At 38.9% G+C, this 72,089-nt stretch overlaps 3 protein-coding genes and 2 pseudogenes across 5 annotated transcripts in view; 3 read left to right on the top strand and 2 right to left on the bottom strand.

The window, feature by feature from the left end:
- Positions 1–7,466: 7,466 nt before the first annotated feature.
- On the bottom strand, positions 7,467–13,283 carry LOC110288403 (vomeronasal type-1 receptor 4-like). 2 transcript variants are annotated; one of them, XM_085841049.1, is made up of 3 exons: positions 13,189–13,283; positions 9,594–9,751; positions 7,467–8,813 (listed from the first exon to the last, which is right to left on the bottom strand). In XM_085841049.1, exon 3 carries the CDS (start codon positions 8,809–8,811, stop codon positions 7,891–7,893), a length of 921 nt encoding a protein of 306 aa, XP_085697175.1. In that variant the 5' UTR covers positions 8,812–8,813; positions 9,594–9,751; positions 13,189–13,283; the 3' UTR covers positions 7,467–7,890. The 2 variants fall into 2 exon arrangements, with proteins under 2 accessions (XP_085697175.1, XP_085697176.1); XM_085841050.1 differs by lacking the exon at positions 9,594–9,751 and having other exon boundaries at positions 7,467–8,760; positions 13,189–13,276.
- Positions 13,284–27,443: 14,160 nt separating this feature from the next.
- On the bottom strand, positions 27,444–33,899 carry LOC147003623 (vomeronasal type-1 receptor 4-like; annotated as a pseudogene).
- Positions 33,900–49,310: 15,411 nt separating this feature from the next.
- LOC147003624 (zinc finger and SCAN domain containing protein 4C-like) lies at positions 49,311–53,845 on the top strand. The gene is made up of 3 exons (XM_085841051.1): positions 49,311–49,706; positions 52,635–52,794; positions 52,878–53,845. Exons 1-3 carry the CDS (start codon positions 49,311–49,313, stop codon positions 53,843–53,845), a joined length of 1,524 nt encoding a protein of 507 aa, XP_085697177.1.
- Positions 53,846–55,676: 1,831 nt separating this feature from the next.
- Positions 55,677–56,697, top strand: LOC147003625 (vomeronasal type-1 receptor 4-like; annotated as a pseudogene).
- Positions 56,698–68,929: 12,232 nt separating this feature from the next.
- Positions 68,930–72,089, top strand: part of LOC147003626 (vomeronasal type-1 receptor 2-like) — a 4,334-nt gene continuing 1,174 nt past the window's right edge. Inside the window, exons 1-2 of one of the 2 annotated variants that reach the window (XM_085841053.1) lie at positions 68,930–69,389; positions 70,189–70,351. Coding sequence is in view for 1 of the 2 variants with exons in the window: in XM_085841052.1 (XP_085697178.1) it covers positions 70,285–70,303 (19 nt within the window). In the remaining variant the exon portion in view is untranslated. The remainder of the gene's footprint in view (positions 69,390–70,188; positions 70,352–72,089) is intronic. The other variant, XM_085841052.1, reaches the window with a different exon arrangement.

Consider the following 72,089-nt stretch of genomic DNA (forward strand, 5'->3'; position numbering starts at 1 on the left):
CTGAATATCAGGAGTTAGCTATACCACTACTGGGCATATAGCCAAAAGATGCTCCAACATCCCACAAAGACACTTGCTCAACTATGTTAATAGCAGCTTTATTCATAATAGCCAGAACCTTGAAACAAACTAGATGTCTCCCAACTGAAAGTGGATAAAGAAAAAGTGGTATATCTCCACAATGCAATACTGTTCGGCTACGAAAAAAAAAATGGATATAACCTGAGAATTATATCCTGAGTGGGGAAACCTGTTCCCAAAATGACATGCATGGTATGCACTCACTTGTAAGTGAATATTAGCCATAAAATGAAGGTACCATGTTACACTCAATAAACCCAAACACCTAAACAAGGAATAAGAACCATCATGGAAACTTGACTCTCATTTAGGAGAGGGAATAATATAGTCAAAAGAGGTAGATGGAGGAAGGATGGCAAGAGAAATGGGGGTTCAGGATCAAGTGTGGGGAAGGACAGGAGAGATGGCTAGAAATCCATGAAAATGAATAGAAATCTAAAACTAACAGGAGCAAGGAGGTGGAGGGGCATCTCCAGGAGGAGGCAGAGATCTAGGATAAGGAAGGCAATTGAGAATCAACGGGAGTGATATTAGCTGTGACTTACTACATTAGGGATATGAATCTTGAAGAGGTTACCTCCTGTTGCTAGGCAGGAACCCTAATGGAGTGACAGAGACACCAACCCACACACAAAACTTTTATTCCAAAGTGTATCCTGTCTACAAGTAATGAAGGCACAGGAGATGGAGCAGAGACTGAAGGAATAGCCATCCAATAACTGGCTCAACTTGAGACTCAACTCATGAGCAGTTACCAGTCCCTACTACTGCTAATGATACGCTGCTATGCTTGCATTCAGGAGAAAGTTTTCCTCTTGGAAGCTCTACCTAGCATCTGAATCAGACAGATACAGACACCCACAGCCAAACAGTAGATGCAGCTTGTGTACTCTTATGATAGAATAGGATGAAGAATTGTAGGCCCCAAAGAAGATAGGAACTCAGTAGGAAGACCAATAGAGAAACTAACCTGGACCCGTGGGGATCTCAGAGTCTAAACCATCAACCAAAGAACATACATGGACTGGATCTAGGCTTCCCTGCACATATGTAGCAGATGTGCAGCTTGGTTTTCAAGTGAGTCCCAAACTCACTTGGGACTTTTGTGAGAGACAGAAGCTCTCACAAAAGCTGTGACCTGTCTGTGGGATGGGTTCTGTTAGCTGGGCTGCCTTGTCTGGCCTCAATGGGAGAGGAAGCACATAGCCTCCAAGAGACATGAAGTGCTAAGGTAGGGGCATACCCAGGGTGAGGCCCACTCACTTAAAGAAGGAGAGGGAGGATGGGAGAAGGGTTGTTCGAGGATGTGACTGGGCGGGGGGCAGTGAGCAGAATGTAACATGAATAAGTAAAAAAAAAATTAGAAATAAAAGTTTAAGTTTTCTTTGAATGGTATATCATTTGCTTCTATCTTATCTTCTAAACTTGAGACTCTCCATTCCACCTCTTTTATTCTCTCAGTAATCATTGTATCTGTCATTCCTGTTCTCATTCCTAGATATTCCATCACCAAGATTCTCTTCGTTTTTGTTTTACTTATTGCTTCCATTTTCATTTTAGGGACTGGGACTATTTAATCCATCTCCTTCACATGATTGTCTATGTATTCCTGGATTTCTTTAAGGGATTTATTAATTTCCTCTTTATGGGCCACTGTCATCTTCTTATGATTGGATTTACAGGATTTTTCCAGTGTTCCAACTGTATTAGAACATCAAGGGCTTGGTGTAATAGGGCAGCTGGGCTCTGGTGGTGCCATATTGCCCTGGCGGTTGTTGATTGTATGCTTAAGCTGGCCTCTAGTCACCTGAGTTTGGACTATTATGAGTGTAGGTGTTGATTTATGAGTATTTCTTTGATGGGTGGATGCTCTTTGGATATTTTCGCCTTTGATTTCTTTTTTCTCTCTGATGTTCTGGCCTGAACAGTTTGTAGTTTTGTTGACTAATGAGCCTTCAGGTCCAGTAGAATGTCTTTGTTGGAGGATTTGCAGCCTGAATGATCTCTGAAATTTAGGTGACAATTTTGCCTCTGAGATTCCAAGTACCTGTGTGGCCCATGTGGGTCCTACTATTGCTTGTATTCCAGTAAAGTAGAAGACTACTGCCAAACTTGTGGGTGGGCATATGGATCTTACATGAGGGGGTAAAGTTTAGGGCTCTAGAGAGGGTTTTGTGCCCTTGCAAGGCTCTGGACACTGGTAAAACTGGCGGAGCACATGCTGGAAGAGCTATTAGATTATTTTTAAAGCATAATCTTTTTCCTTAATTCTTTGAGAGTATCATATATGGACACAATGCACTTTAGTCATATTTACCCTTTGTCCTCCTAAGTCCTCTAGAACTTTTGAAATATTCCAAACTCACCCAAATTTATATATCTATTTTTTATAACCTATCAAGTCAGTTTCTAATGTCCATGCACCCACAGAGATGCTTGGCTTACCAATTAGGGGCCATATTCTTATGGAAAAGTGCTTTTCCATGCCCAGAAACCATGATCTGTCACTAGCTCCTCAGGTCTGGAGTGTCCTGAACTCCTACCTCATGCTAGACTGTTTACTGTCTTAATATTGTGGATATCATATGCAAGTGAGTACATTTGTTGTGAGTTGATGAGTACAGTGCTTCAGTCAAATCTAATAGATACATTTTTCTCTAATTCTATCTCAGATATAGATCATTGAAGTTTTACATCCTATTTACCATATTACCTGAAACTTTGGTGAGGGGAATGCTATAAATACCTCATTTGTGACTGGGTATTACAGAGTCACTCATTCTCTGCACTTTGGTCAGTGTGGAAACCCCATTCACAGCACAGAGAAATTTCTCTGATGAGACTAATGTTGCAGAAATCTATGGCTAGATATATAAAACTTTAGAGGGTAATTTTACAAGAGGTCTGTTTAGCAAATTTATAGCATTCATTGTATCCGTGGGATCTGTGAGGTCTTCTACATTGGATTTCTGGCCTGATTTAAAGCACCAGCATACTACTTGTAAAGCAATATTCTCAATCGGTGGGTAATGACCCTTGGAGAGCACATATTTCCTCTGTTCCTAGAAATCTACAAGCATAGTTCATCTTTGTTGATACAGTGGTGGTTTTGTTGCTGAGTGGTATGTCTATATGTGAGATCATCAGAAATGTGTGTATTCTAGTGGTCACGAACCACAACTTCATAATCATTACTAGAGAACAATACCCAAATTAAACTAGAAAGTGGCTGGTTAGCCTTATAACAGTACTACCAATGTAGTAATGGGCATATATTACTAGGATGCTCACTGTTGTATTTCACATTGGTCACAGATGGTTAAGGTTATTAATGACTTCTTCCTTATCACCCTGAATGCATCTCAACTACTGTAGAGTGTACCCAGAAATGATGAGTCATTTTGGTCAATATGATCTTGAATACTCATGTACTATCTCCAAATACATGGTGTCTTCAGCAAGAGGATTTTACTATAAAGTTCTGCTTTGTGACAAGGAGCAATGCCAGTAGTCTGCATTATTTGGGTGACTTCAGATACTCAGACCAAATACTCAAGTGAATGCATCTCATATAAGACTTTCTAGTCAATAATCTATCATTTCTGAGATCTGTTAAGGATAAGCCAAAAGGAACACTCACACAAACAACCATATAGAGGGCTTTCTTGTGGATTTTCAACCATCCTTAGTGTTTGTTATTTCCTCCTTTCCACCCTCTTATATTTCCTATGATTATATAATGTCAAGCAGTTTTCTGAAAAGATTAAAATATACCATGGTCATAAATGTTTGTGGGTTGACAAATACATATATGTATGTAAGTATGTATGTATGTATGTATGTGTATATATATGTATCCTTGTTGATTCTATTTGGGGAATTTTATATCAATATTGATAGATATTAATTTATCTCTTCATAGTCAATTGTGCATTTTAAAATGGGAAACCTGTAACCTTTTCATCCTGAAATATAGGCTTTTATTCAAAGATCAATTTTTATGTAAAAGCTTTTGGGGGATTTCTTTGCCCCCTTTTTGCACAAATAACAACAGAGCATTTCTATACCCATTCTAGCACATTTTAGTTCCCAAATAAAGACACAGAAACTTGTATTTTTATTAATAAGTTGTTGGCACTGAGTTTGGCAGGTTTGGATACATTCTAATTTGACTAGGCTTCTAAGTCCCAACAAAGTGCCCCACTATTTGCCACCTGGTCTTGTCCTGATTGATTTTAGTCCATGTGTATCCTCATGTCTGCTTTCTCATCATGACCTCATAGCAAATCCTCCTAGTACATCCACATGATCTCTCCATATCTTTTCTTCTGCCTCTGTTTCTTTTTTTCTTGGGTTCTCTAGATTAGGATCAGATGTCTTGCCTTACTCTCCTCTCCTGCTCATTTGGTGATTGGTCAGTAATTTATTAGCGGATAAATCTGGATAAATTTATTATTTATCCAGAGGTGATGGAAAGCCATCTTTACACATCATTGATACAGGAGATTTTCCAATAATCATGACAATGTCAATGTCTGTGAGAGACCAAACTGTGGGAAACTAGGCCCTCAGTAACTCTCACCCTGAAGATCCGCTGACCCTACTTCATTGCCTCCACCTGGCACCTGAGACTGCCAGCTTCACTCCCTCCTTCACTTGGCGCCTAGTACTGCTTAGATTAAGGCAGCTTCACCTCCTCCTCCATGTCTCCATTTGGTGCCTGGGACTTTTTATGGCACTCCAAGATAAACTGCAGAATATTTGAAGGCCACACGGGACTGTTTTAGGGCCGAGATTCCAAGATAAGCTGCAAGAAGCCTGCAATCAGCATCCACCCAGATGTCCATCTCTTTCTCTGTATTTTATTATGCCCCCTCCCCAATTTTTTCTAATTGTGTGCTTATAACCTGGCGCTTAGCCTTCATTAAACAGACCTTGACAACTCTTTGCTTGGTCTCGCTCCCCTTTCTCCTCCCGCTTCTCTTGCAGGCCTCGGTCCTCCTCTACCCATAGAATAACTAGGTCCTGCTGGACAGGACAAATGTCTGGATTGTAACCTGATTTCTGGGCATAGGAATTAGCAACTGAATACAAAATTAACAAAACCCTCCCCCATCATTTTCCACTTTTAGTCCAATAAAATGTTCTCTCATATTAATAAATTATATACCAAAAATCAACTATGAAGACTTACCAAGTAAAAATTACCTTCATGAGTTTGAAACTGTCAGATCCCATGGAACTAGAATTACAGACAGTTGTGAGCTGCTATATGGGTGCAGGGAATTGAACCTAGGTATTTGGAGGATTATACAGTCCCCTTAACTGAGTGATCTATCCAGCCATATATTCGTCATATTTTTTAAAAATACTTTCTTTCTATTTTTTCTTCTAAGACCTGTCTTCATTTTTTTCACATTTCTCCTTTTCTTGTATCTCTAAAGCCCTTTTATTTGTGAATGTGTATATTTATGAAAAACCAGTATAATCATCAGGGTGAGAAGTATCAAATAATGAAAATCATAATTAGTAATGTGTCATTTACACTTTAGTCCTTTCTCTCTTTTTCTTTACTTTATCTTTAAAGCATGTAATACTGCATTATGCAGAGTCCAAAAGTCATATGTTATTGAGTTTTTAATCTTATTTGACTTATTCCTTATAATTTTATTAATTTATTACCTGACTAAAAGTTTGGTTATGTTCAGATTTCTTCTGTGTGTTCTGTGTCTCAGACATCCTGCTGTGTTTCAGCCATCCCTGTCTTCTTATGCACAGAAATCATGTGTTTCTGCTTTCCATGTGTTTGTAGCTGGCCTCTCCCAAGGTTCACTTTTGTGGAGTGTAACCAGGAGTTGTGCTTAACTGGATTCCTGACCCCACCTGATTATGAGATTCTCCTCAGCTGCTGGCATTTTTCCCCCATGTGTGCTGTGCATAGGCTTCTCAGTGAAATTCGAGTATCTTGGTGTATCTCAGATATGGGTTCTGTATGTTACAGCTATGGGCAGGAGCTCAGCATCCCACTTCATGTGCTCAGCATTGGGAGTGTAGCTGAACTTTATAAGGGCCATTGGCCAACAAAACATATGCATAGACAACCCACAAAGACCTGATTGTGTGCATACTCCATCTACTTAACCCTCTCCAATTCACTCTAAACCAATAAAAAAGAGACCATGAGACTGTTGCACCTAGGCCTTCTATAAATTTGGAACAGATGTGCACCTTGATCTTCATGTGGGTCCACTAACATTTGGAGCAGGAGTTGTCTCTGACTCTGTTGCCTGCCGTTGGTTCCTTTTCCCATAACTGGACTGCTTGATTGGGCCTATGTGGGAAAAGACATACTAAGTCTTTCCAGGACTAGAAATCCCAGGATGTGGTATTATGAAATGGATAATTCTTCTTCTTTGAAAAGAAGGGGAGGGAATAATTGAAGGTGAGATTTGTTAGGGTGGGTGGGGTTGGAGGAGAGGACGGTGCGGGGCTTCAATTAGTATATAAAGTAAATAAATACATGTGAAAGAAAGAAGGAAACCGTCAACATTACTTGATCTAACATTCCTCCTTGCCTGTCACTAGGAAATTGCCTTCAATCTGGGAATTTGCTAATGCTCTAATCTTGGATTCTGTGTCCCACATTTATTGCATTGAATACAAATAAAATTACTTAGGGAGTTTTCGTATGCCCCATTTTGCTCCCAAATAACTGTATTCCATTTCTATACTTTTTCTAGCCCACTTAGCTACCAAATTCAGGTATAGACATGCTATTTTTATTAACAAGCCACTGGCTCTAAGCTGGGCATATTCTAACTTGACTAGGCTGCTGATAGTCAGCCAAGTGCCTGCTTATTTGCCATGTGGTTTTGTCCTGGATCACTCTAGTCATTGTGTGTCCTCATTGATGCTCTTCCATTACAACTTTATTGCAAATCCTCCTTGTCCACCCACATGATCTTTCTACTTCTTTTCTTCTACCCCTGTCTCTTTGATCTTAGGATTCTAAAACTGAGATTGTAAGTCCTGCCCTTATCTTTTCTAATGCTCAACTATTGATTTGCCATTACCTTATTAACTAATTAGAGGTGATGGAAAACACAGTCATTGCACAACATTGATATAGAATATAGTCCAATAAACATGACAATGCCAACACCTGCAAACATATTTGGGGCATGTCAAACCACATCTGAATATCCGGGACAAAAAAACTATCCACCAATATTTTTATGGTTATCATATTATGTACGTGTGTCAAGTTGATATTATGGACTTACGATCCTGGCATATCATTGTCCACATGACTATATGCCTGTTTCAGAGAGGATCAATCCAATGCAGAGAACCCACTTTGAATCTGGGTGATATAATTAGGCTGAGATATATAGAGATATATGTAGAGATATAAAAAGAGTCTAAAGAAAACAGAAATGAGCACAGAAATTCACATCTCAACTTTCTGCCTATAAACACAATGTTACCACATACTTTATACTCCTCTCTCCACAAATCCATCTCCCCTACTGCTTCTACCTTACATGATGCACACATACTTCAGACTGTGAGGGGAAGGAAACATTTCTTTCTTATCTTTGTCAGGTATTTTGTCAGAGGAACAAGAAGTATAGACAACGCGTCTGTAAAATGTTTTCCACAAAACAATTACTGATCACTCCACATAATGGAGTCTCGTACAAGAAACTTAATGGTTTCAAATTGCACTTTTAGCACTGAACAACAGATAAAAGCATATGACAATATATAAGAAAAGATAACCAGGGCTCATATGATTCTTGGTGGTAGTTATCTCTTACCAAAGCACGGTAAAAACAGGCTAAAATTTAACTTCATATTGGTGATGAGAACAAAGGGAGAAACTACTGGAAAGCATATTTCTATCAACGTAAATATATTCAGTGCCCATGGCACTGGATATTTGGAACAGGTCCTAATGACAGCAACAAGGGAAGACAATGAATAAGAGATTACAAATATACACAGAAGGATGAGGATATTTTTTGATGCTCTGTCTTCAGGTGAGACTTTCTGAAAGTGTTGAGCACTGTGAATATTCCTAACTTGTCTCTTATGTTTGTAAAGGGTACTCACCATGGAGACACTTGAACAGGCCATGAGACTTAGACATAAAACATCCGAGAAGCACAATAAGAACATATAGAGTGCAGCTCCCACATGGTCAGAAGTAAATAATGAGCAGTATTCATAGCTCAACCTATTAGTCACATTTTCCTTGTAACTGGGGCCTGACACTCTTGCTGGAATCAAAATGTTTAGAAGCAGGTGGAAAAGCCAAGAGACTAAGCAGAAGGGACCAATGTACTTGGTGGCTTTGTATTTAAGCTTCATCCACTTGAAGTTGCTGGATCTGATTGTGATGGCTTGAAAACAACTCAATATGCATGTGGCATGCATGGACATACCTCTTGTTATTCGGGAAATATACATGATCAATTTACATCCAATGTCATCCAGGAAGACATTAAATCCAAAATATGACATTGTCCTTGGAATGCCCCTTAAGATGATAGTCAAGCAGTTGGAAAAAGTCAAGTGCTCTATAATCAAGTCTTTGGGCAGTAAATGCTTTCCAATGAATATCAAAATGACATAATAAAATAGTATTGAGAAATTGCCAAGCACTCCCACTATAATCTGGCAGAAGAGAAAAATTCCCATTGTAACGTTTTCAGAAATCATTTTCATTCCTATTTAAAAAGTAAATAATTTTATTATGATCTACAGACCCTGGACATGCATTTTGAGTGTGCATTATTACATAAAGTTAGCTTAAATAAAACATTCATTCCAATATTTTATTTATATAACAGAAAATAAAATGGCTTAATATATGGAGGAAAAGAACCCTAGTGTAGACTCTATAGGAAAGTAAAATGTTGTAGAAGCTTAAAAAATTAGTGTTACTTTTCTTCAAAAATATTAAAAAGTATATTATCCAGTTCCAATTATAGAGTTACTGGATCCTCACTTGTTAAGTCATCAACTCTTGTTCATCATAATAACAAAAGCTGAACAAGGATCTTAGCAAGATAGAGGATACAAAGCCACAGAAGGAATGACCAATCTTGAATAAGGATAAAGTTTCAGACATTCCATTCCAACGCCCTGCTGAGTCACAGCAGGTCTAAGGATGAATATCAGGAAGACACAATCTCTTTATTGAATGGTTGGTATAACTCAATGATCAGACCTTCTGATCCTTAATAACTTTGTATACAATGGATATTCACCTGCATAATATGATTGTATCTATATTCCCTCACCTTGCGCACGCAAAAATATTAATTAATCTACAGCCAACATGCTAGAACTATCAGAAGAAAATATTAGAAATATAAGATATAGGTAGAGACATCAATACTAATAGCATAGGGGAGGCACCAAGAACTAATGAGAGAAACAACACAACATTAAAAGCTTTCTGCACATTAAAACAAACAAACAAACAAACAAAAAACCCTACTTACCAAGTATAGATTTAATCTACCAAATAGGAAGAAATCATCAATTTCTGTATTTCAATCAATAGATTACGATCTTGAATATATAAAGGAGTATAAAGATCAAACAATGCTTTCACAATCTTTCCAGTCAACAATCATGCTAATGAAATGGGCATGGATTTCTTTAAAGGCAATGAACAAATGGACAGTAAATAGTTTAAGTACTCAATATTTGTATCTATCAATTAAACACAAATTACAAATGTTTTGAGACTTCATTGAACCCCTTAGAATAATTAACATCAAGAGAATAAACCACAACAAATGCTGACAATGGTGTGGACAAAAAAGAATCTTCATATTATAATGTAAAAGAGTTAAGTAATTATAGAAATAAATACAAAGATATCTCAAAAAACTAAAAATAGGATTACAATATAACACAGCTATTAAATTTCTTGGCATATTCCCAAAGGACTGTATGTCCTACAACAGAGATACTACACATCCATATTAACTGCTGCATTTTTCCGAACAGCAAAAATTATGTTATCAACAGATAATAGAAGTATACTATCTGTGCACAGCACAATTTTGTTACTACGTAGAGGAAAGTAATATGAAAATTTTAGAACCTATATGCAATTGCAATTATTTTAGCAAGATACCATAAACGGTAAAAATCAAATCTTCTTTCTCAAACATGGACATAAATCACAATATCCATGTGTAGGTAAGTATAGAGAGAAAGTGCTTATAGGCCATCAAACTAAAAAGGAGATCAAACAGGGAAAAATAGAGCTCTTGTACAAGTTTGTACAAGTTTGCACTCCTATCAACAATGTACATGTGTTTCTTTTGTTCCACATCCTGGCCAGAATGTACTATTCCTTGAGGGTTGTTGTTGTTGTTGTTGTTGTTGTTGTTTTGTGTTGTTTTGTTTTGTTTTGTTTTGTTTTTAATCTTAGCCATTCTGATGGGTTTAAGGTAGAATCATATGGTCATTTTGATTTGTATTTCCCCAATGACTAAGGACATTGAGCATTTCTTGTACAACCATTCTGGAAACCAGTTTGTCCACTTCTCAAAAAAATTGAGAATAGTTCTACCTCAAGGCCAGCTATACCATTCATGGGCATATACCTAAACATGCTCCATCATCCCACAAGTGTAATTGCTGAACTGTGTTCAGAGCAGCTTTATTAGTAATAGCCAGAAACTGGAAATTACCTTGATGTCCCTCAACTGAAGAATCAATACAAAAACTGTGCTTCATTTATACAATAGAATACTACTCAGCTATTAAAAGAAAGGACATCCGGATATTTACAGGCAAATGGATGGAATTGGAGAATATCCTAAGTGAGGTAACCCAGACTCCAAATGGCATGCATGATATGTATTCACTTATAAGTGGATGTTAGCCATACAATATAGGATAACCATATTACAACGCACAGACACAGAGAAGCCAAATAACAAGGACCCAAGGGAGGATGGTTAAATCTTTCTCGGGAGGGGAAATAAAATATCTATCAGAGATGAATGGAATGGGGGAACTTGGTAGGAGAGGAGAAGAGTAGGGAGAGCAGGGTTATGGGTGATAAGGTGTAGGTAGAGCAGGAGAGAGAGAATGCAAAACGGCAGGGGGCAGGGTAGAGAATCTCTAGTATGTACCAAAGACCTGGGACAGTAGGAGTACCCAGGGTGTCTATGAAGATGTCTCAACCTGAGACTCCTGGCAGTGAAGGATATGGATCATGAAATGGTAACTTCCTGTAGCCAGAAAGGAATCCCAGTGTAGGGATAGGGTCAGCAACCCACCCACAAACCTTCAATGCAAAATGTGTCCTTATAAGATGTGCAGAGACATAAATAGAGCAGAGATTGAGGGACTGTCCAACCAATGACTTGCCCAAACTGAGATCCATCCAATGGGCCAGAACCAATCCCTAACACTATTAATGATGACAAGAACCTAGCATTACAGTCCTTTGGAGGTTCTACCCAGCACCCAATGAAAACAGATGCAGAGACTCACATTCAAACATTAGTTGGAGCTTAGGGAGTCTTGTGGAAGTCTGGACATGGACTGAGGGACCTGAAGAGGTCATGGAATCCACAAGAAGACCAATAGAGTCAATTAACCTATACCCTTGTGGGATCCCAGAGAATGAATTACCAACCAAAGATCAAGCATGGGTTGAACCTAGGCTTCCTGCACATATGTAGCAGAAGTACAGCTTGATCTTCATGTTGTGAATCTCCTAAACTGGAGTACGGTCTGTCCCTGAATCTGTTGCATGTCTGTGGATCTTGTTTCCCTAACTGGGGTGCCTTGCCTTGCCTGTGAGTGAAAGGGTGAGCCTAGACTTGCAATGACTTGATGTGCTAGAGGTGGAGGAGGTGGGAGGGTGATACTGGGGTTGGGAGCAGGGAATCCTGTTTTTAAAAGGAGAAAGGGAAGGACAGAATGAAAGGAGGACCTGTGTCTATGTGAGAGGGTACTGGGTGGAGAGGGGGCTTATATTAGGATGGAAAGTGAATAAATACATTAATAACTAAAAAATAGGACTCGAATCAAAGGAAGGGGAACAGCACAAATGTGTCATCAAAGTGAAAAGTATTATAAGATATATACAGGGGTCTGAAATAGTGTCAGGAAAATGGAGGTGAAAAATGCAAGGGGAGAATAACTATAAGGGGATTATGATTAATATATGAGATATTCTTGTTATATTGTTCAGAGCTATACTGGTGGCAGTAAAAAAAAAAATAAGGTTACAGTCAACTAAAGCAAACTTGTCAGGGGCTTATAGTTAGGTGATATTGAGTTTAGGGTCATAATAATGAATTTGTTTTTTTTATAAGGAAAAATGGAGGCATATTTAATAAGTGTTTAATATAGTAGAATTTTGTTTTTGTTGTTTTGGTTTTGGAGTCACCTATTAACAGCAATTACTTACATCAGGCAAATACATCATATCTTCTGAATGTCTAGACATGGGCCATGACAATAGGAATAGAGAAAGCCAAACACACCTATGTCTGTATTCCAGAAGTGGACAGAACTAAATGGACAGGATACTTATGAAAAGAGCACTTTATATGTATATTCTTACAGAAAATAGGTGAACTAAAACCATATGAAAACAATTTTAGGGTATATGTAGTGAAACAATAATAATCAGGAAATATTGTTCATATTATAGAATAGCTGGAGTACCAAGAAAAAATCTTACCCCTTACATGCATTTACTCTTTTCTTTTAATTCATTACATTTAAGTAATAATCTTGACCCTTCCATAAAATTCAATTTTTCTAATAGGAAAATCATAAGATAAAATTATAATTATGAAATTAAAAGAGAAAATTTTAAATTTCTCCTTTTCTTGCTCCCTCTGTCCTTCTCTCCCTCTCCCCTTCCCTTCTTCCCTCCATCCTCCCTTTGAGCAGAGCCATTGAACAAAATTCTTAATACAGATTTTTAGTTCAACTACAACTAAGACCGGCACTTGAGAAGAAAGTAAGATGCTTTCAGGAGGATAAGCATGACTTCTTCAAAACCTGAGTTCTAATATTCTTAGTTCTCACTACTCCTGTGCACTGGTCACTCACCTCAGGTCTGGATGGCACTATTGTGGTGGCTGTCATCTTGAGAAGTGAGTCTCTGTTGAAACTGTGGTGGGACTCACTTCCTCATTTAAAGGTTCATGATCTCCTGGTATTCTTTCCCAGAAGATTGGCCATTTTATTCCCAGCACTTGAATGTGATGATAGCATTTCCACAAGGGTCTGCAGTTACTTTTAAACTCATTAGTACTGAGTTCCTGTCACAAAACAAAACAAAATATAGATGTGAAAATTACAAGAGCAACTCAAAGAAGTAATTAGGAATCAGGATTGGAACTCTCCTGTAAGTCCTTGGAATACAAAGTGCACTGCAGAATGACATGCAGAAGAAATAGTTTTTCATTATTCATAAACATAAGCAGGGCCTTTCCCTTTTACCCAACCTCTTACACAATTTTAACATCACAAGAGTGTTTGGTGCCCAAAGTGTAGATACTTCGATCCTTCTTAGAAGAGGGAACAAAATACCCATGGAAGGAGTTACAGAGACAAAGTTTGGAGCAGAGACTGAAGGAAGGACCATCCAGAGACAGCCCCACATGGGGATCCATCCCATAAACAACTACCAAACCTAGACACTATTGCAGATTCCAACAAGAGCTTGCTGACAGGAGCCTGATATAGCTGTCTCCTGAGAGACTCAGCTAGTGCCTGACTAATACAGAAGTGGATGCTCAAAGTCATCCTTTAGATGGAGCAGAGGGTCCCCAATGAAGGAGCTCGAGAAAGTACACAAGGAGCTGAAGGGGTTTGCAGCCCCTTAGGAGGAAAGTAACTCCAGAGCTCCCTGGGACTAAACCACTAATCAAAGAAAACACTCAGAGGGACTCATGGCTCTAGCTGCATATGGAGCTGAGGATGGCCTAGTCGGTCATCAATGGGAGGAGACGCCCTGGTCTTGTCTTGTCTTGTCTTTTCTTTTCTTTTCTTTTCTTTTCTTTTCTTTTCTTTTCTTTTCTTTTCTTTTCTTTTCTTTTCTTTTCTTTTCTTTTCTCTTCTCTTCTCTTCTCTTCTTTTCTTTTTTTCTTTTCTTTTCTGAGACAAGGTTTCTCTGTATAGCTCTGGCTGTCCTGGAACTCACTTTGTAGACCAGGCTTGCCTCAAACTCAGAAATTTGCCTGCCTCTGCCTCCAAAGTGCTGGGATTAAAGGCATGTGCCACCACCGCCTGGCAACGCCCTGGTCTTGTGAAGGTACTATGCCCCAGTATAGGGGAATGCCATGGCCAGGAAGCAGGAGTGGGTGGGTTGGGGAGCAGGGGGAGGGGGGAATGGATAGGGGATTTTCAGAGGGGAAACTAGCGAAAGGGATAACATTTGAAATGTAAATAAGAAAATATCTAATTAAAAGAAAAAAAAAAGAGTGGTCCCAAAGACACTCAGGTTAAATGACTGAGGTGCATATTAACATATTAGAGCAGATGCTGGCTAATAGTTCTCACATTTCAAGTATCTCTTATAGAGTCTTAGCTCCTTTCATCACTTCTCATACCAGGCACCTAAACCTCTCTAGACCCCGAGTTTCACTTTCCTTCCCCCAGGTTTTCTCTGCTATAAAATCCATCAATTTGTCCATGTGCTATTGTGCTCTTGTTTCTTCTCAGGGTCCTCCTCTTGTTTTTTTCACATGCCACTTTGCTTTGTTTTTGGTTTGTTTTTTGTTTGTTTGTTTGTTGATTTCTTGTCCCCCTTTTCTATGTCTTTTCTTCTTCTTTCACCCTGCTTCTTCTCACCTTTGGTGTCCCAGTTCAGTATACTGGCCATGTCAAAGTACCACTTTTTCTTGGTGCCATAGACTGCTCCAGATACCTCTGGATGTGCTCACCTTCAATATCTACAATAAAAACCTTCTTGTCAATGATGCTTGGTGTGGTCATATTTATATTTTCCTTCAAAAATGCCCAGGTATTAAGGGGTATGGGAGAAGGAAAACATCATAGATCAGTGTGCATAACCTTCTTCAGATTAAGATTTTGAAATGTTTCATCCATGTTGTATAGTTCCTCTTTGTTGACTTTTATGTTGTAGAGAATTCCATTGTCTGTGCATAAAACAATTTATACACATTGGGTAAAGAATCGTGTACATCCTTTACTGTGAACTATCATGAAGGAGTCTGCTGGCATTTTTGCTTTAAATGAATCCTAGTGCACACAGGAATGAATTCCAATATAAGTAGGTTCATAAGGCATCATTCTATATTAGGGATTGCCTTCCTCAATATAATATAATTACAAAAGATTTGAAACTAATTATAGCTGTCACAATACTTCCATGTTGTGTCCGGCCAGCAGATCACAGGTCTGGGTTCTAGCCTGGAAAGGCATTTTGGAAACCTGGAAAAGAAGAGGGGCTAGGCAGCGAGATAAAGATGGAACCAAGACAAGGCTCTGCTCAAGGTTCAATTTTAATGTCAGCAAACACACTTTATAAAGAAAAGGGAGGCCTGTCCCTGGCCAAGCAAAGTTCCTTTGAAGTAGATAGGTCAGCCTTTTAGTGGGAACTAGCATTCTGGTGCTGACTCCTGAAAGTCTTGGAAGAGAGGCCTGAGGCAGGTTGGGCCTTGGGCAGGTAGTGGCACATCAAAGGAGCAGCACAGCAGGTGGCTCTGCTTGGTCACAGCCAGCCTTGCTAGGCTGGAAGGAGGTAACACTTCCAGTATCAGCAGATTGCTCTCTTTGATCTGTTTTTTTGTTAACTCTTTTTTTTTTTTTTTTTTTGGCTTTTCAAGACAGGATTTGCTCTGTATAGCCCTGGCTGTCCTGGAACTCACTTTGTGGACCAGGATGACCTCGAACTCAGAAATCTGCCTGTCTCTGCCTCCCAAGTGCTGGGATTTTTGTTAACTTTTAATGTCTGAATTTTAAGTTGATTTTTAAACACCTTCTTTGAAAAATGCTAAACTAATTTTTCTCATGAATCCTCTTTAAATATGAAAAAAAAATGTAGATGCCACAAAGCTTTAAGGCTAAGCCATGCCCAAACCAGTATTGAAGATGATATGGACATTCAAGAATTTATTGTCAAGGATGGTTTAATGAGTAAATCCAAAAAACCAACACAGTAACAACAACATACACACACACACACACACATACATAGAATATATAAGAATACTAAACTGTCACTATTTAAGCCTACAGGGGCATCTTCTTTGTTGTTCAGTAGTAGTGAAGTGACAGTAAATCATTTAAATAATCCAAATGCATTACCTTCCTCTGCAGTGAATTATTTTCCTCTAACCTATTTACCCAATTCTACAAGTTAACTGCTTTATTGTGGAATCAATTACTGGAAAGTATTTTCCCTTTCATTCTCTCTCTGTGGATAACATTGCCTTGCACAAATGAAAAATCCCCTTTCATCACCAGCCATTATCACCTCATATTTACTTGCTAGTACTCCAGTTCGATTAAAAAATCTAAAGGAAGTCAGGGAAATGGATCTAATTATAACATTGCTTGCCCCTCAATGTAAGGATCTGAGTTCCAATCCAGGGATACAAAAGGTGAAAGGAGAAAACCAATTCTTACCCAGTAGCATAGGTAAGGAAAACCCTTTGGGAGACTATGGGATTCTAGTCTTTATTTCTTCCAAGGTCGAGCTCACTGTCTTCTCACATGAGCTACATTCTTGAATTTGAAGAACCAGATATGGGATGGAAAGATATTTCAGAGCATAAAGGTGCTTGAAGTAGAAATATGATCATCTGGTTTGGGATCTAAAGAACACAGGAAAACTCGGATTCAAGTGCTGGACAGATGGCTCAGTGCTTAATAGCATCTGTTACTTTTTCAGGTGTTCAAGGTTCTGTTTCTAGAACATTATGTGGCATCTCACAACTGTTGTGAATTCAAATCCAGGGGATCTGTTATCCCCTTTTGATAGACAATGTCTCCTTCACACCTGTGGTACACTCTGTTACAAACACATGAAATAAAATTTTGTAAAGTCAGATCAAGCTGCATATTTCTGTCATATCTCCTTCCTTTTTTTCCTTTTTCTTTTCTTTATTATTAGATATTTTCTTTATTTACATTTCAAATGTTAGCCCTTTCCCTAGTTTCCCCTCTGAAAATCCCTTATCCTCCTCCCCCTATTCTTCAACCCACTCACTCCTGCTTCCTGGCTCTTGCAATCCCCTATACTGGGGCATAGAACCTCCACAGGACAAAAGGCCTCTCCTCCCATTAATGACTGATTAGGCCATTCTCTGCTATATATGCAGCTAAAGTCCCACTATATGCTTTCTCTGATTGGTGGTTTAATCCCAGGGAGCTGTAGAGTTACTGGTTAGTTCATATTGTTGTTCCTCCTATGGGGCTGCGAACCCCTTCAGCTTCTTGGATACTTTCTCTAGCTCCTTCATTGGGGACCTTGTGCTCCATCCAATGGATGGCTGTGAGCATCCATTTCTGTATTTGTCTTTTTTATACTGTGCCTAAGACTCCTCCTTGGTGCCTCCTGCCCTCTGTCAAGTTCCACTACCAATTGTTAGAAGTTGTTCCCTGAAGCATTTGGGATCTAAAACTCTGGAGAAAGCAGGAAAATTTTACAACTATGGAAGGAGCCTTATGTGAGAACATGATCACAATTCCTGTGAGATAAATGCCAATTCCAAGACCACTCTGCTGTAATACTCCATCTGCAGAGCTCCACACTCACTCCAGGGCCTGTCTGGTTCTAAGCCTGCATGTCCCTGCCCCATGTTGTTTGCTGACAGGAATGCTTTTAAACTCAATTCTAGATCCACAAAACTGTTGACATAGGGACTGAGAACTTTTAAATGACTTTCCACGAATTATATATCAGTACAAAGTTGTGCAAATCACTAGAGCAAATGCAATGAAGCAATTAGGAATAATTAGGAAGAAACCATCTCTGTGAGCCTACAATGTCACAAGGAGGGATGCAGAAGTCACAAAGAGCCAATGCTAAGAACATAAAGCTGCCTCATGGCCTTAATGTATGGAGGACATCTGAGTCTTTCCCAGTGTTCATATGTCTTTACAGATTTCTTTAAACTCCGAAGAACAGCAAAATTGAGTCATGAAGGAAGCAAATGCAGTAAATTATTTTTTTTCTCCCTTTCTTGAAGTCTCATTTTCTTTTTTTTTTTTTAAAGATTTATTTATTTTTATTATATATAAGTACACTGTAGCTATCTTCAGACACTCCAGAAGAGGGAGTCAGATCTCATTACGGATGGTTGTGAGCCACCATGTGGTTGCTGGGATTTGAACTTTGGACCTTCGGAAGAGCAGTCGGGTGCTCTTACCCACTGAGCCATCTCACCAGCCCTTGAAGTCTCATTTTCTAAAATTATGGATTAATTTTTACTATGAAGTTGTCATTCATTCTTCATAAACTCCATTGCTCTCCACACCATGAATAAATGTAATTTATATAAATACTTAATGTTTGATGTTATTTTGCTCAGAACTTCATTGTAAATGGATTATAGGGATAAATATGTGTTTCCCTTCATACACTTAAGAGCATAGTATGATTTTGGAGTAATATATTTAAACTATATTATTTTAATTATACTTTGAGAATATCAAATATGTATAAATACACTTAGGATCATAGTCACCTGTTAAGTCCTGTAAATTCACCCCCACATTCCCAAGTCTGCCACCTTCATATCCTCTATTATTTATAATCCACCAAGCCAATTTCTGTTGTGACGCCACCTATGGGAACTTGGTTGGCTTACTTGGGGCCACATCTTTATGGAAAAGTCATTCTCCTTGCCCCAAAGCCCGGAACTGTCAAAATCTCTTCAGTTAGCCCTGGTGTCTAATGAACACCTCTCTCATGCTAGAGAGTTGCCTGTCCTGGTATTGTGCCTGTCTTATGTAGGCAACCACAGCTGTGGAGAATTCATGAGTGCAGTCGTAGTGCCATAGCCAGTAGACACTGCTTTCTTGTGATTCTTCATGACAACTGGCTATTACAATGTTTCCATTCTCCTTTTTCATAATTTTACTTGAGCCTTCTGGTGAGGGGAATGCTATAGATATCCCATTTGTGACTGGGCATGACAGAATCACTCATTCTCTGCACTTTAGTCAGTTTGAGAACCACCTTCACAGCACACAGAAACTTCTCGGATGAGTTCTGAGTGTTGCACTGATATGGCTATAGATATATGAGTTCCCCTATCATGGTTTTCTGGCCTAATTTGAAGTACTGGGCTTCTTGAAGAAAAGTGGTTCTCATCCTGTGTGTCACAAGTATCAGAAATATGTATTTGTGCACTACATGCATAATATATCCTCAGAGGAAAAAAGATGGCATTACATTCAGAAGAAGACACTTGAATGCCAACACTGAGTGCCGGAAATAAAAAATAAATAAAAATAAAACACATATTTCTGATTGTCTTAGCAATCCTGAGCCCTAAATATATTTTCATTGTTACTTTGAATTAGTAATTTTGCTATTGTGTGGTGTCTTAATTCTTTTTTATGTAATATTTCATTTATTTTATTTTTTAAGATATTTTCTTCATTTACATTTCAAATGCTATCCCAAAGCCTCCTATACTCTCGCCCCCACCCTGCTCTCCAACCCACCCACTCCTGCTTCCTGTCCCTGGCATTCCCCTGTACTGGGGCATATAATCTTTGCAAGACCAAGGGCCTCTCCTCCCAATGATGGCCAACTAGGCCATCTTCTGCTACATATGCAGCTAGAGACATGAGCTCTGGGGATACTGGTTAGTTCATATTGTTCCTCCTATAAGACCACTGGAACCATCAGATTGCTACATTTCATTGTTCATATGACTGTGAGGATGAGGTGGGGAAAAAAAAACCCTTTCTTTCTCTGAATTGCATTTGTCCAGTATTTTGTCAATGAAAGAGGAAAACAAAGGACACATCAATCAGATAATACTCCACATTTCTGAAGTTTGCGCACGCAAACACACACACACACACACACACACACACACACACACACACACACACATGATTTCCAGGTAGATTTTTTCCAATTTAACTTGTTAAACACACTTTCTATAATTTTATAGTAGAATTTCTATTTCCATAACCAAAAAGGGAGAAGTCTTATTATTTTGGCTAGCTGCTGATCTTTTTAAATGTTATGATGGGAAATAATTTCAAGCTAATAAAAAACTTGGGGACACTCCCCAGCTACCCACAACACCCGCCACAGGATCTTAAGACTTCTGGTGAGTGGAACACAGCTTCTGCTCCAATCCAATTGTGCGGGTCCTGAGACTGCATTAGTTAGGGAAGCAGAAACCGGCCTGAGTAGGGCCACAGGCCTCATCCGGCCTGATCAGCACCTGCATAGCTAGAGCACAGGGTCGCCTGACACCCGCCAGCTACCCAGGACCCCCGCCACAGGATTTTGAGACTGCTGGTGAGTGGAACACAGCTTCTGCTCCAGTCCAATCACGCAGGAACTGAGACTGCTTTGGTTGGGGAGGGAGAAATCCGGCCTACATAGGGCCACAAGCCTCTTCTGGTCAGAAAAGCACCGGGGCAGCTAAGGCTCAGGGTCGGCTGACACTCCCCAGCTACCCACAACACCCGCCACAGGATCTTAAGACTTCTGGTGAGTGGAACACAGCTTCTGCTCCAATCCAATTGCGCGGGACCAGAGACTGCATTAGTTAGGGAAGCAGAAAACCGGCCTGAGTAGGACCACAGGCCTCTTCCGGCTGGACCAGCACCAGGGTACCCCAGCTACCCATGACCCCCGCCACAGGATTTTGAGACTGCTGGTGAGTGGAACACAGCTTCTGCTCCAATCTTTAAACAGTGACAAAGACAACAACTAACCCCAGAGATTTCCAGATGGCGAAAGGTAAACGTAATGATCTTACTAACAGAAACCAAGACCACTCACCATCATCAGAACCCAGCACTCCCACTTCGCCCAGTCCAGGGCACCCCAACACACCGGAAAAGCTAGACACGGATCTAAAAGCATATCTCCTGATGATGGTAGAGGACTTCAAGAAGGACTTTAATAACACACTTAAAGAAATACAAAGGAACGCTGGTAAACAGGTAGAAGACATTAAAGAGGAAGCACAAAAATCCCTTAAAGAATTGCAGGAAAACACTGCTAAAGAGTTACAAATCCTTAAAGAAAAACAGGATAACATAATCAAACAGGTAGAAGTCCTTACAGAAAAACAGGAAAACACATCCAAACAGATGATGGAAATGAACAAAACCATACTAGACCTAAAAAGGGAAGTAGACACAATAAAGAAAACCCAAAATGAGGCAACACTGGAGATAGAAACCCTAGGAAAGAAATCTGGAGCCATAGATACCAGCATCAGCAACAGAATACAAGAGATGGAAGAGAGAATCTCAGGTGCAGAAGATTCCATAGAGAACATCGGCACAACAATCAAGGAAAATGTAAAATGCAAAAAGATCCTAACTCAAAACATCCAAGAAATCGAGGACACAATGAGAAGACCAAACCTACGGATAATAGGAGTGGATGAGAATGAAGATTTTCAACTCAAAGGACCAGCAAACATCTTCAACAAAATTATAGAAGAAAACTTCCAAAATCTAAAGAAAGAGATGCCCATGAACATACAAGAAGCCTACAGAACTCCAAATAGACTGGACCAGAAAAGAAATACCTCCCGACACATAATAATCAGAACAACAAATGCTCTAAATAAAGATAGAATACTAAAAGCAGTAAGAGAAAAAGGCCAAGTAACATATAAAGGCAAGCCTATCAGAATTACACCAGATTTCTCACCAGAGATTATGAAAGCCAGAAGATCCTAGACGGAAGTTATACAGACAATAAAAGAACACAAATTCCAGCCCAGGCTACTATACCCAGCCAAACTCTCAATTAACATAGATGGAGAAACCAAAGTATTCCACGACAAAACCAAATTCACACATTATCTCTCCACGAATCCAGCCCTTCGAAGGATAATAACAGAAAAAAACCAATACAAGGACAGGAACCACGCCCTAGAAACAACAAGAAGGTAATCCCTCAACAAACCTAAAAGAAGACAGCCACAAGAACAGAATGCCAACTTTAACAACAAAAATAACAGGAAACAACAATTACTTTTCCTTAATATCAATGGACTCAACTCCCCGATAAAAAGACATAGACTAACAAACTGGCTACACAAACAAGACCCAACATTTTGCTGCTTACAGGAAACTCATCTCAGAGAAAAAGATAGACACTACCTCAGAATGAAAGGCTGGAAAACAATTTTCCAAGCAAATGGTATGAAGAAACAAGCTGGAGTAGCCATTTTAATATCTGATAAGATTGACTTCCAACCCAAAGTCATTAAAAAAGACAGGGAGGGACACTTCATACTCATCAAAGGTAAAATCCTCCAAGAGGAACTATCAATCCTGAATATCTATGCTCCAAATACAAAGGCAGCCACATTCATTAAAGAAACTTTAGTAAATCTCAAAGCACACATTGCACCTCATACAATAATAGTGGGAGACTTCAACACACCACTTTCACCAATGGACAGATCATGGAAACAGAAACTAAACAGGGACACAGAGAAACTAAGAGAAATTATGAATCAAATGGATCTGGCAGATATCTACAGAACATTCTATCCTAAAACAAAAGGATATACCTTCTTCTCAGCACCTCATGGTACCTTCTCCAAAATTGACCACATAATTGGTCACAAAACAGGCCTCAACAGATACAAAAATATTGAAATTGTCCCATGCATCCTATCAGATCACCATGGACTAAAGCTGATCTTCAATAACAAAATAAATAATAGAAAGCCAACCTTCACGTGGAAACTGAACAACACTCTTCTCAATGATACCTTGGTCAAGGAAGGAATAAAGAAAGAAATTAAGGACTTTTTAGAGTTCAATGAAAATGAAGCCACAACATACCCAAACTTATGGGACGCAATGAAAGCATTTCTAAGAGGAAAACTCATAGCTCTGAGTGCCTCCAAAAGGAAACTAGAGAGAGCACACATTAGCAGCTTGACAACATACCTAAAAGCACTAGAACAAAAGGAAGCGAATTCACCCAAGAGGAGTAGACAGCAGGAAATAATCAAACTCAGGGGTGAAATCAACCAAGTGGAAACAAGAAAAACTATTCAAAGAATCAACCAATCAAGGAGCTGGTTCTTTGAGAAAATCAACAAGATAGATAAACCCTTAGCCAGACTCACTAGAGGGCACAGGGAAAGCATCCTAATTAACAAAATCAGAAATGAAAAAGGAGACATAACAACAGATCCTGAAGACATCCAAAACACCATCAGATCCTTCTACCAAAGGCTATACTCAACAAAACTGGAGAACCTGGACGAAATGGAGACGTTCCTAGACAGATACCAGGTACCAAAGTTGAATCAAGATCAGGTTAATGATCTAAACAGCCCTATATCCCCCAAAGAAATACAAGCAGTCATTAATAGTCTCCCAACTAAAAAAAGCCCAGGACCAGATGGGTTTAGTGCAGAGTTCTATCAGACCTTCAAAGAAGATCTAATTCCAGTTCTTCACAAACTATTCCACAAAATAGAAACAGAAGGTACTCTACCCAACTCCTTCTATGAAGCCACAATTACTCTGATACCTAAACCACAAAAAGACCCAACAAAGATAGAAAACTTCAGACCAATATCCCTTATGAATATTGATGCAAAAATCCTCAATAAAGTTCTTGCTAACCGAATCCAAGAACACATCAAAACAATCATCCATCCTGACCAAGTAGGTTTCATCCCAGGGATGCAGGGATGGTTCGATATACGGAAATCCATCAACATAATCCAGTATATAAACAAACTCAAAGACAAAAACCACATGGTCATCTCGTTAGATGCGGAAAAAGCATTTGACAAGATCCAACACCCATTCATGATAAAAGTCTTGGAAAGATCAGGAATTCAAGGCCCATACCTAAACATGATAAAAGCAATCTACAGCAAACCAGTAGCCAACATCAAAGTAAATGGTGAGAAGCTTGAAGCAATCCCTCTAAAATCAGGGACTAGACAAGGCTGTCCACTTTCTCCATACCTATTCAACATTGTACTTGAAGTCCTAGCCAGAGCAATTCGACAACAAAAGGAGATCAATGGGATACAAATTGGAAAAGATGAAGTCAAAATATCACTTTTTGCAGATGATATGATAGTATATATAAATGACCCTAAAAATTCCACCAGAGAACTCCTAAGCCTGATAAACAGCTTCGGTGAAGTAGCTGGATATAAAAGTAACTCAAACAAATCAATGGCCTTTCTCTACACAAAGAATAAACAGGTTGAGAAAGAAATTAGGGAAACAACACCCTTCTCAATAGTCACAAATAATATAAAATATCTTGGCGTGACTCTAACTAAGGAAGTGAAAGATCTGTATAATAGAAACTTCAAGTCTCTGAAGAAAGAAATTATAGAAGATCTCAGAAGATGGAAAGGTCTCCCATGCTCATGGATTGGCAGGATCAACATTGTAAAAATGGCTATCTTGCCAAAAGCAATCTACAGATTCAATGCAATCCCCATCAAAATTCCAAATCAATTCTTCAACGAGTTAGAAAGTGCAATCTGCAAATTCATCTGGAATAACAAAAAACCTAGGATAGCAAAAACTCTTCTCAAGGATAAAAGAACCTCTGGTGGAATCACCATGCTGGACCTAAAGCTCTACTACAGAGCAATTGTGATAAAAACTGCATGGTACTGGTATAGTGACAGACAAATAGACCAATGGAATAGAATTGAAGACCCAGAAATGAACCCACACACCTACGGTCACTTGATCTTCGACAAGGGAGCTAAAAACATCCAGTGGAAGAAAGACAGCATTTTCAACAAATGGTGCTGGCACAACTGGTTGTTAACATGTAGAAGAATGCGAATCGATCCATTCCTATCTCCTTGTACTAAGGTCAAGTCTAAGTGGATCAAGGAACTTCACATAAAACCAGAGACACTGAAACTTATAGAGGAGAAAGTGGGGAAAAGCCTTGAAGATATGGGCACAGGGGAAAAATTCCTGAATAGAACAGTAATGGCTTGTGCTGTAAGATCGAGAATTGACAAGTGGGACCTCATGAAACTACAAAGCTTCTGCAAGGCTAAAGACACCATCAATAAGACAAAAAAACCACCAACAGATTGGGAAAGGATCTTCACCTATCCTAAATCAGATAAGGGACTAATATCCAATATATATAAAGAACTCAAGAAGGTGGACTCCAGAAAGTCAAATAACCCCATCAAAAAATGGGGCTCAGAACTGAACAAAGAATTCTCACCTGAGGAATACCGAATGGCAGAGAAACACCTGAAAAAATGTTCAACATCCTTAATCATCAGGGAAATGCAAATCAAAACAACCCTGAGATTCCACCTCACACCAGTCAGAATGGCTAAGATCAAAAATTCAGGTGACAGCAGATGCTGGCGAGGATGTGGAGAAAGAGGAACACTCCTCCATTGTTGGTGGGATTGCAAGCTTGTACAACCACTCTGGAAATCAGTCTGGCGGTTCCTCAGAAAATTGGACATAGTACTACCGGAGGACCCAGCAATACCTCTCCTGGGCATATATCCAGAAGATGTCCCAACCGGTAAAAAGGACACATGCTCCACTATGTTCATAGCAGCCCTATTTATAATAGCCAGAAGCTGGAAAGAACCCAGATGTCCCTCAACAGAGGAATGGATACAGAAATTATGGTACATTTACACAATGGAGTACTACTCAGCTATTAAAAAGAATGAATTTATGAAATTCCTAGCCAAATGGATGGACCTGGAGGGCATCATCTTGAGTGAAGTAACACAATCACAAAAGAACTCACACAATATGTATTCACTGATAAGTGGATATTAGCCCAAAACTTAGGATACCCAAGATATAAGATACAATTTGCTAAACGCATGAAACTCAAGAAGAATGAAGACCAAAGTGTGGACACTGCACCTTCTTAGAATTGGGAACAAAACACCCAGGGAAGGAGTTACAGAGACAAAGTTCGTAGCTGTGATGAAAGGATGGACCATTTAGAGACTGCCATATCCAGGGATCCATCCCATAATCAGCTTCTAAACGCTGACACCATTGCATACACTAGCAAGATTTTGCTGAAAGGACCCAAATATAGCTGTCTCTTGTGAGAAGATGCCGGGGCCTAGCAAACACAGGAGTGGATGTTCACAGTCAGCTATTGGATGTATCACAGGGCTCCCAATGGAGAAGCTAGAGAAAGTACCCAAGGAGCTAAAGGGATCTGCAACCCTATTGTTGGAACAACATGATGTACTAACCAGAACCCCGGAGCTCTTGTCTCTAGCTGCATATGTATCGAAAGATGACCTAGTCGGCCATCAATGGAAAGAGAGGCCCATTGGACTTGCAAACTTTATATGCCCCAATATAGGGGAATGCCAGGGCCAAAATAGTGGGAATGGGTGGGTAGGGAAGTGGGGGGCGCTATGGGGGACTTTTGGGATAGCATTGGAAATGTAATTGAGGAAAATATGTAACAAAAATATTAAAAATTAAAAAAAAAATAAATAAAGAAAATATCAAATAAATACAAAGAAATCATTTCTGGAATCCTCACACTATACATAGAAGACTGTGCTATGCGTATAGGTCGCAAGACCCACGTTCCTCCTGGTGCCTCCTGATGACTGATGCAGAGGCTGGTGCTGGCTGTCTCTTCTAGGTAGTACAACTGCTGCAGATTCCTGTTTGCTGTCCAGACTCTACTGAACTGGTTTGCTGGTGTATCTGTGAAGTGTTTACAAGTGGATAGAGCTGTTGCTTCTGCTGCTAACCTGCGAATTGAACTGCCTATTTCCACACAGCGAAGAACCTTTCTAAATATGTCCACTCCTCCCCATATCCTTTCTGGTGAGTGGTGGGCTAAAGGGAGGTTAAAGCAATTAAGAACCATCATTAAAAATAAAGTTTGAAAAATTAAAATTACGCCCATGTTCTACTATAATTTGCCTATTATCATGAAATAACTCTTATAACCTGATTCTATGTATTTGAAACATTATTTACTAGAATAAAATTCTGTAAAAAAAAAAACAATATAAAACACCTAGTGATAAAGCTACATGATAAATAAAGGAGTGTATTTAAAAATGACTGATATTTTAAAACAGCTGTCTTGTCAATCTACAATCGGTAAAAGGACATGGCCATATGCAAGAAAAGAGAGATAACCTTGTTCATGCAATATTTGGAGGGAACTTATCACAGAAGGATAAAAACAGACTACAACAAGATTTGAAATTGCTGGTGAAAATGAAGGGGAAACATATTGCAAAGCATATTTCTAAAAATATGAATACACTTACCTTCCATAGCACTGAGCCTTTGGAGTACCTTCTAAAGATGTCATGTATAGAAGAGATTGAGTAAGAGATGACAAAGGTGCACACCAGGATGAGGATAGTTTGGGTGGCTGTGTCTTCAGGTGAGTACTTTAAAAAAGGGCATGTCATACACTGTGTGGCAAGAGGACATTAGAGCTCATTAGGTGCACAGAGCCTAATGCTGGCGTGAAAGTCACACACTTACCCAGCAAGCTGAGTCTGCTAGGATGGCATCTTCAGGACCTGGGTGCTCAGCAGCAAGAACTGTTCTCTAATGTCTATGAGCCCCACATAGTTGGGGTTTGGGTGTGGGTTTCTGGTTTAAATCAAGTCTGAGGCAGTGACCAGTGGTCTCGTGTCTATGGAGTGTTACCTGTGAATGCTAAGCTCTCTTGAATTTGAGTATTGGCTCTTTTTTTTTTATAGAGTGTAAATCAAGTTTTATATTCTGTAATGCAAACAGGTACCTATCTGTTTCTGAATAAAACTGTTTACATTCATCAAAAAAAAATGCTGAGCACCATGGATATGCTTGACTTGTCTCTTGTGTCTGTAGAGGACACTCACCATGGAGATACTTGAGCAGGCCATAAGACCCAGACACAAGCCACCAGAGAAGCTGAGTAGAAACATATACAGTGCAGTTGCCACATTTCTGGAAGCAAACCATGAACAGTACTCAAAACTCATCATGTTAGTTTTATTTTTGTTGTAACTGGATCCTAACAGTCTTGCTGGAGTCAAGATGTTTAGAAGCAGGTACACAAGCCATCTGACTAAGCAGGGTGTACTTGGTGGCTCTGTGCTTCAGCATTATCTACCTGGAGTTGCTGGGGCTGATTGTGATTGCTTGTAAGCAACCCAGGAGGCACATGACATACAGGGACATTGCCCTTATTATTTGGCAAATGTACATTATCAATTTACATCCAATATCATCTAGGAAATCTTTAAATCCAAAATCTGACAGTGTCTCTGCAATGCATTTTGAGATGATAGACGAGCAGTTAGCAAAAGTCAAGTGTTTTATAATCAGGTCTCTAGAGATTAAATGTTTTCCAGTGACTATCAGAAAAATATAATAAAATATTATTGAGTAGATGCCAAGAACTCCCACTGTAATCTGAGAGAGCAGGAATATTCCAATTCCCAAGTTTACAGGAGTCATTTTCATTACTATTAAAAAGGTAAATAAATTTATTATATTTAATACCCTGGAAATAAATTGAGTGCCCATTACTTCATATAGTTAGTTTAAATAAGATAATCATCACCTTCTTGGATTTATATTTCTCTTTCACAGAAGAATATTTAAAAGTTTTTTCTTTATATAAGTAGGTATTTTCTGTTATTTCAATGAAACATATTACATATATTTACTGAAATTTATTATTTTCCCTGGATGTGATGGTGGATTCCTTTCATCTTAGGACTCCAGAGACAAAGAAAGACAGAACTATGAAGTTGAAATTAATCTGGTCTTACTATAGAACAGTTACTGTTATACTCAGACCACAATGTTCTCAAAAAAGCATGAAAAGAAGGAATGAATTAATGTATTCCTTTCTACTTAAAGACAATTATTGGGGTCAATTTTCAACTAAAGCATGTTTAAAACTAAACATTATTCTTTCTAAATTTCAAATGAAAGAGAATTAAAATTCATCATGAGAAACAGAAAATATTTAAAAATTATATTCCCAATAAATGATTAAATATTCAGAATATTTAAAGAATATTTTACTTTAAAATGTTTTAAATGATGTGTGTGTGTTCAGCCATTACATGTAAGTTTGAGTACCAGCGGAGACAAGAGGCTTGGGATCTCCTACAGTTGGATTTGTAGATAGTTGTAAGCTACCAGTAGGATCTAGGAACTGAACACAGATCCAAAGTAATAACAGTATGCACTGCTCCCCCTCTACTTTAAAAATAATGTTTTAAACTAAATTTGAAAAAAAAAACACTAAAATATAGATCAAATGAAAAAACAGGTTCATGACTGTCATATTTTTAATAAACTAATCAAAATGATCAAAATGTGTGTGCAATGAAGCTCAATATCACCAATAATTATGGGAATACAGTGATGGTATGCTAGTCAGAGTAGCAAAGAGAGATCATTATGTACCTTATAAACAGACAGTTAAAACTTACAAAAATCAAAGCAGGAGTTTAAGGGGCTGAGCATATGGAGATTTAAGAATCCTAATGCAGACTTTATGGAAAGTAAGATGTCCAAGAAACTATGCAAAAAACTTTTTTTTTACTATTTAAAAAAAAAAACAAAATTGAAAATAATCATCAAGTTCCAATATAGTGTTATTGCATCGCTAACATATCGAGTCAGCAATTTTCGTTATTAATAATGGCAAAATTTGGACAAGAATCTGGGAATATGAGAGGGTAAAAATCCACAGAGGAAGTGACCAGTGTTGAGTAAGGATAAATGAGGTTTTCACTGCCACTGCCCTCAAGAGTCTCAGCAGTTCTCAGGAAGAATTTACAAAGATGTCATCCATTTCTTGAATATTTCTTGTGACTAGGTGCTCAGACCTTCTGATAATGAAAGGATTTGTGTAAAATGGTTATTCATCTGCAGATTAATGGGATTGTGTCTATATCTCTTCACCTTGCACAAAAATTAATAATATATCATTCAAAAGCTGAAATGTTAAACTCTTAGAGAAAAATGTAGGTAGAGGCAACAATATGAAAAGCACAGGAAAGGTCCCAAGAGTTAATGAGTATAACAGTATTAAAAGCTGCACATTAAAGAAAACTACCAGCAAAGCTACATATAACTTATAGAACGGGAGAAAATAATTGATTTCTATATTTCAACCAAGGGCTTAAAACCTAGTCTCTTCACCAACTTTCTTTTTTTAAATTTTTTTTTCTTTATTTAACTTTTTATTGATTCTTTTTATTACAACATGCACCCTAGTCCCACTCATTTTTTTAAATATTTTTATTACATATTTTCCTCAATTACGTTTCCAATGCTATCCCAAAAGTCCCCCATAGCGCCCCCCCACTTCCCTATCCACCCATTCCCATTCTTTTGGCCCTGGCATTCCCCTATATTGGGGCATATAAAGTTTGCAAGTCCAATGGGCCTCTCTTTCCATTGATGGCTGACTAGGCCATCTTTCGATACATATGCAGCTAGAGACAAGAGCTCCGGGGTTCTAGTTAGTACATCATGTTGTTCCAACAATAGGGTTGCAGATCCCTTTAGCTCCTTGGGTACTTACTCTAGCTTCTCCATTGGGAGCCCTGTGATACATCCAATAGCTGACTGTGAACATCCACTCCTGTGTTTGCTAGGCCCCAGCATCGTCTCACAAGAGACAGCTATATTTGGGTCCTTTCAGCAAAATCTTGCTAGTGTATGCAATGGTGTCAGCGTTTAGAAGTTGATTATGGGATGGATCCCTGGGTACGGCAGTCTCTAAATGGTCCATCCTTTCATCACCGCTACGAACTTTGTCTCTGTAACTCCTTCCCTGGGTGTTTTGTTCCCAATTCTGAGAAGGTGCACAGTGTCCACACTTTGGTCTTCATTCTTCTTGAGTTTCATGCGTTTAGCAAATTGTATCTTAAATCTTGGGTATCCTAAGTTTTGGGCTAATATCCACTTATCAGTGAATACATATTGTGTGAGTTCTTTTGTGATTGTGTTACTTCACTCAAGATGATGCCCTCCAGGTCCATCCATTTGGCTAGGAATTTCATAAATTCATTCTTTTTAATAGCTGAGTAGTACTCCATTGTGTAAATGTACCATAATTTCTGTATCCATTCCTCTGTTGAGGGACATCTGGGTTCTTTCCAGCTTCTGGCTATTATAAATAGGGCTGCTATGAACATAGTGGAACATGTGTCCTTTTTACCGGTTGGGACATCTTCTGGATATATGCCCAGGAGAGGTATTGCTGGATCCTCCGGTAGTACTATGTCCAGTTTTCTGAGGAACCGCCAGACTGATTTCCAGAGTGGTTGTACAAGCTTGCAATCCCACCAACAATGGAGGAGTGTTCCTCTTTCTCCACATCCTCGCCAGCAACTGCTGTCACCTGAATTTTTGATCTTAGCCATTCTGACTGGTGTGAGGTGGAATCTCAGGGTTGTTTTAATTTGCATTTCCCTGATGATTAAGGATGTTGAACATTTTTTCAGGTGTTTCTCTGCCATTCGGTATTCCTCAGGCGAGAATTCTTTGTTCAGTTCTGAGCCCCATTTTTTAATGGGGTTATTTGACTTTCTGGAGTCCACCTTCTTGAGTTCTTTATATATATTGGATATTAGTCCCTTATCTGATTTAGGATAGGTGAAGATCCTTTCCCAATCTGTTGGTGGTTTTTTTGTCTTATTGATGGTGTCTTTAGCCTTGCAGAAGCTTTGTAGTTTCATGAGGTCCCACTTGTCAATTCTCGATCTTACAGCACAAGCCATTACTGTTCTATTCAGGAATTTTTCCCCTGTGCCCATATCTTCAAGGCTTTTCCCCACTTTCTCCTCTATAAGTTTCAGTGTCTCTGGTTTTATGTGAAGTTCCTTGATCCACTTAGACTTGACCTTAGTACAAGGAGATAGGAATGGATCGATTCGCATTCTTCTACATGTTAACAACCAGTTGTGCCAGCACCATTTGTTGAAAATGCTGTCTTTCTTCCACTGGATGTTTTTAGCTCCCTTGTCGAAGATCAAGTGACCATAGGTGTGTGGGTTCATTTCTGGGTCTTCAATTCTATTCCATTGGTCTACTTGTCTGTCAGTATACCAATACCATGCAGTTTTTATCACAATTGCTCTGTAGTAGAGCTTTAGGTCCGGCATGGTGATTCCACCAGAGGTTCTTTTATCCTTGAGAAGAGTTTGTGCTATCCTAGGTTTTTTGTTATTCCAGATGAATTTGCAGATTGCACTTTCTAATTCGTTGAAGAATTGATTTGGAATTTTGATGGGGATTGCATTGAATCTGTAGATTGCTTTTGGCAAGATAGCCATTTTTACAATGTTGATCCTGCCAATCCATGAGCATGGGAGATCTTTCCATCTTCTGAGATCTTCTTTAATTTCTTTCTTCAGAGACTTGAAGTTTTTATTATACAGATCTTTCACTTCCTTAGTTAGAGTCATGCCAAGATATTTTATATTATTTGTGACTATTGAGAAGGGTGTTGTTTCCCTAATTTCTTTCTCAGCCTGTTTATTCTTTGTGTAGAGAAAGGCCATTGATTTTTTTAATTAGGTAATTTCTTCATTTACATTTCCAATGCTATCCCAAAAGTCCCCCATACCCTGTCCTCCCCACTCCCCCCCCACCCACTCCCACTCCCACTTCTTGGCCCTGGCGTTCCCTTCTACTGAGGCATATAAAGTTTGCAAGACCAATGGGCCTCTCTTACCACTGATGGCCGACTAGGTCAACTTCTGATACATATGCAGCTAGAGACACGAGCTCCGGGGGGGGGGGGGTACTGGTTAGTTCATATTGTTGTTCCACCTATATGGTTGCAGATCCCTTTAGCTCCTTGGGTACTTTCTCTAGCTCCTCCATTGGGGGCCGTGTGAGCATCCACTTATGTGTTTGCTAGGCCCAAGTATAGCCTCACAAGAGAGAGCTATATCAGGGTCCTTTCAACAAAATCTTGCTATTGTATGCAATTGTGTTAGAGTTTGGAGGCTGATTATGGGATGGATCCCGGGTATGGCAGTCTCTAGACTTTCAAGTCAACAAATGTGTTAATGAAATAGGAGAGATTTCTTTATGAATAAAGCACAAATGGGAATTAAATTCCTTTTTAAAGTGTTTAACATAGCTACCAAAGAAATAAAAATTACAGATATATTGAGACTCCATTGTATCCCTGAGTATGATTAACATCAGAAAATAGACACTAACAAATGCTGATAATATTATGGGACAGAAAAAAAACCCTCATTCTATACTGGTATGAGTGGGAAATACTATGTTCATTATAGAAATAGGTACAAAGATTTCTCAGAAAATATAGATAGGATTTCAATATAACACAGATACATAATTTTGGCTATATACCCTGAGGACTCTGTCCTACCACAAAGATACTGCACATCCATATAAACTGCTGCTTTATTCACAATAACAGACAAGCTATGCTCATCCTAGAGGTTCATCAGTAGATTATATGAAAGTGTGCTACCTAGACACAGTAGAATTTCATCCATCATTAAAGGAAAATGAAATCATGAAAATTTCTAGAACTAGATGAACTTGCAAAGAACTCAGCAATGTGACACAGACCCAGAGATAAAACACATGTTCTTTCTGAAACATGGATCACAATGTCCATTTGTTAAGTGTTAAGGGAAAGTAGTTATGGGCTATAACATCAGAAAAGAGATCAAAGGTAAGGAGTACAAGAATCCAGGGGAGAATGATAGGATAATGTGTCACTAAGCTATGAGTAAAAGAGAATAAAATCAGGCTTTAGAAGAGGTACCTTCATGTCATTTCCATAGCAGAATCATTCCAACAGCTGAAAGATGCAATCATTTTATATGTTCATCAACAAAAACATGCATGAAGACAAAGAACATTGTATGCACAAACAATGATGTAACATATATACTCAAAGATGAAAGTTGACACATTCTAAAACATAGATGACCATAAAAGACTCTGTGTTAAGTTCTATGACCACTTATACAGCTGTATGAATCCAACTAGCTGTAGTAATTACAAATGGTCAACTAGAAACACACAGAAGCTAAAACAATGAGGCCAGAGAGATTGCTTAGCCATTTAAGGTGGCTTCCAAGAAGCCCAATGACCAAAGTTCATTCCAGAGTCCCAATCATGAACGGACAGACACACTGAAAACATATCTTCTAACATCCGCACATGTATGCTACCTTATATACACAGGTGCCTCCCCAACAATAAATGAATTACGTAATGAAAATTTAAAAGATATTAGAATGATTGGCATGAATGAACTGTGGAAGTGATAGATGTTACTTTCAAGGACAGAGTTTTATGATTGTAATGAAACAGTCTGGAGATCAGCTACAGAACAATAGGATCATTCACTATTCACATGACTGGACTATACAATCACAACGGTTAACATGATAAATGTTTGTAGTTTGACAAACCTATACTCTTAAATATAAGGGGATTGTAGTTAATATATAAGGAGTTCTGGTTATATTGTAGAGCATAGAACTATATTGATATTAGTCAACTAAAATAAAAATATAAGTTAGTGATATTAAATTTAGGGTCACAATGATGAGTTTATATTTTTGTCTGTAAGAAAAAATATAAGACTATTAGTTAGGTGTACAATATGGTAGTTTTTATTGTTTTTTTTTCTGTTTTGTTTTTGTTTTGGATTAATTTGGTTTCAATTATTAACAGCAATCCCTGACATCTCACACATATATGATAGTTTCTGAAACTCCAGACAGTGGCCACAACAGTAGTAACAACCTGTGTCTATTTTCCAGAAGTTGACACATTGAAGTAGACAGGCTTCACATCACAAGAGCACTGCATCTATATATTCTTGCACATAGCATGAGGTAGATTCATATTACAGCTAGTTGAATCCAGTGAGCCAGGATCAGTCAGCAGTTTATCACCTTTACACTGTTGTCGTTTTTCTCTGTGACTAATTTTAGTTTTCCAAACTCCTTCATCAACTTTCTTTCCATCATAGCATGAAGTGTTCTGCACTGATTTAGCATCTGACTTTGAGTTCTTCATATTTTAATTTGACTTTTCCTTTTCCTTTTATGTCTCTGGTGGCTTCTTTGCTGTTATACTTAAGGGAGTTCTAACAACTTCATACTCCTCTTTTCTTGTTTTTAAATATTTATTTATTTATTATGCTTTCTTTTCTACTAGATGAATGTGTTAAAAAAGTTACCTAACACCTTTGTCACCTTTGTGGAGATGCTGTCATGGATTGAGAGTCAAGTTGATGATTCCCAATCTGCTAGGAAGGAACACCAGAAGATCATGAGCCTTTAAGTCAGGACTAGTGTCTCAGTACACTTTTAGCAGAGACCCTGTTGTTGTAGTGTTACTGAGCACTAAGGGGAGTGACCATAGCACAGAAATAATAAGAACTAAAGACTTTAAGTATTCCTTAAAGAAGCCCCACTTCTGCTCTTGGATGCATGTTATTTGCTTACCAAGTGCCTTTCTTTAGGTTAGTTGTACATAAAATCTTTATTATCCCATAATCAGCCACCAAACGCAGACACCATTGCATACGCCAGCAAGATTTTGCTGAGAGGACCCTGATATAGCTGTCTCTTGTGAGGCTATGCCACTGCCTGGCAAACACAGAAGTCGATGCTCACAGTAATCTATTGGATGGAACACAGGGCCCCCAATGGAGAAGCTAAAGAAAGTACCCAAGGAGCTGAAGGACTCTGCAACCCTATAGGTGGAACAACAATATGAACTCATGTCTCTAGCTGCATATGTAGCAGAAGATGGCCTAGTCAGCCATCATTGGGAAGAGAGGCCCCTAGGTCTTGCAAACTTTATATGCCCCAGTACAGGGGAACACCAGCGCCAAGAAGTGGGAGTGGGTGGGTAGGGAAGTGGTGTGTGTGTGGTGGGGAGTTATAGGGAACTTTCTGATAGCATTTGAAATTTAAATGAAGAAAATACCTAATAAAAAACTGGAAAGAAAAAAAAAAAAAAGGACCATGAGCACTGGTGATCCAGCTGAAGTACTGATCCAAAATAGCCAGCCTCTCAAGACTCTTCCACCTGAGAACTCTGATAGGCCATTTGTTACCTTATCCAAAGATGCCTCTGGTAAGAGCTCTTCCCAAGTGTCACAACAATTACAAGGAACAGACAGCTATGCCCATGTCAAATGCTAAGCAAGTAAGAGCGCCTCCCTCACAGAGAAAGTTAGATATTAACTGGGAATTGCCAAAACAAGTAAAAAAAGAAGAAAAAAGCCAGGTGGGAAACATGACTTCTTTTCCTGAATTGGACATGTACTTACAAACACTGTCTTGAGGACTATGCTGTTAATGCAATCATTTTAAAAGATGGACACAGTTTTATATAAATTTAAACCAATTTTAAAGCTGAACACAAACCCCATAAAATGAAATCTAAAGAAAGTTAATTTATGAAATTAAGACATCAACAAAATTTATGCTATACAGGAAGACACTTCATTTGAATGAGAATGATCTTAGTTTAATACTATGATCCTGTTTTTATGACAGTTCTCTGTTTACAACAGATTGTGCCCTGTCTCATCTGCAGCTGAGGAATAATGGATTCAGATTAGAGAGAAGACTGCCTAGAGGCCAGTAGGCAAGTCCTTGGGTCTTGTGCATGAACTAAGAAAATTTGGATCTGTTTTAGGCTTAAATCAAAATGCTTTGATCAAATGCATAATCTGCCATATCTTACGTATCTGTTGTATCAATTTGTACTAAAAGAATCAGAAGTGCAAATAAAAAGTCATTTATCATCTGTTTAACTAAACTGACTTGGTTTAGTTTACAGTTCTTTAAAAGCTCTTAATTAAAACATTGAAAAGTGCAATTAACAGTCCCTTGTATGTCTTACAAAGTTATTTTTTGATAGTCTTATAATATTTGAATTATTAAAAGTAACAGTATATTTTAAATTTTAAAAGGTAAACTATATTATTTATTTGATACATATAAGCCTGATTTGAAGACTTTTCAGGCAAAATCCAACTTAAAAATTTTCCCTTTTCCTACCAATTTCCTAGTGTCGACTCTTAGTTGCTAGTAAATTTTTTACCTTAAGAATGAAGTAATTCACAACTTTTGAGCACCTGAGAGGAAGTGGAAAGGTAGTCAGACAGTTTTAATTGATATTGTCTCAAGTCTTCCAGTTATCAGGAATACATTTTTTTTTACTGCTTTAAACTGTGGTGCTTAGAATATGCATCAATTTTTTAAACATCTCCAAACATGGTTCTTGCAGTACTGTACTTATTGGTCACACTGGAATGGAGACTCAGCACATCTTTGAAAGCACCCTGGCTGTCTCAGAAATGCTTTCAAAAAACTTGCCAGAGAAATGGCAGTGTGTGAAAATCTTGTTCTTATCTTTTCCTGGTTTGTCAAGTCTCAGGACAAAAACATCATATTCTTCCATATTTGAAGAAAAATGAACTAAAAAAATAGGAAGAATAAAAAAGAAAAGTTGACGAAGAAGAAATATTAAGGAAAAAGTCCAAGAAAGCTGCATCTCTTTTAACTCAAGGTGGTTTAGTGTGTAAAACCAGCAGTATTCCAGGGAAGGAAGGGCACACCTCCACAGAAGAAAAAGGCCAGTTACATAAACATACAACCAAAAGTGACAGATGAGTGTAAAGGAACAGTTCCACAGCTGGTACCCATAGGAGAAACTCCAGATGATGCAAGAAAATAGCACAAGAAAAAAAATCTCCAAAAAAATGAGATCTGATCCAAATACACTTTAGGGCAAGACCTCAGGAGCCTGGGACTTTGGGGAAGAAACAAACAAACAAACAAACAAAAATATGTACAAGAACTCAGAAATCCAGAGGAAATCTCTACTCCCAGGAAATCCACAAAGAAAGCTTCCAACACACCCAAAGACAGCAAACTACAGGCAGCCCACTCGTGCTCCCATTACTATGTTGGCCTGAAGGACAGCAGAGTTAACCTAAGAACTTTTCAAGAATAATTAGCCAGGGTAAAGTGGCATACCCTGTGAGATGCAGAGATAGGCAGATGCGAGTGAGTTTGAGACTGGCCTCGTTGTCTACTAAGGTTGTTAGGATCACAAAACTACTTAGTGAGAGCTTGTCTCAGCAGACAGACAAATGTGGCCAGAACTGAGTGTGCATACCTTCATCTCCCGTGCTCAGGAAACCAAGGTCAGAGAGTTGTGAGTTTGAGGAGAGCACCTGGAATGAAGCCATATTCTGTATTTAAGGCCAAATTTATGTCCTGGACTTGGTGGTATAACACTTTGCCTGCATTTGCAATGTCCTGGGTTCAGTACCCGAAATTATCAAAAAACAAAATAAAAAGACCCCACACAAGCTGGAGAGGTGGCTTAATAGATAATAGCACTGAGTGCTCTTCCAGAGGTTCAGAGTTAAATTCCCAGCAAACACATGGTGGCTCACAACCATCTGTAATGGAATCCAATGCCCTCTTCTGGTGTGTCTGAAGAGAGGAACTGTGTACTCACATACATAAAATAAGTAAATTAAAATAACAATAACAAAAATAAATAAACACACACACACAAAATCCCAAAAAGATACTCTGGTACCTGATTACATAACAGTCCTTTTCAACAGTGAGTTCTGGACTTGTGTGTGTGTGTGTGTGTGTGAAGTGTCCCTAGGTGACTCAGAATTTAATATTTCTGTTTAATATTTCTGTAAAATTTAGGTGCTTGGGGCAAAGAAAAAATTTAATTGTTCAGTGCATTTGCTGATAAATGCTTCTGTGTGCTTGTGGCCTTTTAATTAATACATGACATCTGCGTCAAGGTAAAAATGTTGTCTCAACATTCCACAACAGACAAAAAGATTATGCATATCTAGAAGTAAATAGAGGCAAGGGCTCATACCACACTTAGAGGTAACAATCTTTTACCACAGCATGGTAAAACCAGGCTGGTACCAGAATTCATGTTGGTGATGAGAACAAAGGAGCAAAATATCAGAAAGCATATTTATAGAAATGTAAATATACTTACTCCTTGTAGCATTAGATATTTGGGGTAGGTCATAAAATTTACCACTGACTTACAAGAGCTCTTTGAAACAGGAAGTGCAAATATATACACTCAAGCACACACACACATAAGATAACATTTTGGAGGGGCAGAACCAATGGCAGAGACATTTGCCATATCAGCTTCCTAGGAGATGTGGGGAATGAATACAAGAGGATTTGTATGTGCTTCAGAGTCACCTTGCCTGGAAAACAAAATGCTAAACAAGAAAGACTCTGTCTCAAATAAGTGGGAAGATAAGGTGCACACTGGCACTTGCACCCCACACACTGGATACACAAACACACTGGATATACAAAGGAGAAACAGAGAACCATCAACATCTATTTACTACTGGGAAATCAGATAATAGCCAATATTTAGGCACTTGGAAAACTGCCAAGGGCCATGCAGGAGGAACTACAAATGGCTTTAGAACTCATGGAATGCTACCCACGGTTATAATGGCCACATGGGTGAGCCTACGCATGGCATGACCCTACGGACTTCATCCTGTTATGGAGTTTTGCTGTGCTTGCTACCTCACATCCCTCTTAATCTAAGAATTGTATGAAGCCTTTAAGGGGACTCTCAGTCCCTCACTGATCAGTATCCCTGGCACTCACAATTAATAATGCTTGATCTCTTTCAGGCCTTGCTGCTGGAGCAGATTAATGACTCAGTCACCACCCTAGAGAACAACCACCCCCTTAGAAAACATTTGGAAAAATAAAGTTGTTAGTAAAGCTAGGTTGAGATGTTTTTATTACTGGCTCTGGTGTAAAAAGATCTTAGGGAACAATCTGAAGTTCAGAAAGGCACACTTTTACTAGTTAAGCTAGGACCTTTTATAATCAGGGAGTAAGACAAATGGCAGCATTGGCTGAAGTGACTCTCTCTGAGGCTGGACAAGTGATGATTGATTTCTTATACCCATTTTCATCCTTGGATTCCTGGTATGATTTATTAAGAATTGCATATGAGTAGATACCTATCCTGAGAATTTAAGGTAGATATGACTGATTTCTATAAGAAGGTTAGTTTTATAAATCCTTTAATATTCTTACAAGATTGCTTTTAAAGATAAGAAAATAATTACTACTTTCTTTGTAACCATACATAGCTGCCTGCCAGGAAGAGAAAATGGCTGAGAAGACTAAGTTGCTTGCTTACACTTTGTTAGTCTACATCAAGTTGCTTAGCTATAAATGGGTGTTTAGGAATAGTTTGTTTTCTTTACCTGTACTACGTAATGTTATTTCTTGTAAACATATTGGATAACACATTGTTTTTTTTCACAATTATTTACTAAAAGAAAAGTAAAATGTAATCACATTGTAATTCTATACTGCTTGAAAGGTTTTGCTGGGATATATAAGTTATGGAAGATAAAATAAAGTGTGGAGGATTGGAACATTGTTCCTTTTATCCATCAACTATGTGCATGCTAGTATATGTGTAAGGTTTGTGTGAGTGGGCCGTGGAATACTGTTCCTTCCACCCATCAAGTATGTATGTATACATGCAAAGCTTTTCTGTGTTTGTGTTGGAGCTTGCTCCATTGACCAATAGTGTGTGTGTGTGTATATGTATGTATGTATGTATGTATGTATGTGTGTGTGTATGTATATGTATATGTATGTGTGAAATGCTTGGAGCCTGATTGCTGGAGCTTTGCTCTAAACATTCAGTGTGTGAATCTATCTGTCTGTCTGTCTGTCTGTATGCATGCATGCATGTAAATACTTGTGAGTATAAAGTTCTTGGATTCTGCCTTTAGTTTTATCCACTCAGTGTGTGTGTGTGTGTGTGTGTGTGTGTGTGTATTTTCTCATTCTCCTTCTCTCTCTCCTGAGTCCCAAGGAGTTTAGAGAGTTCATAGTTTTCTGCTGGCCACAGGAAGTGCCAGCCCTGGTAAATTAAACTTTGTTCCCACAGAAAAAAGTCTTCGGAGTAACTTCTCATTTTTTTGGTCTGTTTTTAATTGGATAGTTTCACTGTTTACATTTCAAATGCTATCCCCTTTCCCAGTTTCCCCCACGAAGCCCCTCCCCATTCCCTTCCCCTGCTTCTACAAGAGTGCTCCTCAACCCACACACCCACTCCCACCTCCCCACCATGGCATTACCCTACACTAGGGCATTGAGCCTTCACAGGACCAAGGGCCTTTCTTCCCATTGATGCCCAACAAGGCCATCCTCTGCTACATATGCATGGAGTCATGGGTCTCTCCCTGTGTACTCTTTGGTTGGTGGTTTAGTCCCTGGGAGCTCTGGACGGTCTGGTTGGTTGATATTTTTGTTCTTCCTATGGGGTTGTAAACCCTTTCTGCTCCTTTAGTCCTTTCTCTAACTGCTCCATTGGGGACCCTGTGCTCAGTCCAATGGTTGGCTGTGAGCATCCACCTCTGTATTTGTCAGGCTCTGGCAGAGCATCTCGGGAGACAGCTCTATCAGGCTGCTGTCAGCATGTACTTCTTAGCATCCACAATAGTGTCTGGATTTGGTGACTATATATGAGATGGATACCCAGGTGGGGCAATCTCTGGATAGCCTTTCCTTCAGTCTCTGCTCCACACTTTGTCTCTTTATTTCCTCACATGAATATTTTGTTCCCCCTTCTAAGAAGGACTGAAACATCCACACTTTGGTCTTACTTCTTCTTGAGCTTCATATGATCTGTGAATTGTATTTTGGGTATTCTGAGCTTTTTGGCTAATATCCATTTATCAGTAAGTGCATACCATGTGTGTTCTTTTGTGACTGGGTTACCTTCCTCAGAATGATATTTTCTAGTTCCATCCATTTGCCTAAGAATTTCATGAAGCCATCATTTTTAATAGCTGTGTAGTACTCCATTGTGTAAATCTACCGCATTTTCTGTATCCATTTCTCTGTTGAAGGATGTCTGCGTTCTTTCCAGCTTCTGGCTATTATAAATAAGGCTGTTATGAACATGATGGAGCATGTGTCATTATTACATGTTGGAGCATCTTCTGGGTATATGCCCAGGAGTGGTATAGCTGGGTCCTTAGGTAGTACTATGTACAATTTTCTGAGAAACCACCAGACTGATTTCCAGAGTGGTTGTACCAGCTTGCAATCCCACCAGCAATGGAGGAGTGTTCCTCTTTCTTTACATCCTTGCCAGCATCTGCTGTCACCTGAATTTTTGATCTTAGCCATTCTGACTGGTGTGAGATTAGTAACTTCTCTAATCACTGGCTCTCATTGGCAGCAGTCCCATAGGTATCTTGATTCATCTCCATCAGTGATTCTAAGCACTGACCCCTAATGGCTGCCTGCCCTAGTTTTCCTGCCACATGAATGCTAAAGTTGGTAATTGGCAGAAAGAAAACTTTAGTGAACAAACTGACAAAAACCTCTTTTTACCCTCACATGCCAATGGCATGCGACAGCACGTGGAAGGAAACAATCGGAATATTAAGTGAAACAACTTCACTGGTTAACTCCTATTGAGAAGCTACATGCTTCTTCATGTGCAGATGAGACGCTGAGGCTGAATGAAGCCCTGCTTTTCTCTGGGGAGGAAATTGTTCAGTCAGAGTTGTGGTAATTCTTCAGATGATGATGGTATGTGGATGACTGACAGAAGCTACTGTTGCACAGGGAGCATGTGCTGGGCTTCTGTCCTGTGTGAAGTCTCTCATAAGTCTGCAGGTTAACCTTGTATCTGCAGGGATTTCCACATGTACTGCATGGGAAAGGCTTCTCTGACTTGTGTACTCACAAGTTCAAAAACCTTGGGAATACAATTTTTCAATTTCCCAGGAAGCATAATAAGCTCCTCAGGAGGAGCTATTGACAAGGGGCCTTTTATTAATAATGGTCATTGCTTAGGGAGGATAAGTCTGGACCTGAATCAGCTCCTGGTACAGGAGACTGGAGGAGATAACAAAGTCAGAACAGAGCTGGTCACTGAAACCCTTCAAGGTCTCACGAAATATAGTGAAACTGGCATAGTAGCCAATCAAAATTGTACTAACGTCACTGATATGCCCCTATAAACTTGATGAGATGTTACCCAGTTCTTCTGTAAAATTCCCAAAGCCCTGCATAAAATGAGGCAAATGAGCCCCTCAAACTGTCACCATTTTGATGAATGAATGACCTACTGCATGCTGCTCGTTTCTGCAGGATATGTGCACTTGATAATAAGAGAGATTATAATTTACGCCTGAGTTCTTGGCCAGCCAGGGCTACACTATGAAACCATACCTCAAACGGAAAAACAAAACAAAAACAAACAAACAAACCAAGAACCCACAAACAAGCAAACTGAAATCAAAAATTAAAAAATATAAAGCAGGAGGAACTGATTTTTATAACAATGACCTCTTATAATATGAGTTAGGTGTTTGAGCAATGTCTTCAGTTTGGTGATTTCTGCCAATGACTGAGAAATATAGAAATCTAAACTGAAAAGAAGATCCGATGTATTTACATTTACATTAAGTCTTTCAAGGTTTGAAAATTTGCACTGAAGCATCAATATTCATCAAGGCATTTCTTTTGAGTGTGTAACTATTGCATATGCAAACAAACAAAATATTGGAAAGATAACTTCCCTGTTCATTGAATCACAACTGGAATCCTAACTCAGTCTCAGGTCTGTATCTCTAATACAATGCTTGATGCTCCCCTGTGAGGAGAACACATTCTAAGCAAGCATAGCATGTCACTGTGGTCAAAGGGGACAGTACCACACTGGAAGGGAATATCGAGATTGGCATTTATCTCCCACGACTTCCAATCCTGTGCTCATTCTAAAATTGTTAACTTTTTATCATTTCTGGAGAGTTTTGGATCCCAGATGCTTCAGTGAACAGGGTCAAGCCTTTGGCAGTAGAATGGGACAAAGGGCCAGAGACCCTCCTGAATGTGTCAGAATCACAACAGGAAAAAAATAAAACAATAAATAAAATAAAAGACATAGTTGCTGAACAGGGCTCATCTCTGTAAGCAGAGAGGGGTTTATATATTTTTTGTAGAAAATATATAATGTTTGATGAACAGTGTGTGAAAACTGTGGTCTGGATGGAATTAAAGTGCTGTGACCAAAAACCAACTACTTGTTTTCTCTTCTTTGTCTTTCCTTTTCCGTTTATGTGTGTGTGTGTGTGTGTGTTTGCTTGTTTTCTCAAAAGTATGTCTTTTAGTCTTTCTGCTCATAAGCTCACTATGCAGTTGAAAATGACCTTGTAATCCAATCTTATGGCTTTTACCTCTCTAGTTCTGGGATTCCCTCACAAGAATAATTTTCTTATAGTTTTTGTTTTTCTGAGCAAGTATCTCACTAGAACTGGCTGTCCTGGAACACCCCATGTAGATTAAGATGGTGTGGGACTCACAGACATCTGCCTGTTTCTATCTCCTCTATGCTGGAATCTAAGGCCTGGGCCAATCTCTCCAAGCATTCTAATTGTTAGGTGAAATGTGTGTCCTGAAATTCAGGAGTTGAGGGATTAACCTCAAAGACCTTAGACCTGGCCTTATTTCAAAAGAGTTCTGAACCGCTTCACAAAAGTCAGAACCCTAAATGTCATCAGCCCAAAGAAGGCTGGAAGTTCAGGATGAAAAAGAAAAAAGAAAAAAGAAAAAACAAAAACAAAAACAAAAAACTTTCATTTAAAGTCCCTGAGACTACAATACTGAAAGATCTGAATGTTGAAATCACAAGCTGTAGTTTTCCTGGGAGAGAAAAAAAAAAATGTCACCTGATAGAATTAAGAAATCTAATTTCTGGGAGTCAGTCACAAGATATACCAACATTTGAGTTCAGTGGAAGAAATTCTTGTCAGTTGGGTGCATTGATATCCTTTCCTGTTGATGAAATACTGGATTTTAATAAGTCACAGAAACATTGATCAGAAGCATCCTATGAAAATAGTTGTTTTCATGAGATTAAAAAACACTTAAACTGAGAGCCAGGAAATGTTGACTTTAGTCAGTGAATGGATGTGGTATTGTGGATTGTGTATGCGCTCGCGCACGCGCGCATGCCTGTGCGTGCGTGCGTGCGTGCGTGCGTGCGTGCGTGCGTGCGTGTGTGTGTGTGTGTGTGTGTGTGTGTGTGTGTGTGTGTGTGTGTGTATACACGCACGCATGCGCAGGCATGCCTTTATGGATGTGCCGGCATGTGTTACACTTAGGGGTCAGGGGGCGGAGCACGTCTTGTGGTGAGGGAGCACGCATTTATTGTGCACACGCCTGTGTGTGAGTGTGTGTATGTGTGAGTGTATGTGTGTGAGAGTGTGAGTGCGCGTGTATATCTGTGTGTGTGTGTGTGTATACACACGCATGCGCGGGTGTGCCTGTTGTGTTACACGTGGGGGGCAGGGGACGGCGCACACGTCTTGTGGGGAACATGCATTTATTGTGCACATGCGTGTGTGTGTGTGTGTGTGTGTGTGTGTGTGTGTGTGTGTTGGACAGTTTAGTGTGTTACCCACAACAGAAAACACTCATACACTAAAATGGAAACAAAAGATTAAAACATGGCTCAGAAGCATGGGTGTAGTGGTCCTAAAATTAGCCAGCTGCGCAAGAGTGACCATTTCATCTGCCTGTCTAGAAACCAGACCATCAGGACCCCTTGTATGGAGCAAAAGGAGGCAAGGAGGGATGCCATATTCAGACCAGTCAGGAAAAGCAACAGGCAGCTACAATCCTTATACGTCACGTAGCCGTAGCCCAACAAGACCCCGAAGTTTCTGGAAAACGCCTCGCAAGGCTTTTTCACACGTACCTGCAAGTCTCCTCAGTAAGACTCCGAAGTTTCTGGAAAACGCCCAGAAAAGTTTCTTCATATGCATTTGCAGCAGCGTCTCACGCTAAGACCCCAAAGTTTCTGGAAAACATCCTACACAGCTTCTTCAGCTTCGGACCGGCTTCTCTAGACGGTATGTAACAGCCCCAAATGGACAAAGGGCTGAGGGTGCTCCAAAGCACTTCCAGTGAGGTACTTCGTCTTGATGTCACCCGGTGAATTTCCTCAGAACCCACCCTAAGTTCAGGAGTGAGCAAGAGTAGAAGTCCAGAGTTAAGTAAAAGTGAGCTTATGCTGCTCTGGGGTGAACATCCGCCACCCCTGTGGGGTTTTTATTCGAACTTCCTTGGTCTTCGGGTTCTGGGTATTTGCTTGTGCGTACAGGGCATCTGCCAACAGCTTAAGTGTTCGCCACAGTGTTGGGTCAGGGTTCTTAGAAGTGAGACATTGTGTGGCAAGTGCCAGGTGCAGGCTGAACTCAGCCCACCGTCAATGCTGGGTACAGCCATGGTGGTTTATATTCCTTTCGCCAGTTCCTTTGGTTTATATTCGTTTCTCCGGCTTAATGTTCATTTCTAATTGTGTAAGAGGAGTAGAGATTCTTGGAATCCTTCTGAGCCTGCACTGTGTGTCAGTTTTAGCAACTGATTCTGTAGCGCTCCTGCCCTGCAACACCACACCAATCTCCCATGCTAAGTGTGTTGTGTCCTTATCTGTAAATATTTCACCAGTAAACATCAGTCAGACAGAAAAAGCATGATTCCCTTGGGAAAACGGTGCATTAATCTGTGGATGGTGTTTTTGTTTGTTGGTTTGTTTGTTTTTATTCACGTGAGAACTTTAAAAATGAAGTACCCTTTCTGTTAAATTGATCAAACAAAAATATGACCGTAAGAGTTTAAGGAAAATGCAAGAAAAAAAATAATAGAAAATCTCCCATTCAAACAGATAGCACAGACATAGGTAGCCCATATGGCTCCATAATCCTTTCCAATATGTGATGGGATTAACTGGCTTCGTACACCTCCCTACCGGATGGGTCAGCATTTTTACCTTAGAGTATGGCTCTGCTGAGCTAATTAATTCACACTGTTTTTTTTTTTTTTTTTTAACATCATTCTGCTCTTTAAAAAATTCTGACAGAGAAGACCCTTTGTAAGGTGTTTGCCTATTATTCTAGAATCCCTGGGTTTCATCGCATACCATATCATCCCTGGGTGGATACCCAAGTATCAGAAGTTAGAGGTCATTTTTAACTGCATATAAAGTTCTTATATTCCAAGAAAGCTTGGGATATAAGAGATGTGACTAAAAGACTCCTTTTTTTAAGGGTTAGAAGTCTGTATACACAAATGTTAATTTTTTTCAATTCCTATCTCACTAGTGTCATGATTTTGTGTTGCTTCCAGTAGGTGAAAATCAGTTCTAAGCACTAATGTAAACAAAACGTCAGTTAGCGGGAACTAAATGGTTACAGTCAGTGACATATGGTGCTTTTCCCTATTTATTTATTTATTTATGTCCTGATGGATGCTCCCCACTTTCCTCTCTCCTCCCCGCCAGTCCCTCCTCCCACCTGCATCTCTTCCCTGAGAGGTAGAGGTTCTCCCTTGAGCATGTATTTTTTTTTAATTCTCGTGAAAATAATTATTTTCATATGGATGCTTCTTCTGATCAAGGTTGCTTTAACATATTAAAATCCAGAATTTCATCAGCAGGAACTATCAGTTCAGCCAAATGATGAATTTTTACATTGAATTCAAACATTGGTATACCTTGTGGCTAACTGATTCCCAGAATTTGTCTTTCTAACCCAAACAGGTTTTCTTCTCTCGTGAAAACTGTAGCTTGTGGTTTCAACATTCAGATTTTTTTCAGTGTTGTAATCTAAGGGACTTTAGACTTCAGAATCCCTGAGCTACTATTTTTCTTTGGGCTGATGGTATTTAGAATTCTGACTTTGTACAGAGGTTTAGCACTCTTTGAAATAAGGCTACAGTGGAGTATTAAGGGTTAATCCCTTAACTCTTGAATTTCAGGGCACACAATTCAGCCTAACTATTAGAATGCCTGGAGAAAGCCAGTAGTGATTGCATACCCCTTTAATCCCAGCATACAGGAGACAGAAGCAGGCAGATCTCTGTGAGTTCCAGTCCACCCTGGTCTACATGGGGAGTTCCAGGATAGCCAGCACTAGAGGAACACTTTCTCAGAAAACCAAAACCAAAACCAAAACCAAAACCAAAACCAAAACCAAAACCAAAACCAAAACCAAAACCAAAACCAAAACCCAAAAGAAAATGATTCTTGTGAGAGAACCCCAGCACTGGGGAGGTAAAAGCCATAAAATTGGAGTTCAAGGCCATTTCCAACTGCTTAGTAAGTTTATGAGCAGACACCCTTTTGCAAAAACAAGCAAACACACACACATACAGAACACACAAACAAACAGAAAAGGAAAGAACAAATAGTCATTTTTGGGCCACAACATTTTAATTCCTCTCAGACTATAGTAGTCACATGATGTCTGACAACCATCATATATTCCTGACAAATAAACTACAAGTCTATCGCTACTTACAGAGATGAGCCCAGTTTAGCCTCCATCTTTCCTTTGTTGTTGTTGAGAGACATTCAGGAGGGCTTCTTGCATTTGTCTCATTCCACTTCCACGTGTTTGGCCTTGTTCACTGAAGCATCTGGGGTCCAAAACTCTCCAGAAATGATAAAAAGTTAACAATTTTAGAATGAGCACAGGATTGGAAGTCGTGGGAGATAAATGCCAATCTCGATATTCCCTTCCAGTGTGGTACTGTCCCCTTTGACCACAGTGACATGCTGTGCTTGCTTAGAATGTGTTCTCCTCACAGGGGAGCATCAAGCATTGTATTAGAGATACAGACCTGAGACTGAGTCAGGATTCCAGTTGTGATTCAATGAGCAGGGAAGGTGTCTTTCGATTTTTTTTCCCGTTATAGTAATGGAACTGGCAGGTAACTAGTTAACCAACTGTCAGAAATCTCAGCTAAGTTTTTACTTTACTTATGTGTCTCTTTTCTTTTTAACTTTATAGTTTTACATATTCACCAATTGTTGAAATAGGGCCTCAAGTAAGAAGACAAATACCAAATTGCCATAGTTGAATTTTTCTGAGAATTCTCATCACAATGGCTTCACAGTTCAGAGAAACCTTTATGCCCAAGTCATCATCAAATGACTTTGAATTAGATGATGCACAGTTTGTTCCAACCCAGGCTTCTGCTATGCAGTGGGGAGAAGACATCTTTCACTCACCAAGTGCTCAGTTCAATGTTTTCCCAAATAACAATGGCTCCCTGGCAAAGCAAGAGCTGCAAACACTCTGGGAGATGTTTACCTCCTGGTTGCAGCCAGAAAAGCAGAGCAAGGAGCAGATGATTTCTCAACTGGTCTTGGAGCAGTTTCTCCTCACTGGGCACTGCAAGGACAAGTTTGCTTTGACAGAGAAGTGGAAATCCAGTGGCAGAAACATGGAGAGATTCATGGAGAGTCTGACTGATGAGTGCTTGAAGCCTCCTGTCATGGTGAGTTCCTGGGGTAAGAAATGACTATGTGGGGAGGAAAGACAGACATTTGTAATGGGAAAAAGTACTAAGAAGTTGTAGTTTTTATTATTAGGGAGACTGTTTTTCCCCCTCCAAAACCATTACATGCTAGAATTTGCAGTACTCTAAATTAGCATGAATAAATCAGAAAGGATCCCATCAAATGATTGATGGTTCTAATTAAATATAATATATTTACATGGTTTCAGAGAGACGGGGGAGTTGACATATGGACAAGAATTTAAGGGTTTTAGAGGAAATGCCCTTTGTCTGGAGGATGGCTCAATCATATTGTAATTATGAGAATGGTGTTGGAACTTCAACTCACATCTAAAATTTTGACTCTCAGCACTAGTCTCCGATCCTGTTGTGCCAGGAGAAGTTTGTGAACCCCAAAAGAACACAAGAGAGCTGAATCCAATGCAGTTGCATTTTAGTCTCTTTATTCAAGCTTGATCTTGGGATACAGCAGGAAGATAGGGCCCTGAGCCTAGTTTTAGGCAAGCATTTATAGAGGCAAGAAAGGGGTATCTAGCCTGGTATACATCTGACTAGGGAGTTATTATGGCCTTTAATATAGTTCGCTGATACTGAGAACTAAACCATAAACTTAACTTCTGTTTTCCTCCTGATTAATAGATATTAGGAAGTGTCAGGGCTTGTAACCTGGGGTTGCAGATTTGTTGGGTAATAACTTGGAAACTGGTGCTAGATGCAGTTTTTCTTGTGGGGTAGCCTGGAAACTGGTGCTAGGTACCAGCCTGTTTGTTAAGTTGAGTACAAATTTAGGTTAGCTTCTCTAAGATGGAGTCTGAATCCAGAAGATTTGGTCTCTCAATCCCTGTACATAAAAGGCAGAATCTGGGGACTGAAATGACTACCTGGGTTTCCAGATTGGCTAATACATGCCAATAAGATACTCTGTCCAGAAAACCGAGGTTGCACAACAGTAGAGTAAGGATTCTGCTGTTGAAATATTGCTGTCACATCCATATATACAACACTGACGGTTTCGTAAGAAATGCCTTGGTGAATACTGGTGCTTCAATGCAGATTTTCAGATCTTGAAAGACTTCATGTAAATGTAAGTGCATTGAATCTTCTTCTAGGGTCTTCATTTGCATATTTCTCAGTCAGTGACAGAAATTGCCAAGGTGGAGAAATTTTTCAATTTTAATTTGGGGATTCCAGGGGTTTCTTGTTAAGGACATCTGTGATTAAGAATACTTGTCTAGGGCTAGCATTCAGTAGGAGGGACAAAAATACATATACCCATTACAAATAAAGCCTCATACTCACATTGTAAGATGTCATTGCTATGCAGATCACTTTTTTTGTTTTATGTATTTTAGTTTCTATTTCCGTTTGTTTGTAGGTTTTTGGTTTTGCTTTTCCCATTTGAAATATTATTTCTTGGCCAAGAACTCAGTTCTGAAACATAATCCCTCTTATAGGTGTGGGAACCATCCCCTTCCCACTGTTTGTTTGAGTTCTCATTTCACACTTGGGCTTTGTTTTAAATTAAGAATTTAATGATGGAAACTAAATTAGAAGCAAACTGCTGCCATAATATCCAGTCATGTTCCTAAGAGCAGAGGCAGTGAGCATCGTATTCAGAAAATGTAGGTGTTGGACTTGATTCAGACAGGTGCGAGTTTTGTTAAGGGTTCAATAATAAAATAATAATAATAATAATAATAATAATAATAATAACCTCCCCTTTTCCCAAGTTACAGCTTTCTTATTAAGGACATCTTTGGTCAAGGATCATTGTCTAGGGCAATGGTGTCATGGGAGGGACAAAAAATTTTAAGTATTAGAAATTAAGCCCACTCACACAGAAAAGTGAGTGACTGATAGGAAGGAGCCACTTAAAGACTAATGGCTAGAGGTGGGAGATGGGAAAGCCTCAGCTACTTTAGAATGAATATAGAGCATCACAAAGTTCCAGGACAGAAACTAACAGTTGCCTGTCTGAGGCCAAGACCTTAAAGGGGGCATCCACTGCACAATTAATGGGGAGATCCTGAGGATTCTAGACAGAAAATAATGATCACCTATAGTTAAACCCACTGAATGAATGATAGTAAAGACCATCACCCAGATTGTTATTTTCTCTCACACATGACCATTTCCTCTTAAGTGGGCTGTGATATATAGCTGTGAAGAAAGAGGCATGAGGTTTCTACAGCTTAAAATGCTGAAAGACCAGAGGGTTTCCAAAATTTGGGTGCTTTGTGTTTATGTAGAAATTTATCTTATCAGGGTGGAAGTCAGAATAGACTTGAGAGTGAAAGTGGAAGGCCATGGAATTCAAAGACAGAAAGTAGATACCACTTTGGTGTCTGAGGCCAAGACACCAAAGAGGTATCTACTAGAGAGTAATATATAGAGATCCTGAGGATTCCAGACTGAAAATTACAATGACCTATAGCTAAGTTCATGAGAGTAAAGACAATCATACAGGTTTTTCTTTTTTTTGCTCAAATTAAGCAAGCCCTGTTTTATTTCAGACAAGGATATTTCTCAAAAGTTGGCTTTGAGAAAATAGCAGTGAACCCACAAACAGTGGGGTTTATATAGCTTTAAAAACTGCAGGACTAGGGGGAATCCAAGATTTGGGGGCTTTTTTGTTTATATAGGAATTTGGCTGAACATTTCAAAACTTATCAGGGTGGAGATGAGGATGTAGTCAGAGTATAGGCTTCAGAACATGTCAGATTTCAGAAAATGGGGTCAAGACATGGTCCAATACAAGCTTTACACACACACACACACAAGCAGTGATTCCTTGTTGACCTTGTAATAAGGTTTCTAACCTTAAGATGGAGTCAAGCTGGTCCATCACTGACCAGAAGCAAGATGTTAGAGTAGAGGCTTACAGTGGTCACCTGGCTTTGTTTACAGATCCATGTTGCCATGCATGGGCAGGAAGCCCTTTTTTCTGAGAACATGCCCTTAAAAGAAGTCATCACACTTTTGGAGCAACAGAAAGTAGCAACAACTCCAACTCAAGAGAATGCAAGGGCACACTTGGAGATCCCCAAATATATGTTCTTGGCAACAGGTGAGTCAGGAGGCTGGACAGAAGGGGGATGTTGTGTGGATCCCTACTTGTGCACAGTTTCACCAATTGTCTTATTTTCACAGGACATGAAAATACAGACGATGGCTGCCAAAGTCCCTGGAAGGCTAGTGTTGGAAATGGCAGTGTTAATAGTATTGGAACTATGAGGGATTCCCTTCTAACTTTCCAGAGAGTGCAGTATCCGGAGCTTGAAGAGGGGGATGTTTTTTACAGAGTTCCACAGGTTGTCAGAAGAGCAAGTCAAGGTACTTCCAGGCCCCAGGAAATGTCCCTGAGGGCACCTTCTTCTGAAGGTATCCCTAAGGAGGTACATCCAGTGCTTCTGTCCCTAACAGAGCAGTCTGAGGACACTGGGGATAGCCACAACAATACTGATGTAAGTGGTGGTGTTATTAGTCTCACACATGAGGGAGATTCCGTTTTCCTTATCCAGAGAGAGCAGTATTCTGAACCTGATGTGGAAAGTGTTTCTTATGGAGTGCCTCAGGATTTAAGAGTAGCAATGTGTGGTACCTCCAGGCCCGTGGAAGAGTCCCTGTGGGCAGTTTCTTCTGAAGTTGTCCCTGTGGAGGTACCAGGTTTCCTCTCTAGGCCAGAGCAGCCTACCCCTAAGCCTGTCCCTCTTTTTCAGAATCATGAGGCAAATTCCACCTTTGAGGGTTACCAAGAGAGACTCCAGAGAGACCCCAAACCATACAAATGTGAGGAATGTCCCAGAACCTTCAAATATCCCTGCAACCTCTCCATCCACCAGAAAACACACAGGAAGGAGAGGCCATTTTTCTGTAAGGAGTGCCGGATAGGCTTTTACCAAAAGTCAGAACTTCAAGCTCATGAGGTCATACACAAGGCAGAGAAGCCTTTCGCATGCAGTACATGTGGAAGGGCCTTCAGATACAAGACCAACCTGCAGGCTCATGAGAGAATTCACACAGGAGAGAAGCCTTATTCCTGCTCCCTGTGTAATAGTAGCTTTCGCCAGTCATCCACATTCCACCGCCACTTGAGGAAGTTCCACAAATCAGAATGAACTGTGGACCTTCCTCCCCAGAGGCAAGCATGGTTTCAGCCTCAGCATCTCATCTGCACATGAAGAAGCATGGAGCTTTTCAGTAAGAGTTAGCCAGTGAAGTTGTTTCATTTAACATTCAGATTGCTTCTTTCCATGTGTTGTCACATGCCATTGGCATGTGTGAGGGTAAAAAATGAGGTTTTTGTCAGTTTGTTCACCAAAGTTTTTCAAGTGCCTAAATGCTGGCTGTTACCTGATATCCCAGCAGTAAATAAATGTTGATGGTTCTGTTTCTCCTGTGTGTTATGTTTCTTGTGTGTTTGTGTATCTTGTGTGTTAATGGGTGCCAGTGGGTGGGGCTATTGGGTCTTACCTTCTACCTTGTTTGAGACGGTCTTTCTTGTTTAACAATTTGTTCTCCAGGAAAGGTGACCCCGAAGAGCATACAAATCATTTTGTCTTCATTGTCCACAGTTCTTAGGAAGCTGAGATCTGACAAATGTCTCTGCCACTGGATTTGCCTTTCAAAATATTTTATTGTGTGTATGTGTGCTTGTGTGCTTGAGTGTATATATTTGCTCTTCCTGTTTTATGTGTTTGTGGGTCCATCTGATCTGCCTTTGCTTATGTTAATTTGTTTTGACTAGAACCTGATCTACACAGAATGTGATCTAACCGTGCAGTTTGACTTGCATCCTTCATTGTATTTCCTTAATTTTGGAGGATGTGTTTCATTTTGCATAAAGTTTGGACATTTCTGAGTTGTTTATAGGAAATTTATCCAAGTGTTAATCCATTCCTCATTTGTTTTATATTTTAGGTTTTTTTTTCAAATTTAGTTTTAAATATTTTCTATATCATAGAGACATGTCAGAGGATAGGGTTTATTTTCAAATTTAGCTTTATGTATTTTCTTTTTGGTAGAGTCATGTCAGAGGATAAGAGTACATACTGCTCTGATGTTGGATCTGAGTTTATTACCGAGCTCCTGCCAGTGACTCACAAATGTCTATAAATTCAGCTGTAGACAGTCTCATGCCTGTGGCCTCTGTTGACCCTCACACTTACATGCAGCCTCTTCCGGCAAACATAATCAAAACCAAAATAAGTCTTAGATTAAATTAATCATTATAAAATGTGAATGTTTAGCCACTCATTTTAAATATGATTGTCAAATATTTTCTGTTGTTTCTTTTGGTGGATTTTGAATTTCAGTTATGTTAATTTATGAAATTATGACATTTTTTGTTTGTTTGTTTGTTTTTTGTTTTTTGGGGGTTTTTTTTTTGGTTTTTTGGTTTTTTTGGTTTTTTGGAGACAGAGTTTCTCTGTGTAGCTCTGGCTGTTCTGGAACTCACTCTGCACACTAGGCTGGCCTTGAACTCAGAAATCTGCCTGCCTCTGCCTCCCAAGTGCTGGGATTAAAGGCGTGTGCCACCATGCCCGGCTTTAATGACATGTTTTAAAAGTCTCTCTTTGAAAAAATGATTAGTATTTAGTCAAAAATAATAAAATCAATATCCCACCCCCCCCCCTTTTTAAACAGGGTTTCTCTGCATGTAGCCTGGCTTTTCTGTAAGTGACTTGGTAATCCAGGTTAGCCTCAAATTCATTGGTCTGTCTGTCTCTCTGACTTTGCCTCTTGGGTGCTAGGATTAAGGCTTATGCCACCACATCTAGTGAAAATATTAATCTTTAGGAAACATATCTATTACTTTCCATTTAAATAATAGAGAACATCTACTTCTGTAAAGAACAAAATGTAGGCATTTCTTCACTGAGAGAGCTATATAAATATAATGGAGTAATGAGTTTTATTTAAACTAACTTGAAGTAATGCACACTCATAATGCATTTCTATGGTCTGTTGACCCTATTAAATTTGTTTTTTAATAGGAATAGAAATGACTACTACAAACTTGGCAATGGGAATTCCCCCACCCCAACCCCCAGATTTCAGTGGGAATGCTTGACCAAGTCCTCAGTATTATTGTGTGTCTTTTTCATACTTACTACGAAGCATTTAATGCCCCAAGACCTGATTATAAAGCAAGTTACTTTTGCCAATTGCTTGTCTATCATCTCAAATAGCATTTCACAGACAAGATTCGGTTTTGGATTTAAGGATGATATTGGATATAAATTGACGCTGAGTAATAAGGGGGATGTCTGTGCATGCCATATGTATACTGAGTAGCTTCCAAGAAATCACAGCCCCAGCAACTCCAGGTGAATGAAGCTTAAGCACAGAGCCACCAAGTACATTGGTCCCTGTTAGTCACAGAGGTAGCTTGTGCATTGCTTCTAAACATCTTGACTCCAGCAAGAGTGTCAGACCCCAGGTATAACAAAACTGTGACTTAACAGGATGCATTATGGGTACTGCTCATTGTTTGATTCTGGTAGTATATCAACTGTATCCATTATGTTCTTACTGTCCCTTTCTTATGGACTGTGTCTGGGAATCATATCTTGCTCAAGTGTCTCTATGGTGCATATCTGCTACAGATGCAAGAGACAAGTAATGTATATCCACAGTATTCAGTACTTTCTGAAATTCTCCTTTGAGGACAGAGCCACTCAAGTTATCCTCATCCTGCTGTGCACGTATGCCATCTCTTACTCATTCTCTTCTATTGTGGTCATCTTTATAACCTACTCCAAATATCCAGTGCTAAGGATAGTTAAGCTTATTTTTATTTCTAGAAATATGTTTTCCCACATTTTGTCCCTTTGGTGTCATTAGCAAAAGGAAGTTGAGTTCCAGCCTGTTTTACCCTGCTGTGGTAAAAGATAGCTACTTTCAAGTGTGGTATGAACTTCTAAATTTGCATAATCTTTTTGTCAGTCTTAGGATGCTAAGACAATAGTATGAAAACACTCAATCTTATAGTAACTGACTTTTCCAGTGTGGAGCTCACGAGTCATTTGATCATAGCATTTTCCTTACAGAGTTTACTATCCAATATGTATAATTTTTCAAATAAATTTATCTATAGAAATAATATATATTTATACAAATTTATACAACTTTTTATATGAAATTGAACAATATGTAAATGAAGATGATAGATTATAAGGAGAAGAGAAGACATGTATCAGGAAAATGTGTGTGTGTGTGTATGTGTGTGTACACCTTCATTTTTATTTTATATGTATGGGTGTTTTTTCCTGCATGTATGTTATACCACATGCATAAAATACCTGAAAATGTCAGAAGAGGGCATTGGACCCCTCAGGAGTGAAGTTACTCCCCTCAGGAGTGAGTTTTGAGATGAAAATGAACCCTGGATCTTCTAGATGACCACGACATGCTTTTAATCTCTGAGCCAGTTTTCCAGCTCCAAGCTGTTGTTCTCATATGTAGACACTACAGTCCTCCAAATGTCACCATTTGTCTGAAAATGTTCTAAAAGTTATGGAAATGTAGGTCACTTTAAGAAAGTTATCCTCAGAAAAGCAAATGTTACCTTTTCTATTATATGAATCAGAGTGACATATGAGGAAAAGATGCAGAGAGCAGGAAATGGGAGCATAGATGAGACACTGAAGGATGAATATGACACAGGTACATAATGCACATGCATGAAAATACACATTGTAATCCCTTAGTATGTACAGTTAACATACTCTTTAAATTAAAAAGTAACAAAAACCTGCCACCACAGCCCTGTGGTGCACTCCGTTCATTGTACTCCTATGTCAATCTTCATGAGTCCAGTAACATCCACTTTCTAGGAGGTGCATCAAAATACTTTAATTGTGTAAAATTATGCTTCTTGTATATATTTATATCTTCAAGAAAATATATCTCTGACTTCTTTTCTCAGGAGGAGTTACATCACTAATATACTTAATTTATAATAACTTTTTCTAGGAAAAATTGTTTGTGCAAAGAAAGAAATCAGTTTTGCACATGATCATCTGGTCCCCTGGAGTGTGCACATCCTGATAACCCAAGTACTTTCCATTGAGCAGCTAAGAGCTGCTTCACCTCCTTGGTGAGAGGAGACATGATAACAGAAGAAACCATATGAAGAAATACTCCAATTCTAGCTTTAATGCTGTTCTTAAGAGGCATTGACATACTGTTCCCTAAACTGTGACCCTCTAAACCAGGAGCACCAGGCTCAAGTGTGTGTACATGGCCTGTACCCACACTTTTAAAGTTGTTTTATTCAGATATTTCATTTTTAGTTTTATTTTCATTTTCCCATTTCACAAAAGAGACAGTTTTTTATTATTTTTCTTTGTAGAAGCCTGGACATTGATTTAAATCTTCTCTGATTTAATTCTCAGCCTCTTCTCTACTGAATTATCTGTGAGCTTTCTCTGCATATTACAGAAACTATTATTTGGTGACCAGCTTCAAAACATCGGAGGATTTTGTTCTAATTTTGTGTATCTTCTGGGCAGTAGTTTGTCTTATGGAATCTGTTTTCCAGTAAATAACATTTGGATGTAAACATACTCTAAAGAAAGAAGGTTGCTAAAAGCTACATTTAATCCTGGTGTAGAATTTCACCAGGATGCTTTATTTTCTATAGTTATTGGGAAAATGTGAAAGGAGCTAAGAGATAAGATAATGTTCCGACATGGATATAATAATCTGGATTTGACAATTCAACTGGGCTTATATGGTGTATGCACCTACAGCAACAATTTAAAAAAGATGAAGTTTAAAGCCAGCGCTAGCATGAATACCTGTTGCTCACTGTGCCCAATAAGATCTTCTTCTTCTTCCCTTCTCATGAAGCTCCACTTAAGACAGCGTTCCCTCAGTCTGTCCCGCAGTGTTCAGGTCCCACGTTCTGGGTGCCAAACTGTGGCTGCCCGTGGCCACGCAAACCAGGTACTTCTCCTGAAAGGCAGGCTGGGGCTGAAAGAGACTAGATGGCGAGAAAAGAAAGAGGCCAAGACAAAGTTTTCTCTGATCAAGGTCCCCGAGTTTACTAAGCGTCTGTGCTTATAAAGGGGGGAGGGCCATCCTCCGATTGTAGCCTCCATCAGCCTTGAAGCAGGCTGATTCAGACTTTGCTGCCACTGAATATGAGATCACCTGGGGTGTAGCCTTCCGACTTAGATGGCTCTATTGTTATGTCAACTACTGCTGCTCCTCTCTGAGACTCTGCTCCCTGCAGAGAGACCCTTGAGACATTTCAGAGACAGATCCTATCCTGCAAGTCGCCTACAAGCTGGCTCCAGGCACCAAGAATGGATTGGCAGGGAATGGGCCTACCCCCTTTATAAGCACAGACTCTTAGTAAACTCGGGGGTCTTGATCAGAGAAAATTTTGTCCTGGCTTCTTTCTTTTCTCACTGTCTAGTCTCTTTCAGCCCCACCTGCCTTTCAGGAGTACCGGTTCTCGAGGCTGCGGGCAGCCACAAAACTGCACCATTCTAACTTTTGGAATGCTAGTCAGACGTTACAGTAAGAAAAAGGGACACTTTGAAAAGTGAGTATAGCATTTATTACTAAGTTGTAAAAAGTTTTCTATGAATGCTATCTAAGTGAAAAAGCAGAAAGTTCCTAAGCAGGGAAAGGGAAAAATTCTCTAATTAAGAAAAGGGAAAATTTTCTTCTCTCTTTTCTCATCTCTTTGTCTTCAGCACTTATATATCTTTTAGAATACTTGATCACATGTTAAAAAGTTCATTACAAGTTCACACACACAAAAAATCACATCATAAATTGAAATGCAAGTTTACAAGAGAGAATGTTTACATGCATATCCATTAAGAGTAATTAATTACCTGGCTAAACATTTGTCACCTGTCACAGCTCAACAAGTTCATAGAAAATTAGTTTGTAAGATAAACCTAGTCAATCTTTTATCTTCTGTTCTAACACCTATAATAAATCATTAGTTCTCTGTTTATGACCTTTGGTTAATTGGATTACAACCTCTTGGAATGTGCTCTGAGTAGGAGAAAGTCTGGTTATTATCTAAGAGCAATTAACTGGTGACACATGGGAGATTTAACAGAGCTCTCATTGCAGTTTTGACTATCTGAAAAGGACCTATTATCAGTTTCACTACAAAAGAGCTTAATAAATACTGATATAATTTTAGGAATTCTCATAGGATCATCATTAAGAATTAAGAAATCATCTATTTGTCTATATAGCATTACTACAAAACAGTGCATCTTCATAGATTAGCAGAGATCTGCTCAAAAGGGTGGGCTTCTACCCAGTGATTATTATTTATGTTTAATAATAGCAGGAAAAGTATATTAATTGCAGGATTTTTTTCCTAAAATGATTTTCTCCTGGGCCTTGCCTACTGGAATTCTGTCATAGATGTTACTCTAAGGTGGTCACCTCAGGAAGATCATCTTCTAGTTATTAGCTTGTCCTATGATTGCTCCTGACATCCAAGTAGATGGTATTAGGGAAATAGAGTTATTATGAAAATAAAAATTGATCTGTTTGAAAAGAGGCCAGGAAAATGTAAGTTTATTTTCATGGAATATACAGTGAAGATGGCTACCACACTTCCTGGATTGCTACTAAAGTAAATAGTGGTGTGTATAGTCCTGGAAATGAGATGGGTTCCCTTCTCATTATCTGGAGATTGAAATACCCTTAGCCTGAAGAGAAAAGTGATTTTTATGGAATTTCTCAGGATACCAGAAGAGCAAATCAAGACATATCCGGGTGCCATAAAGCACCTGAGGGGAACTGTTTCTGAAGAATTCTCTATGGATGAACCAGGTTTCTGGTCCAGGATAGAGCACCCTAACTCTGCTCTTTCCATGCCTAGCAGAGTCATGAGCCAATCTCCACATGTCAGTGTCACTAAGAGAGAATCCACTGAGTTCTTAAACCACATAAATATGAAAGATGTCCCAGAACCTTCCAATATACTTGTAACCTCTGTCCTACAGAGAATATAAAAGAAGAAATCATTTCTCTGTCCTTAGTGCCATAGAGGCTTCTATGAAGTTTCAGACTTCTGAACTTAGAGTGGTCATCAGATCCCCTGAATCTCAAATTACAAGTCTTGCAATCTACTATGCAGATATTTTTAACTGAACCTAGGTCCCCTACAAAAGTAATAAATGCTCTTAACCACTGAACCATCTCTCCAGCTTTTAAATCTGAGTTTTACCTCTGTTCTGTACATCTATACTCAGGTCATCAGATTTCTATTTGAAGCACTTTTATTCAGTGAAATATATTCGCATGCTTGAAGGCTTCTTAAAATTCAAGATGGAGCTCGATCATGTGAGAGGACAGGTGAATTCCAATATAGAAGAAACAAAGCTTAGAGTCTCACAGTGTTCTAGAGAGGATTAACCTTACCTCCACTACCCTGTGGGATTTTTGTTTTTGTTTTCTTTTTTACCTTGTGGGTCCTCCACATGGAATTCAGATTCTCACATTGGGTACAATGGCTGGCTGTTATGCTCTCAGCCACTTACCTGGCCCCTTTTAGACTTTAGAAACGTACACTAAGTAATAGCAAGTAAATAGAAAGTGAAAATAGTTGATGATAGAAGCTGTTCAATGCAAAGCTATCCACAGAGAGAGACCAAAAGAGCAAATACTTTCCTATAATTGATTCTACAATGACAATATTAAGGGAAGGAGGCCAACTTATAGAATCACATAAACAGGTTAGAGAAAAGGAATTCTGTGCAAATGTAGGTACTGGGTTTGGGATGGTTGATGTTTTCAGAATCAGTTCACGTCTACTGTTTTACTTCTACTAAACGGGCAGGGAGAAAGTGCCCATGTTGAAAAGCTTAAATAAGAGCAGAGGGGAAATCCTGATGTCTGCCTGATGTTCCCCCCCCCTTCAAACTTCAATTCTGCTAATTATGTAGCTATGCATTATGATGTCCTAGCTGCCAGCAGAAGTTTGTTCTAGACTAATCATTTTCAATCTGTGCATCATCACCCCATGTGGGTCCAGTATCAGATATCCTGCATATTTGATTCTTAACAGTAGCAAAATTACAGTTATAGAGTAGCAACTAAAATAATTTTACAGTTCGGACACAACATGAGGAACTGTATTAAATGGTCACAGCATTAGGAAGGTTGGAAAGCACTGATCTAGATGATTGTCTGGTGCTATACAGCTTTTCACATTGTTATACAAGCATCTTTGCAAACAGGAGGGATGGTTTTTTCCTTCTGTCAACTGTGTTGTTTTTGTTTTTTTTTTAGATATGTTTTGCCTGTATATGTATGTTGTTTTAAATAAGTTATTTGTGTGGATTTACTCACTACAGCACTGTTGTGGGAAATATTAAAAAATGAACCTGCCAACTCTCAGCAGGCCCAGGCACACTCCTGCTCTCCTGCCACCACCATCAACTCTAGAGCTAGCCCCTGTGCCAGGTGATCTCATTCGCAAAGTCTCTTGGCCCGCCAACTCGCCAGCCCTGCGAGGCCCCATGGCTCTCACCAGGCCATCTCTCAGACAGTCCCCCCCCCCCCCGAGTTCCTCTTGCTTTCACACAACGCCCTACACACCCCATGATCAGCCATCTCAACACCTAGTTATCTGGTAGAAACAAGACTCTTAAACTTATAGTTAACCAATTAAACTTATGCATCCATTTAATCACAATTTACAAGATGCCAATACAATAATTTCAGAGCCAACTGATACTGATAAAGCTTTAACCCAATTGTTCTAACTTTTTGATAACACCACATCGGCCTCCATTCTGGTTCTCTCTCTCCTCTTCAGACCTCTCTCCCTGTCTCCCTGTCTCCCCAACTCCTCACTTCACCTTCCTTCTCCTGTTCAATCACAAACCTCCCACTGCCCTAACGTGATTAGACAGGGAAAATCTTTTTTTGTTGTTGGTTTTTTTTTTGTTTGTTTGTTTGTTTGTTTTTGAGACAGGGTTTCTCTGTATAGCCCTGGCTGTCCTGGAACTCACTTTGTAGACCAGGCTGGCCTCGAACTCAGAAATCTGCCTGCCTCTGCCTCCCAAGTGCTAGGATTAAAGGCGTGCGCCACCACGCCGAGCTGGGAAAATCTTGCAACACAGCACCACTGACAACAAAGTCTTGAATGTTCATGCCATGTCAAGCACTGGTTATTGCTTAACAAAGAACCTTTGTGTCATCTTATGCATCCTCTAACATACAAGAAACTCTAGGGACTCATGGAAAAAGTTTCTCTTAAGTATTCCTAATTGTTCTTTTGGACTTATTTGTCTAATTTTTTTCTTATTTTTACTCCAAGCAAATGTTAACACAAAGTGACTTGAAAGTAAGTTTCAATCCTTCAGGTAGGGATGTTATAGACAGAATTTTTAGTCTGTTTGAAAAGAGGCCATGGAATAACAAATTTATGAATTAGAGACTCTGTGTCTGATCACAAGTGCAGATAGTCTGAGGCATGTGCCACAGGATACACAACTGTGTTCATGGTACACAGCAGCTGAGTGTTTTTCTTTTCATATCAAGACTGTAAAAACAGATGTATTAGGGGCAGGTTGGTTCTGTTTATAGATTTTGACTTAAGATCCTAAAGGGATGCTCATATGTAATAGGCAATAATTCCTTCTATGAGAGACAGTTTTCTCTATATGGAGACTAGTTCTTGCTCTAGGGTCTGCTTCTTGATATAGAAGGTGCTTGCTGGTATATGGAAGCTACTCAGTGTGTGTGGAAGATTATTCCTGGTAGGGAGTGTCCAAATTCTCTATACTCTGTGCAAATATGAGTCCTTATGTAACCAGAGAATCTCTGTTATTGTATACCTTTGAAAGTTGTAATATCTCTCTGTTACCTACTTCCTCTCACTATGTTCAATAAATAGCCCTCTGCTACAAGTTATAAGTACAAGACTAGACATTTACACAATTATTAAGATAATTTGACTAATTAAATAATAAAAATTCTATCCAAAGTAAAATTTACAGTATTTTATGTCAATATGTGAGAAATAGACATGTAGATCTATTGTTTTTAATTCTTCAAGAGAATTTATGTGACATGTTCTTTTTTATTTTAAACAAATTTTTTATTAGATATTTTCTTCATTTACATTTCAAATGCTATCCGGAAAGTCCCCTATACCCTCCTCCTGCCCTGCTCCCCAACCCACCCATTCCCACTTCCTGGCATTCCCCTGTACTGGGGCATATAACTTTGCAAAACCAAGGGCCTCTCCTCCCAGTGATGGCCAGCTAGGCCATCTTCTGCTATATATGTAGCTAGAGACATGAGTACTAGAGCTAGAGTACTAGTAGTAGAGTAGCTAGAGCTCTGGGAGTACTGGTTAGTTCATATTATTGTTCCACCTATAGGGTTACAGACACTTTCAGCTCCTTGGGTACTTTCTCTAGCTCCTCCATTGGGGACCCTGTGTTCCATTCAATAGATGACTGTGAGCATCCACTTCTGTGTTTGCCAGGCACTATCATAGCCTCACAGAGACAGCAATATCAGGGTCCATGTGGCATGTTCTTAATGGAGTACTTCCCTCAATGCTTAGCACAGTAAGTATTCAGATATATTCAACTTCCTTCTCTTTGAACAGTTGTCACAAGAAGAAGAAGAAATTTCTTTGATTTAAACACCTCACACTTGTCAGGATACTGAATGTAATTGTAGAAGGAACTCAAAAGAAGAAAACTCTCCAGTGGCTTGTTAGTTATCTTTTTTTAAGTTTACTTTTATGTATGTTGATATTTTGCCCCTATGTATGTTTGTGTACCACTTGTACTCCTTGTTTATGTACACTTGTGCCCATAGAGGTCAGAAGATGGTGTAGGGTCATTTGAGATGGCTATTGTCCACTGACTCAACCCTGGAAATTCAACCTACTCCTTTGGAAAAGTAGTAAGTGCTATTGACTACTGAGATAATTTACTATCCCCAGATTGTGAAATTCACTACAGCAAGGAAACCAACAAAAGTAAAACACACAGCATCGATTAATAATTTTGAAATTTTGATCAGAAGAACATGTTGCACACAAAACTATGACCTCTCCCTTCTCTAGTACCTGTACTAGACATTTCAATAAAAATGTCTAGTACTTGGACATTTTTATTGAAAATGTACACATGACCAATCCAAGAGAGCATTGAGGAGGTTGCTATTGTATATATGAGGTATAAAACATCCAGATGCATCAGGAAGAATCCAGAGCAGGTATATAAGGTAGTAGAGAATATGTACAGTTGACTGAATGTGCCATGACAGGGTAGAGAAGAGGGTAGTGTGAGAGAAGAAGAAAAGAGAGAAGAGGCAAGACACCAAGGAAAGCAAGAAGACAAAGTGGCAGGAGAAAAACCAAGAGAAGGACCAAGAGATCAAGAGCACATGGTGAAAATGTCTGACTTTATAGGAAAGACATGCTGGGGAAAAGAAGTGAGGCACAAGACTTACAGAGGTTTAGTATATGGGGATGGAATGAGAGGTGCTGAGAGGAGTCAGAACTCTGTAAGAGGTACTTGCAATACTGTGAGACTCTGACATACAGCATTTGCTCTTGTGAAAGGCACCTTATTTATCTCTTTGTCTCAAATGTCTTTGAAAGAAAAGGACATTGGGATGCTGAAATTGTCTAAGATGCTTGGGTGATAAGGAAATTCCTTCCTGGGGCATGCCCTGCAACTTGTTTGTATTTTAATAGCTTTGAAGTTCCTTCTGCATGTGTCAGTGCCACAACCTTTGTGCTCCAAGGACTGGCAGAAAAGTTCCTGTTCAGATTCCTAATTGCTTCCTCGGAGTAGCTCATTTACTTTGAACTTCTTGTTTTGTTTCATTTTGTATTGTTTCTGACAGGAATGCATTTAAAAGTTTCTTTGGACCTTTGTGGAGATGCTGTCACCATGGGTCTAGAGCTGAGTTGAAAATCACCATTCTTTTGGGAAAGAATACAAGATCATGAACCTGTAAGTAAGGGACAGTGTCTCACCAGATTTTCAGCAGACACTTTTCATGGAGACCATCTTCTTCATGATGTCATCCAGTGCTGAGGTAAGTGACCAGAGCATAGGACTAATACAAACTAAAACATTTGAAAGCAATCCTTGGGCAACCCATGCTCTTGTTCTCCATGCATTTTGTTTTCTTCCTAAGTGTTGCTCTTAATCGTAGTTGTACTTAAAACCTTAATTAACAATGTATTTCAATGGCTCTGTTAAAAAGAAGGAAGGACTGAGAAGAGGAAAGAAAGAAGAAAAGAAGAAAGAAAGAAAGAAAGAAAGAAAGGGAAGGGAAGGGAAGGGAAGGGAAGGGAAGGGAAGGGAAGGGAAGGGAAGGGAAGGGAAGGGAAGGGAAGGGAAGGGAAGGGAAGGGAAGGGAAGGGAAGGGAAGGGAAGGGAAGGGAAGGGAAGGGAAGGGAAGGGAAGGGAAGGGAAGGGAAGGGAAGGGAAGGGAAGGGAAGGGAAGGGAAGGGAAGGGAAGGGAAGGGAAGGGAAGGGAAGGGAAGGGAAGGGAAGGGAAGGGAAGGGAAGGGAAGGGAAGGGAAGGGAAGGGAAGGGAAGGGAAGGGAAGGGAAGGGAAGGGAAGGGAAGGGAAGGGAAGGGAAGGGAAGGGAAGGGAAGGGAAGGGAAGGGAAGGGAAGGGAAGGGAAGGGAAGGGAAGGGAAGGGAAGGGAAGGGAAGGGAAGGGAAGGGAAGGGAAGGGAAGGGAAGGGAAGGGAAGGGAAGGGAAGGGAAGGGAAGGGAAGGGAAGGGAAGGGAAGGGAAGGGAAGGGAAGGGAAGGGAAGGGAAGGGAAGGGAAGGGAAGGGAAGGGAAGGGAAGGAAGGAAGAAAGAAAGAAAGAAAGAAAGAAAGAAAGAAAGAAAGAAAGAAAGAAAGAAAGAAAGAAAGAAAGAAAGAAAGAAGGGGTGAGGGAGAGAGGGAAGGAGGAGGGAGGGAGGGAATAAAGGAAAATAATTCAAGGCATAGATAGGGTTGGGAAGGGGACTCAGGTATTGTTTAGGAAGTGGTGACTGGAATGGATTTTTGGGTGAAATTGTAACTATTTTCAACTCAGGACAGAGCAGAGCAGATTGTCTCAAGTTCTCTCTAAGATGTATAAATCATGTTCCTCCAGTGAGCTGTTGCTGAGTCTTTCTTATCACTGAAATCACCTCATTTTCTGCTTTCCTTCTTTCACTTAGCTTCTGTCTTCTCCTCTCTGTCTCTGTCTCCATATTTCTCACACTATGTAGACCACATTTTGCATGTCTTTTCCCACTGTTTAGTTTTTAGAAAAGGATTAACTTGGATTCTTCCTTACAAAAAAAAAAAAAAAAAAAAAAAAACTAAGGGGTTTCACATCTAGGGCCTTGCAACAGATGGACAGGTCATGAGATATATCATGCCCATCTAAATAGTTTGAAGTATTTTTTTAAATTTCCCATTCTCAAGGATTTATATGCTTCTGGAAAATTCATTTCCTTTTTTTGTGTGTGTTTGAACACTTGGGATATAGTAATGGGGGTTATATAATATCAAAAATATTAATTGTAATTGTTTTATCCATGAGGATTATAGGGTCATTTTCTATAAAGAAACATTAATTTTGTAGAAGGTTATAGATAGAGTTAAAATTTGTATGACTTACAAGAAAATAAAAGAGAAAATAAAGGTTTTCTAGAAGTATGTTTAATTTCTTGGTTGTTCAGCTATTCTGAAATACGATGGATAGTTTCCAGAATCTATTTCTAAGTTATACTCAATAAACCCCTAGAATGATTTGTAGCAGATCCCAGTTTACTTGTTATTAAAAAGAACATGCAGACACAATGTTCTTGTCATGTAAATAGTTAGTCAGGCCACTCCTGAAAAATACACACAGGTGTTGGGCTTTCTCTGTCGCTCTTGTCATGGTCACTGTTGAGAGTTTCAGAAGGTATCATAATCTTCCTGATGTCAGGGATTGCTGTTACGAAGTGAAATCCAGAACAACAGCAAAAATTCTACCATATTATACTTATATCTAATACAGTTCTAAATCTTCCTTAGACACAAAAATGAGCACTTATCATTATGACCCAAAGTTTTATTTCACATACCTGTGAGCCAAAGTTCGTGTCCTTTTTAGTTGACTGTTACAAATGTAGCTCCATATCATACAACATAGCAAGAACTTCTCATTTATTACCAACAATTTTATTATTGTTAAGTTTTTTTTAAAAAGTCAACCTACAAACATTATTCATGTTAACCATTGTGAGCATACTGTTCATGCATGAGAAACAGAATCCTATTGTTCTGTAGCCAAGCTCCAGACCATTTTAATCAGAAACCCAAAACTCTGTATCCATGAAAAAAACATCCATTAACTTCTCCTTGCCTCTCATCAATCATTCCTCTAATGTCTTTCAAATTTTCCTTACATGATCCATATTATTGTTGGGAAGGGAGTATGAACCTAAGACAGCATACATGTGTTGAGGTTAGAAGATATAATTTTTTTGGAGGTAGTTTTTCTTTTCACTTTGTGGGTCCTCTAGTAACTGGGCATTTGGGAAAGCACATGTCCTTATTGAGCAGTCTTTGTGGGACTCATCCTTTTAGCCTCTGTGTGTTTGTAGTTGATCACTGTAGTACAACCACTAGATGGAATCAAACAGCAGTATAACTGGGCATAGCAGTTAACACAGGGACTCTTGTGGTTATTTATCTTGTAGCATGTATCAACCTTCTTTTCTTTTTTTTTTTTTTAATTAGGTAATTTCCTCAATTACATTTCCAATGCTATCCAAAAAGTCCCCAATACACTCCCCCCCAGTCCCCCACCCACCCACCCCCACCCCTTGGCCCTGGCATTCCTTTATATCCCCTGGGGCATATAAAGTTGGCAAGTCCAATGGGCCTCTCTTTCCAGTGATGGCCTACTAGGCCATCTTTTGATACAAATGCAGCTAGAGACAAGAGCTCTGGGGTACTGGTTAGTTCATAATAATGATCCACCTATGGGGTTGCAGTTCCCTTTAGCTCCTTGGGTACTTTCTCTAGCTCCTCCCTTGGGGGCCCTGTGATCCATCCAATAGCTGACTGTGAGCATCCACTTCTGTGTTTGCTAGGCCCCGGCATTGTCTCACAAGAGACAGCTATATCTGGGTCCTTTCAGCAAAATCTTGCTAGTGTATGCAATGGTGTCAGCGTTTGGAAGCTGATTATGGGATGGATCCCTGGATATGGCAGTCTTTAGATGGTCCATCCTTTCTTCACAGCTCCAAACTTTATCTCTGTAACTCTTTCCATGGGTGTTTTGTTCCCAATTCTAAGAAGGGGCACAGTGTCCACACTTTGGTCTTCGTTCTTCTTGAGTTTCATACGTTTAACAAATTGTATCTTATATCTTGGGTATGCTAAGTTTTTGGGCTAATATCCACTTATCAGTGAGTACATATTGTGTGAGTTCCTTTGTGAATATGTTACCTCACTCAGAATGATGTCCTCCAGATCCATCCATTTGCCTAGGAATTTCAACCTTCTTTTCAAACGATAAATGTTATACCTTTGTATGGATACAATGGATACATCATGCTGTGTTTCCTGTGATTATTTGTTGATGGGCATGAGGAATGATTGCATCATTCAGCTGTTTTGGAAAGTGCTGCTGTGGAAGTGACTAAGGAGGTATCCCTTCAAGACCCTTATTTCAATTATTTTCTTAATCATAATAATAGTAGAATGATATTTCAAATAGCAATTGCTCACACATATAAAAAAAGTATTTTATGTACATAGGATAAATATACACTATTAGAACTTCTTCCAGATACATATTTATAATAGCAACAAAATAAAGCATAAGAAATATCTTAGGAAATGTATTACTTTTAGAAATAAAATGATTAAAATTGGAAATATAATCTATAAAACAAAGAGGGATGTCCAAATTTTGCCATATAGGACAAGTAACTCAAGAATTGCCGTGGCAACATAAATATTGCATGTGAGTTTTTAGAATTTCATTGACTATAAGAACTATCATTATTCAATGGCAATATTTACCATAAAACAATACCAGTTTTTTGTTTGGTTTTTAAAGTTTTTAATTATTGTACATAGTACTAAATATCATTATGAAACTTCCAAACAAATTTATTATTGATTCTCCTCTTTCACATTTCTTCTCCAGTCTACCCACAATACCTCCTTGCACTTGTATATGTCCTTTATATTCTCTTTTATTTTAATACCATATTTGCTCTCTTACAATCCTCTGTATTCATAAACAAGAGTTTGTATTGTTTTATCTCTTTTCTGCTTTGATAGCCCGTAATCATTTTCTCTCCACTTACATTCACATGGTCATGTCCAAGTTTGATAAATGACATGTGACTTTGGTATTCTGAAGTCTGTCACCTTCCTGAATTTTTTGCAATTTCATCTAGTACCTTAATATTTTTCATAATTTTATTTCCGTTTACAGATGAAAATAATTCCACTGTGTAGATACACCATACTTATTTCATCTGCTGATGAACATCTCTCTTTGCTATTGTGAGTAAAGCAGCAACTTATATGGATGTGCAAACAGCTCTATGGTAGGACATAGAGTCCTTTGGTTATAGCCCAGAAATTATATAGCTATGGTATGTGGTAATTCTATTTTGATTTCTTAAGAAATCTTTATATTTATTTCTATAATGAATATAGTAATTTTCCCTCCCGCAAGATATAATGATGATAATTTTCTTTTCATCGTTGGCAAGATTTATAATTGCTTATTATCCTTATATATTCTTTCTAAGGTGTACAATGTAGTCTCAAATTATTTATATTTTAATTTCCCAAAAGTAGAAAAGCATTTTCTGCACATTTGTAATTGTTCTTTAAAGGAAAATATACCCTTTTCATTACTTTGTTTGTTGACTGGTTGTTTGTAACAGAGTGTCTAATCTTTATTTTCCTGTATAAATTATAGGTACTAAGTTTCTAAATGATGTGCAGAAGTCAATATTTTTCTCCCACTCTGTAGGTAATATTTTCATTCCACAGTTACTCCCTTAACATCCACAAAACTTTTAATTTCACATAGTTTCAACTCAATTTTTGGTGGATTACCAGTGCTATTGAGTACTGTTGCTTCTACTTTTTTCTTATATTATTAATATTTTTCTCTGAGAGTTTTAAGATTTTGGCTATTGAATAATAATTTAACATTAATTTTTGTGCATGGTGAGGGGACATAATCCTGTTTTCTACAAGTAAATATCTATTTTACAAAAAGTCATTCAGGATCAGAAGTTCTAACCACCAAGACCTACTAGACATTTGAAAAAATAAGAATTTTTTCTTTTTAAAATTCTTCCTGAGAACTTTTGAGCTCGGCAAGGCAGTGACAGGAAAACTCAGACCCCTTATTTATCCATTTTAGTCAAAACTGGTCATTTCCTGTGTGACTTTAGGTCCTTTTATGTCCCATTACCTTTGTAACATTATAGTTGGAACTAGGTTATAATTTATCAATTATTTGAGGGAAAATTCTACTAATTTGAATTGTTGCTACAACATTTTACTTTTCTTTACATGTGTACAGGGTTTGTATCTCATGATATTCTCAGCAACTTTAACCTCTGCTTTTATTTATGTTAATTTGTTTTGATTAATGTCTATTTATATTGTATGTGTTGGTCTCTCATTGCAACTTTGAATTGCTTCACCTCATTGTATTCCTTTAATTATTGGTGATGTTGAACTTGATAATGCACAGATTTTGGAAATCCCAGTTGTCTATAGGAAATTTAAGAAGTGTTGATCCCATCTGTTTTATGTTTTAGTTTTCTCCAAGTATAGTTTCAAGCATTATTATGAAGAAGGATAAGCAAATGTTTAAGTGTGCGTAATCCTCTAATTTGGATCTGAGTTCAGTTCCTAGCTCCTATTGGTGGCTCAAAGCCAACTTCAAATCCATCTATATCAGATCTCAACATTCTGGCTCCTGCTGGCTCTCACACTCACATGCAATCAACCCCAGCACACACAGATAATTAAAAATAAAATAAATATTAAATTTAATGTTCTCTATACATTCTCAATATTTAATCCATCTTTCTAAATATGTTTTTTAAATATTTTGTGTTGTTTCTTTTAATGAATTTTGAATTCTGCTTCTTGTGTATTTCAGAAATAATGACATGTCCTAATAATTGTATCTTTGAAACTTGACTCCCAAATTATTGTGGTCATTTAAGAGCAATAAAAGCATTAATCATTTTGGGGAAGCTATTAGAGATAAGGTTTTGCATTATATAGCATTGACTGTCATGAAACTAACAATATAGACCAAATTCATAACACTGTCTGCCTCTGTCTCTTGATTGTTATGTT

Source organism: Mus caroli, unplaced genomic scaffold (genome assembly GCF_978045245.1).
Source record: "Mus caroli unplaced genomic scaffold, Mus_caroli_1 scaffold_8, whole genome shotgun sequence".
In the NCBI taxonomy this organism is placed as follows: domain Eukaryota; kingdom Metazoa; phylum Chordata; class Mammalia; order Rodentia; family Muridae; genus Mus; species Mus caroli.

Excerpts from the sequence above, each read along its gene's own strand:
- LOC110288403 (XM_085841049.1), bottom strand. The coding sequence starts at position 8,811 with ATGAAAATGATTTCTGAAAACGTTACAATGGGAATTTTTCTCTTCTGC.
- LOC147003624 (XM_085841051.1), top strand. The coding sequence starts at position 49,311 with ATGGCTTCACAGTTCAGAGAAACCTTTATGCCCAAGTCATCATCAAAT. Across the intron at positions 49,707-52,634 it reads GCTTGAAGCCTCCTGTCATG|ATCCATGTTGCCATGCATGG; the intron begins GTGAGTTCCTGG and ends CTTTGTTTACAG. Across the intron at positions 52,795-52,877 it reads ATATATGTTCTTGGCAACAG|GACATGAAAATACAGACGAT; the intron begins GTGAGTCAGGAG and ends TTATTTTCACAG.